General features: G+C 44.9%; 2 protein-coding genes, 1 long non-coding RNA gene, 1 other non-coding gene and 3 pseudogenes across 4 annotated transcripts; 4 read left to right on the forward strand and 3 right to left on the reverse strand.

Annotated features, from left to right (window-relative positions):
- The window catches only part of LOC136454096 (increased DNA methylation 1-like), a 3752-nt pseudogene extending 1852 nt beyond the window's left edge, over positions 1–1900 (forward strand).
- Positions 1901–23551: 21651 nt separating this feature from the next.
- LOC136454097 (uncharacterized) lies at positions 23552–24212 on the reverse strand. The gene is made up of 4 exons (XR_010759119.1): positions 24097–24212; positions 23910–24003; positions 23696–23827; positions 23552–23621 (listed from the first exon to the last, which is right to left on the reverse strand). It is a non-coding gene; the product is annotated as an uncharacterized lncRNA (long non-coding RNA).
- Positions 24213–28084: 3872 nt separating this feature from the next.
- On the forward strand, positions 28085–47493 carry LOC136451148 (ABC transporter D family member 1-like; annotated as a pseudogene).
- LOC136451147 (ylmG homolog protein 1-2, chloroplastic-like) lies at positions 41658–42670 on the reverse strand (annotated as a pseudogene).
- A 1261-nt stretch (positions 47494–48754) lies between the features above and the next one.
- Positions 48755–51993, reverse strand: LOC136451145 (uncharacterized). Its single transcript, XM_066451897.1, has 10 exons — positions 51749–51993; positions 51586–51657; positions 51149–51241; positions 50960–51041; positions 50802–50858; positions 50424–50488; positions 50173–50268; positions 49986–50072; positions 49829–49909; positions 48755–49754 (listed from the first exon to the last, which is right to left on the reverse strand). The coding sequence occupies exons 1-10, from the start codon at positions 51836–51838 to the stop codon at positions 49068–49070; spliced, it is 1410 nt and encodes a 469-aa protein (XP_066307994.1). The 5' UTR covers positions 51839–51993; the 3' UTR covers positions 48755–49067.
- A 183-nt stretch (positions 51994–52176) lies between these two features.
- Positions 52177–59214, forward strand: LOC136455600 (beta-fructofuranosidase, insoluble isoenzyme 4-like). Its single transcript, XM_066455555.1, has 12 exons — positions 52177–52844; positions 52927–52978; positions 53474–53513; positions 53599–53683; positions 53852–54031; positions 55677–56137; positions 56835–56843; positions 56944–57800; positions 57927–58085; positions 58194–58435; positions 58573–58666; positions 58768–59214. The coding sequence occupies exons 1-12, from the start codon at positions 52825–52827 to the stop codon at positions 58960–58962; spliced, it is 2394 nt and encodes a 797-aa protein (XP_066311652.1). The 5' UTR covers positions 52177–52824; the 3' UTR covers positions 58963–59214.
- On the forward strand, positions 54394–54473 carry TRNAL-UAG (transfer RNA leucine (anticodon UAG)). The gene has a single exon. It is a non-coding gene; the product is annotated as a tRNA-Leu (tRNA).
- Positions 59215–72089: the final 12875 nt, after the last annotated feature.

Genomic DNA, 72089 nt, shown 5'->3' on the forward strand with positions numbered 1-72089 from the left:
AGAGGAATCTCTTTGGATGTTTCAGGTGTCTGCTCAGTTAGCAGACACGATAGGCGTAACAAACCATAGTGAAGATGGTTTCTCATGGGCTCTACTGAAGATTCAGAAAGACGAGCCAGTCAGTTCACAGAACAGTCCTGATGTTCTTGAATGCAACGTGAAACTTGCAGTGGCGCTTGGCGTGCTGAATGAGTGCTTCAACCCAGTTAAGGATCGACGAACTAAGATCGATATGCTCCACCAAGCTGTCTACAGCCTCGGGTAATACGCTCAGTCAGATTGAAACATCTGCATTTGTACTGCTGCTATAATAATATAGGACCGGATCGACCCGGTTATAACACAGCAGCACTCTCTATAATTCTGTAATAATTTATAGAAAAGTTTTGTGCTCCAACAGATCAGAATTCAAACGGGTAAGCTACGAAGGATTCTACACCATGATTCTGGAGAAGGATGGAGAAATCATTTCAGCAGCCCTGCTGAGGTTTGGATTCATATTCTCTTTATGTTTGTACCCCTTAGTAGATCATTGCAAGATTTTTTTACTTATCTATGTTTACTTGGATTAACTTAGTGAAACCAGTTGTCCAACGGCATTACTGGCTCCACTTAGTTGCATTGTTAAGTTCTCCTTTGCCCTGGTGATCACATACAGTCAGCTATCAACCCTTGCATGAATGGCGGGGTGGGCCTAATTTGGCCCGATCCATATTCACGTGTAGGCCGAGGATATACATAGGAGTACATGTGTTCCTGGCCTAGTCGTCTTTGGTTTCCATTTTCCTATGGTTGTTGTGCTGTAAGCAAAGTCTGTAAAACTTCCTTCAGACAAAATATTTATGCTTCCGCGTCAACTCGAATGGTCAATTTGGAACACTAGACCAACTCGAAGTTGTTCTAGCATTATTCAAAGATATATCGGCCATGCCTGCAAAAGCTCAAGCTCGACTAGTGGCTTGCAAACAACAGGCACAAAGAACTTAATCCCAGGCTTCCAGGCATCATCTGAAAAGAATCCTACCTACGAAGCAATGACAGCCGTTTATGCCTAATTGTAATGGGTGGTGTCATGCTTGTGATTCGTGCATTGTTGAATGCTTGAAAGAGGCATAGTACAGAAGACGATTGTTTTTTTTTTTTTAAAAAAAAACGAAGTACGGAAGATGATTGTTGTGCATGCTTTAGTTTGCTTGTCTTTTTACAGGATCCATGGCACAAAGGTCGCGGAGATGCCGTTCGCAGGCACACTGCCAGCTTACCGGAAACAAGGAATGATGCGTCGGCTGGTGAACGCTGTCGAGCAGGTAGGTGCACGACACTACTGCCACCAACTCACTCGCTACTCTGTCCGTCAGTGATACAATCTCTGTGAGTGAACCAGGTGCTGGCGTCAGTGCAAGTGGAGAAGCTGGTGATACCGGCCATAAGCTGCTATGGTGGACACCTGGAAGAGGTCCTTCTCCTTCAGGCCTCTAGACCCCGAGTCGAGGGAGGAAACCAAGGGGCGGAGCCTGGTGGTGATCACCGGCACTACCCTGCTCCACAAGCCCGTGGCCGCCGCGCCGCCGTCTCCGTCGCCACACAAACAAACCGAAGCAGCAGCGGCGAAGAGTGGAGCAGAGCCATGGTGGTGGAAGTACACGTACAGGGCGCCGCCGCTGACGGACGACGAGCGGGCCTTCCTGGAGACGGACACGGGCACGGCGCCGCTCGGCTGCAGCTTCACCGACCTGGTCACCGGCAAGGTGTCGTCCCTGCACAAGGCGCTGTGCGCGGGGAACTCGTCGACGTCGGTGCCCTGCTGCTCCTCCGGGTCTCCCGCGGCAGGTCCTGGGAGCGGCGGCGTGCCGCGGCTGTCGTTCGTGCGGTGAGGCGAGCGCGACGGGTGCGTGCTTGCTGTGCCGACATTCGCTTCAGCTCTGGAAATTGGAGACGATGCACATATACTCCAGTATACTCTGCTATATATAACAGTGCTTAATTTAGACATGCATTGGCTATAACTGTGGTTAATTGGATTGCTTGTTCAGTTGTTCATGAGTTGCATTTGCTGCATGCGCGTGGGAATTGAAGGGCCGGGGTTGCTTTGTTCATCAGTTTGTTTGATTGTTGGTTCTTTTTACAAGCATGGAGATTAGCGCTGCTTGTGTTGCTCGATGACGAGAATATGAAATCAACGGCGTTTCACCTATTTTACACAAGCAGATTCTAAACGGAGCGGTGATTTACACGATGTCGAACATTTGGAAAGAAAAAAACAGAAGGATTTTTCAAAACACTACCATGGACGCAAGACAAGTGGCCTTCAAAACCAAAGAAGACATTAACCTTCGATCACGGGTCTTTAGCAGCATAACTTAGAGCACCCGCAGTGTGGAGGACCGGGGTCGGTCCTATACTGGGTCCCACCAATGACGTGACTTGTCCTGGTACCCGGCTCGTAACGTATCGAACCGGGAGCGTCAACGGCACGGTAGGAGAGAGAGGGAGCCAAGACGATTTCTTTTTTCCGTAGGAGCGGGTTCGATACGACGGACCCGGAGCTCCATCGAATCAGCCTCGCAATGTATCGACCCAGGTTCGATCGGTGCATTTATTGTATCGATCCACCTTCGAACCGCACACTGCTGATGCTCTTAGCCCCCCTCTGTTTTTCCCCTAAGGAGAGAGGAGATCATTCTTCTTCTTCTGTACCTCGGATGTGCCCTTTGGGGGTGTTTTAGGCCTTCGGGCTTTATGTATATAAATCTCTCTTTCCTTAATTGAGAAGCAGAGCTCCTGCTAAGTTTTCAAAAAAAAAAATCGATGCACATGCATGGATTACAAGGAGAGGCGTCATTTGTATATATTTTATAGAAAAAAAGACGTGATGACCTCAAAAGAGTGGACTCCTGCGTGCGTTTGCTTTGCTTTGCTTAGCCATATACAGAGTCGTGCTTTGTGCAACAAAGTTGAGATGCTTGAATGATTGGTGATCATTAAGAGAGGAGATGATGCTTGTATTGATTGGTGTCCATTAAGAGAAGAGACCGACATGCTCCCATTGTTACCGAATAAATCAGCTTCTAAAGTTGTTCTAAGGTAAAAAAATTTGGATTTTATAGAAAAAGGATTAATATTTATGACACAAAATTGGATATGGATGATACTACTCTTTCATATAAAATTGGTTAAATTTTCTAAAAAAATATGTTAGGACATGTGCCTTAATCCCATCACTGTTTTTTCCTCTTAGGGGCATGTGCACGTGCCTCCATGGCCAGCGCCATTGGATGGGTGTGCACCATCCCATACACATTCAGTGATGCTGGGATGGGAACATATGCCATCGAAGAGAAAATTTAACTTTACCTATGTGCACACTTATGTCTTGCTTGTTTGCATGCATGCAGGAGCACGGCCTCTACATTACAGCCCATGCTACTTCACCATAAACATGAAAATGATGTGTTGCCTTCTTTGAGGCTAGCCCCAACACGGTGGGTGAGGGCGTTTCTATAGCTTTAATTATGTTGCCAACTCAGCAGCTTGCTGATATGGCAACACATTTAATAAGGAGAGATAAGAAAAAATGTGTCCTTGCTGAGAAACGATTTCTGAGCGTTATCCAAAGAACGAAGAAACTAGCAGAATCATGTTGTGGCTAGGGTATCGTTTCCATCCGTGGGGCTCACCGCGTTTGTAGGCTTACCACTATGCTCATCGTTGGAGATCCTCGTGCACACAACGGTTGACCCCACCCCAACCGGATCTGGCTTGCCTCGGTTGTAGCCGCCATGGAAGTCAGTGAGGGAAGATGAGGGGGACAACCTAGATCTACAACCCTACATTTAGTAGGAGCGGGAGGCACCCACGCCGCACTCGTCGCTTGGCGGCACTCGGGCCACCCACCACCACCCACCCCTGGCGCCAAGGAGCAATGCTACCAGCTGACGGGAGAGGGGGGGGGGGAGTATGTAGCTTGCAGGTCATTTGCTAAATCGATATGGGGTCCACAAAAAGATGTTACACCCCTTTTGGAAGTCAATATTGTAGCCTAGAATTGGGAATTGGAATCAGGTTACCGCACAATGTTGTTGTTTGGATGTACATAGAATTGAGATTTGGCATCGGAGACCCATTTCCTTGGTATTGAACTATAACTGGAAAGGCCTTATCCCAATACAGAGCCTGACCCCTGGGTATTGAGTCAAATTGGACCTGGCACTCAGCACCACCGCAGTCGCCCATCTCCACCTGGGCGCGGAATCCCCACCACCAGCCAGCTCCACTAGTCCACTGCCACCCCCGTCCTCCGCCGTTAGCCACCTCCACTGCCGGAACCTTATGACTTGGTATTGTAGCCCAATTTCAATACTAGTATGGTTTGGCATTTGTACCCAATTCAATACCAGTGGTCCAATATCTACTTCCAAACAAGACCTTATGCAATGTGAAAGAACTGCCGCTGCCATGTCTTGAAATTGTGCATCGCTTCTTCTTATCCTCCTCTTTCCAGCACTGCTGCCTGCTGCTGGCGCCACGCCGGCGTGGCATGCTGGTCGTCCCCGCCTCTTGCCATGACAACCACGTCCGGATCTTGCCGAAGCCAGCACCGATAGAGATGGCCGGCACGATGCTCAGGATTGAGAAGGCCATCACGACAGCTCCTAGTCCATGTGTGCGATGAACAGGCAAATGGAATTGTCCAGGAACCTTGCTTGCTTTTTTATTAGCTTATAAATACGTCCTGGACTGCTGCATGGTCTCCTGATGCAACGCGTTAGTGGCCATTTATTAATTGCTTATGAGTGGCAGCGTTTGGAGAATGTAGTGGCTGTAATTGTTTGTGAGTAGCAACGTTAGAAGCATGTAGTGGCCGTTTATTAATTGCTGATGAGTGGAATCGTTTGTAGCTTCTAAGTGCGTGGCAACGTTTGGAGCAGTTTTTAATTAGTCTGTTCAAATACGCTGAGGAAGAGAAGAGGCGAAGTGGCCACCAGTACATCGATGATGAAGGCGAAGAGAAGCGGCCCAAGTGGCTTCATGAGATTGCAGAGAAATATGCTAGTGGAATTCTCCTATTTAGGTGTAGTAGATAAGTGCTCCATCCACTTAGACGAATTTGCACCCGAGACACAACATCATATATACGTGTATGTATGTGATGTGAATGTACACACACACGTTCGGAAGTGGGTCCAATGCCAAATGCATGGCCCGCACGGCAGGGAGCAGGAGTCATCTTGAGCGACCTGGTCACTCCAATACTCCATGAGGCATGCGTGAACCACTCAGCTCTCGAGTGAAGAAGAGGATTAAAGTGACCGGACCAGACCTGGCCTGTGTGTGTCTCTCAGTGTCTGTGAAAGCAAAAGGCTGCCCGGTCAACAAAGACTAGGTCTATTAACAAAGTGGAGTAATTAGCTACAGCCTACACGGCAATGCATGCTTGATTGCTATGCTCGACCAGTTAACTTTGCCCGATGGCAACTTTGGACGCAACTTTGGACGCAACTTTGACTTTTTATTATGGCAAGAAAATGCATGGCTTGTTTGATTGCTCGCCAGATAACCCATCATACCCTTGCCTGGCACGAGGAAGGGTGCAGTTTCGATTGTGAATTACTCCTAGGTGCTTGCCAGTGGCATAGCAGGAGCAAAAATAACTTGGTAGCCTAAAGACAAAAGATTACAGCTAACTGGCTCCTCTTGTGACTTTGTGAGCCTGATGGTAAAATAAAAAATAGCTGCATGCTACTGCATGGCAGCATGCGTAGCTAATGGCGTCATCTGATCTAATTCTAATGTAACAAGGCACAGCGACAAACAAGAAGGGCGACGTCAGTGGGTCAGTTGGATCGGAACGGCGTACGCGGTGGCTCCGTTGTTGCCACCGTCGCCCGCACGCGGCGGCGACGTCGGCGGCGTGTAGAACGGCGTCTCCGTCTCCTCCCCGTCGCCGGCCGCGCCCGCGCCCGCGGCCGGCGTCCTCGTCCTCGTCCTCCTCGTCGTGCTCCTCGTAGATGGTGTAGAGCGCCCGCGACACGGGGCCGCCGAACCACCGCTCCCGCCACGCCGCCACCTCCTCCTCCTCCAGCACCGCCGCCGTGGACGGCGGCGTCGACGGCGACGTCGGCGCGTGGCCGTCCGCCGCCACGCGAGCGCGGCGGCGGCGGCTCGAGCAGAAGCAGCAGGAGGAGGGCGAGGTGGTGGTGGTGCTGGCGCCAGCCCTTGGTGTTGGTGACGGTGGGCCGGGGCATCGAGAGCGGCAGCTCGGGCGCCGCGGGCCGCTTGATGATGCTGCTCCCCCGGCGGCGGCGGTCTCGGCAGAGGGCGAGGAGGAGGACGAGCGCGGCGGCCGCGGCGCCGGCGACGAGGAGGGCGAGCGCGGCGACCTCGAGTCGTCTCATCGACTGTGGACTGGAGTGGAGTAGGGAGGGGCGAGCGGGCAGGGCTGTGGCTGTGGCTTGCCGTTGCCGTTTCGCTGGGATGCGAAGATGGAGTGGAGTGGACTCGTTCGTTCACCCCACCGCAACGGAACGGAATCTCCTCCTCCTAACTAAACGCAGAGAGCACGAGACGGAAGAGAGAGAGAGAGAGAGAGAGAGAGAGAGAGAGTTTTCCGTTGCGCTATGCTAGCTTTTCGGTTTGTTTTGGACTTTGGAAATTGGAATTGGAGGGAGGGAGATGGCCAACCAAACCCAATGCAAAGCGCCTCAAAGACAAGGCCCAGCCCCCAGCCCCCAGGGGGCTTTATTAGGCAGGCTTTAGCTTTGGCACCCCAGTGCAGTGTGTGCAAATGTGCAGCACCAGCACTGCACTGCGTTACTTTGCTTTCAGCTGCTCTTGATTCCTGCTTTGCTTTTATTATATTTTAGAACAAAGGAAGGAACAGAGAGAGAGAGAGAGAGGGAAGGCATGTGCTAGAAAGCAGCACTAAAATTATCTGATCCGCAGAGAGACAACTACTGATGATTGTCTTTTCTCTATTAAATAAAGAAACAAAATCCCAAAACGAAAGGTAGAAAGCAATACTCTCCTAGAATTATCCCTTTCAGAGGCTTCAGAAGTTGTCACTAAAGAACATATAAGAGCAACTTCAAGAGATCGTGTAAAATAAGAGTCTAAAATTCATAATTTAGCTATTTCTAAAATAGAACATCATTCAAAAGAGTAGAGTAATGCAACAGCCTTTCTAAAAATCTCATTATCTATTTTTTAAAGCTGACATGTCATGCTGAGATTGGTTCGCTTCTCTATTTCCTCTACTCCTGCCATTTTCTTGCACACCACCATGCAGATGGCGAGCCTTCATGGCTTGCTATTTTTACCTAGCAAGAAGTGCGGGATAGATTACTTGTTATTTTGAAAAACATGATAGAATAGCTATGGAAGCCATGATTCTTCCAAAAATACCTAAAATAGCATTTTACAATATAAATGGCTACTCTCTCTGATCGAGTTGCTCTAACATGTACAGGAAAATCGTACAAGATGCGAAACAAATAAGTGAGCTAGGCACCACGATAGACAGATAGCATAATAACTCATGGACACTGAATCCATTGTACGCACCCGTTGCACTTTATAGAAAATTTGCATTATCAGTCCATAAAATAAAGTTAGCATTGTGAAGCAATATCTCTTCACCCTGCTCGCTTGTTGGTTTCGGCCAGACTTATTCAACCAACCAATGGTGTTTTTCTCTCACAACAAACCAGCACCAGTCAGCCCAAACCGGCGAACACGCCATTAACACGAAGAAATACACAACACACTACTGGACTACCGGAGAGAGCAGCAAGTAGATTGATATTGATATTAATTAATAACGGATGGCAGGCACTGCAGACTGATTGACGTGGCGGCAAAATGAACGCCAGTGTGTGTGATGACTGTGAAGAAGGAGGAGGGGGCTGGGTTGGTTTTGGGTCTTTGCCGAAGCCCATGAGGGCGTGGGTGAGCAGCATGGTGCCCCGCCGGCTGGAGTGGCCTCCGCGAGTCGCCCCACCAGCGGCAGGCCCACCGTGTCCCTGTTCTTCAGAGGCTTCTTGTCCCACCTGCACCGTAGATTCATTGAGTACTTACTCCTACACATATACGAATACGACGAACGACGAGACGACCCAGTCCTCGTGCTTGACCACCTTGCCGTTCTCCACCTGCAGCCTGATGAGCGACGTCAGGTCCACCGGCTTGCCCAGCACCTTGTAGTGCTGCTTGTTCTGGATCACCACCTGATCGATCATCGTGCATGACGACGATGGCAGGCATTGATATAAGACACCAAACTCATCATCATTATTATTATTATATATACATACGCATCTAAGTACGGTTTAGGATGTTGTTCAGTTCTCAGCAAAAAACTAATGGACTGAAGAAGAGCATCCCAGGTTTCTTCCCTTCCCTCCCAATCCACAGCGTCGGCGTCGCAATAGCAACAATAGCAATAGCTTATGTACCTCGGTTTTGCCCGGCCCCATCGGATTCTCTTGTACTCAGTGATCTTGGATTCCCCAAACACTCCCTGCTCATGCATCGCATGCATGTTTCAGCTGATGAGGTGCGAGTCCAAACAATTACAGAGCAAAGGTGCGGTAAGAATCATGCTTACATGTCGAGGAGGTGTGGCATGATGCTCTCGGCGCCGCCGCCGCCCGCCCACCGGCGGCTGCGACTGTGGCGCCGCCTGCTTCTCCTGCGACCCAGCCATTGCCGCCGCTGTTGCCGTGCCTGTGCAGTGGCAGTCGCGCGGATCCTCCGGAGGCGGCTGCCGTGAAGCGAGGCAAGAAAGAAGAAGAGTCGCAGCATCGCCAATTCTCCACGGAAGAGTCAAAGATTTGTCTGTCTCTGGCTCTCTGCGAGGCAGGGAAGAGGAAGGCGCTACGTCGTCGCCAAATCTGGTGGCGGGAACGGCATCCACTGCTATACTGGGCTTTGGGCCAAGCAGGCCTGTGTTGGTCTGGTGTTGGCTTTGGGCCAAGAAGGTATCGTATCTCGTGTCGACCACCACCATGTCCCATCTCTTGTCCTCTCTCCTTCTGATTTCTTTTCCTTTTTTTTCTTTACTCAACACTCGTTCTTCTGCTCCGATCTCGGTCCTTATTATTCCTGCCCGAAGTGTTCGTGCGTAGCATGCTACGGGTGAATGCTATTATTCGATTTAATATTTATATTCTTGTGCAACTTTTTTATATTACAATTAAAACTGTATTAGTTTGTTGTGCGGTTACCTAGACTAGTTGTGTCTCGGAAGATTCATCTAGTAATCGCATCATCTGTTCGGATATGTCTTGGACACGTATTATTCTAGATCGTGTGCGCACAAGCGTAAGTCAGAGTTATACACGGGACATGCAGCCTGTTCGGGAGGCCGTATCGATATATATGTCAGGTGTGCAACAGAACATATACCTCATGGCATGAGGCCATGTCTCTTGAAGATATAGAGGTTGTTCGGCTGGCTAAAAAAAAGCCAAAATACTGTTCCGGTTAATTTATTATGAGAGAAAAATACTGTTCTGACTGAAAGATACTGTTCATGTAAACAATAACCGCGTGAGTGGGCTGGCCAGCACCAGCCAGCCAGCCGAACACCCTCATATTCTGGTCCATCTCTTGATGTGTGTGGCCATCGGCGTGCTATCACATCCATTACTTAAATTTAAATTTAAAGAACTAAAGATGTAAATACTTTTTCAAATGAGAAGATACATTGAAACCCACGTCATAAAGTAGATTTTCACAAATTTTAAATATATTATTATTTAATTTCGGACATCTTTCTGTTCTCTATATAATATATTATTATTTAATTTGGGCAAGTATATTATTATTCAATTTAATGTTGAGCAAGCCGGCTCTGGTTCTTTGCTACTTTCACAGAGAGTATTATTATTTTTATATTCTTTGCTACTTTGATGCTTTGCTATTTTGACGGAGTGTGTCCGTGCGGACTGGTGGCTGATTAGTCTGGACACAAGTTTTAGGAGAGTTTTATAGGCATTAAATAAGTTGATGTGGCATAGTATAAATGAGAAGAGAGATAAAAAAAATGTTTCATGGGATGAAATGAGTTTTATGAAAATGATACTTGTCTACATTGTTTTTAACACGTGTGAGTCTTGAAAATAGTAAGATGAAACACGCACTGTGGCCTTATCCGTTGATCGTTTGAGTTGAGTTGGTTTGGGCCGGATTTGTCGTAGTAAAGGAGGTGGACGGGCGGAACGCAGACTCGAAGCAGATACGGCTACCGGGGCGACGGACTGGAACGGAAAAAAGAATACGGATAGAACCTGGACCAGGAAAAAATATACAAGAAAACCGGAGCACGTGAAGAGGTAGAAAAAAAAAGTAAAGCAAAATTCTAGCTCTCTATTATTAAGGGAGGATAAAACAACGGAACACCTAGCGTCCGGACGTGCGGACGTCTGGATGGGACATTGTGTTCGGACGTGGCTTCGATACCTACGCCGCTCTCACATCCGCATCCCCCCCTGTCCCGCATCCCATCCCAGCACCCACGTCCGTCGCATGGTCGCATGGACACGTGCCCCGCGCCACCCCACGCCCCGCATGGGGAAACCCACGTGGGTCGACGCATGGCTACGCCCCAAGCAGCAGCAACAGCCACCGGGCGCGCCGTGCAACATCCCGATCTACTTTTGTAACATACAGATAAACACATTTGCAATATACGTATAAAATAGATGAAATATTTAGAATATACAGTGGAAACAGCCAATGCAACATGTGCAACATCCCCGATCTACTTTTGAAATATCCAGATGCAACACTTGCAACTTAAAAAAAGACAGATGAAACACTTGTAACATATGCATACCAAAAAACAGATAAAACATTGGGATAGACGCTTGCAACATACGTATACAACCATTACAACATCGCGGTCTACTTTTACAACATCCGCATGAAAAAAATAAAACATACATATGAAAACAACTAAAACACTTGAAACATGGGCTTGCAACATGTCTGAAAAAGCGTCCAGAAACACTTGAAATACAGCATCGCAGTGCAGCCATGACCTACCTGGTGGGCGAACTGCGGTAGCGCAGGCTCGTTGGATGGTGCGCGCCTGCACGCCCTCGCCATGTTCGCCGTCGGCTGAGGGAGAGGAGACGCTGCCGGATCTGGGGAGGGCTGCGGCCGACCGGGGTAGGGGAGGATTAGCGGCTTGCTTGAGCCGCCGGCCGCGCGCCAATGGTTTGCTTAAGCCCACTGGCCAGATCCGGTGGAACGCGGGGAGGGTCGCGGCCGCCATGGAGTGGGAGGAGGGGACGCCGTGGAAGGCTACCGGATTTGTGGGAAGACGCACAGTGGAGGAGGGGTGCCGCTGGATCCATGGAGGAAAGGGGAGGAGGAGAGGCTACGACACACTTGAGAGGATGCCATGGCGCTCGCAGCGGTGAGTTTCTTTTTTGAAGAATGGAGACAACATGGTCCGTTCCGAAGCGGGCGAGAGACTGCGGGGCGTGGTGCGGGCAGGATTCGTCACAGAGCGGGCAACTCGGGCAGGGTTCGTGCGGACGGACGACCGAACTGGAGCATTACCGATAAAAACAAAGGATCGTCTCATGTACCATCATGCCGTATTCCATATTTTACGGAGAAATTAATAAAACGTTGTCTATTTTTTCTTAGAGTATCTCCGTCGGTCAATCTTTCTAAACAAATATTGGAAATTTAAAAAAACCATCATCAACAATTTACTTAAAAAGAAAATAAAAAAGCAGACCCACTTGAAGGTTTTGATCACACAGCCCGTGCCACCGCGATATCATTGTCAACAGCCTATTCCACCACCCAACTCACCCCTAGAACCTTCAAAACGAAATCTTCATTCCTAACTCTACGACTTCTGTTTTTCTCAGATCTAGTAAATAGTGGTCGGCGATCCGTTGCAGTGAACCTCCCGGACGTTATCGACGGTTGCTCCTGCGTCTATGGCTGACTGTTATTGGCCATCCCGATACCCGAACTCAGAGCCAAAAACATATAAATCAGAATCTCCATTATCTTCTCTACTTCTCAGCATTCTTATATAATGGTCTGAGATTAAATCCCGGCAAACCTCTAGCTGGTGATAGTGATTGGGCAATAGAGTGTCAAAGAAAAAAATAGTTGTCCCTCGATAGAGAACAATGGTTGTCTTCGTATCTCTGTGGATAGATGTCTCTATTTTTTTTTTCTGAGCACGAACAGATTGACAATTGATGGAATAAGGTTTTTACTCATCCCGCTAAAAGAACCAAGATTGTGCATGTTTTACCAAGTGTTGAAGATGCTCTTAGAGACTATAAAAAATGATTTAGAATGTAACTAAAATTTTGTTCCCCTGCATATCAATCCGCTCCAATGCCTATCATATCAACGTATATAGATTGATGTGCAACCGAATATGACCTAAAATTAATAGTTTAAAGCATCGACCTCGCCCTCTCACTCTTGTGTACGTCTCTCTACTATTGGTCCTGTTCGGCTAGCTGAAAAACGGCTGATGCTGATACTGATACTGATATTGATTTATTACGAAAAAATACTATTATTTTACTGAAAATAGTATGGCTGATAAATTCAAGTAAACAGAGCCATCGTCTCGGCCAACAAAGTACTCCTTAGTTCACTCCGGGCCAGCGGTGCCGCTCGAAAAGGGCTCCCATCCTACTAGACTAGATAGACAAGTACTCTGTACTGTATGTTATATTATTGTCATGATCTCATCACATAACATAGACCCTGTTCGGCTTACCCCATATTCGGCTGGTTCGGCTTCTTTTTTCAGCCGGAACAGTGTTTTTCTCTCACAACAATTCAGCCAGAACAGTGTTTTTCAGCCAGTTTCAGCCAAATTTCAGACCAGCGAACATGGCCATAACATAAAAATTTATGGATGGATACGAAGACGCCAAATGTTATCACGTGATTAGATTATATAAAGGATGATATATGATTTAACAAAAACGCCCGGAGCAGAGATGCGATTTGATTCTCATTCTCACTGGACTCACTAGTAGTCTAGTACTAGTCCGACTGTCCTAGAAATAAACGTATATACAGTATATATTTTCCATCCCTAAATAAGTGTCATTATGATATTAATATTTTTCTTATATATATTTGATTAAAGTTAATAACATTTGACTTTTTAGGAAGCGAGAACTACTCTTATTTTGAGATAGAAGGAGTATATGGATTATTGTTTTTTTTATAAGGCACATAGGTTCGACTTCTCGAGTGACATCAACTCCAATTTCTCTAGCTTTCCGGATGAAATCCTGGCAAGCTCAAGCTCATAATAAAATGGTTCTACAAAGAAGCAGCATAGCTAATAATCTGTTTTTTTACTAGAAAGGTGAAGCAACTTAAATTTGTTTTTTGTTTGTTTGTCTGACTTATTAGGTGAAACCATTTGTTAAAGAAACCCTCAGCCTGTTCGGTTGGCTGGTTCGTATCGTTGCTGGTTTGTGAACAAGTACTGCTGTCTGGTTTGTGTGAGAGAAAAATATTGTTCCGGCTAGAAATTTACGATCGTTTACGATAAGTCACAGCCAAACGAACAGGCTGAGGTCATATGCTATGATAGTCACAACGTGAAATCAACAGTGTTTGGTTTGGTTAGGTTCTGTCTCAAATGTTTTTCTTTGCCGAGGCTTTTTGTCGAGTTTTAGTTCTAGCTTCTTTAACTTTTTGAGAGCCTATTAAGATTGGCTACAACTAGTTATTAGTTGGGGCTTAGTCCATATTAGCTAGGTTGACTAATAACTAGTTGCTTCAAGTTTGGCTACTGTCGGTGTAGGACCCACGGGATACCTTGCACGGAAGGGAGAACTAGTCTAACTAGGATTCTTTCCCTATAATTTTAGTAGTAGTATTACTCTGCAATCCTACTAGAAACTCTCATTATAAACCGACTAGGACTCTGGCCTCCTGACTATATAAAAGAGGGCAGAGCTACTTGGATCGGGAGAGGGTAGAGACAATAATTTGTACAACACGACACTTTACAATCAATCCAACGCAAAGGCTAACGCCGACTGGACGTAGAGCTATTACTCGATCAAAGATCGAGGGTCCAAACCAGGATAAATCAACTGCCTCTTGCGTTAACCGTCGAGTTCTGCATATGCTGAAGCCCGAACATACTGCCCCAGGGACCCCGTGGCAGGCTATCATGGTCAAACATCGACAGCTGGCGCGCCAGGTAGGGGCTTTCGGCGACTTTGCACCCGAGAGCTCGATGACCTCGACAACATGATCTTCTCAAAGGGATCAACCTTCATCTTCGGTTCATGGATCTGCGAGGCAGGCGACGATGGCAAGCTCCAAAACTGTCTCCTCGAAGATTCAGATCATCATCAGGACTTTTTCATTTCGGCGACAATGACAGATCAGCTTGCCAGAAGATTCGCGTAGCTCGTGATATCTAATCCGACTTAGATTTCGTGACTTCACGCATCCGATTCAAACTTAGGTTCCGCTTCCAAGACGGAGTCTTATCCGAGTTCTTTCGGAAAACCGAGTCCTTTTCTGACAAAGCTCCGGAACACGACGTCAACCTATCAAGAACACTACTCGGAGTACACTCAGAGTACTTTAAAGAAGTCAGGTCCTCTTTCATTCAGACTCCACAACATGGCAACGTCTTATTAGACACGGACCGAAGGATCCACCAATCCGGTGCTTAGAATGCCACTGAAAGAAGCCTAGGAATGTCTCGTTTTAACTATAACATCTCAGGACTGCATCATCCACTGGCCGGGTTCCGTTCCTAAGGATAGCGGCACCCAACTAGTCGACAACGTGACAACAATAGCTCTACCCTACCAAGAAGGAGACTCGATCTGTGACCTTGAAGCCTCTACTGAAGTTATCAACAACTCTGGCAGAACAGAAACCACAGACGATGACAGAACAACTCATGCTAGAGAAGTATTCATGATTCGCCGTCCTCGATCACCATTGGTCCCTTAGAAGCACCCGACGTCAGGTCTTTAGATGAATCCGAATCCAACATATCACCATTTATCTAGGGGCACGATGGTGAGACTGAGAGTCAGAGGCAAGCCAGAGAGAGAAAGAATAAATTGAAACAAGGACGTCAACGCCGTGCTAAGCAGCGAAAGGACACTTGGATCAAATATGAGTCAGACCTAGCCGAGTACAATAGAAGAAAATTAGAGCAAGAGGTCGAAGAAGGACGAGCAGCGAATACACCCTATGATAAGATCCGAGAAGCACTAAAAGAACTCAGGGCGACTTCATATCCCAATTGAAAACAGGAACAGCTCCGAGACTTCCTCCGATCAACAGTCCTTAGGACACACGACGGAAGGGCAACATCTCATGAATAGGAAGATCAAAATTAAAGGAAGTCCGCTTTCGAAAAACTTGGATCAAGTGGAAGTCACAACAGAAAAAGTCGAAGAAATCATAGTCAAAACGACCGAGTCGAACAACCAAGAAAGGCCAGAAGCAAAGCACCTACTCGGACAGCCACGCAAAACTACTCTCACCAAGATAACAGTTAGCAAGAAGGGGGCACCGAATCAGAATACACAGAAGCCGGAACACACGATAGATTCCCCTATTTTGTAAACAGACTTGCTTCAATACGTCTGCCTCATAAGTTCAAGCCATCCAACCACTTCAAGTATGACGGCAAGACTGAACCAAAGCAATGGCTCAGGATTTACTCGCAATCGATTGAATTGGTCAGAAAAGACGATGACATCAAGACCTTGTTCTTTCCCATGGCCTTAGAAACCATGCCACTACAATGGTTTGACAAATTGAATCCAGGATCAATCAGAAATTGGGAGGACTTGCAAAGAGTTTTCTGTGAAAATTTCATGGGTATCATTACACACTCAATCACCCACGCAGAGTTAAAAGGACTCAAGCAGAAAGAAGGTGAAAGTCTTAGAAATTACTATCGACGATTTGGCGAACTACGAGCTCAAGTACATGACATTACACAACGAGAAGTAATCGAAGCTTTTTCTCACGGAATCATGGCTAGGTGGCAATTTCAAGATTTCTACAAAGAAAACCAAAGAAATAATGAAGAATTTAGACGAACAGTGGAAAAGATGATTACCGCAGAGGAAAAGACACGAGAAAGATTCTTGGATAGAAACAACAGAGACAACTCGGATAGACAAAATCATCGAAACAATAGACAACATGAAAGAAAACATGAACCAGACAACACAGTAGCAATGGCTGACAAATTAAAGAAATTTACCAAGCCTAGAAGATATGACGACATTGAGAACATACGTTGCCCCTTGCACCCCAATGGAAAGCACACCATCGGAAATTGGTACACCTTCAACGAAAGATACACTAGAAAAGATAGTAAAGGGAACAATAAAGAAGACAATCAGAAAAAAGAAGGAGACAACCATGAAGACAAGAGATTCCAAAAATCCAGGGGGACAGTGGCAGTAATCTTTGCTGGGGTTCCAGATTCCAGAAGCAAACATCAAGAAGAGCTAGCATTACGAACCATCATGGCAGCAGAACCTGCTACACCAAGATATCTCAATTGGTCAGAGTATCCAATCCAATTTTCAAGAGAAGACCAATAGACCAACGTAGGAAACACAGGCCATTACCCACTGGTTCTAGATCCAATCATTGCCGGTATGACTGTTACGAAAGTACTAATCGACGGAGAAGCCGAACTCAACATCATTTTTTTAGAAACTCTAAGGAAGATGGGACTACAACTCACCTGGATGATCACACCAACAAGCACGCCTTTTTATGGCATAGTACCCGGCAAGGCAGCAATGCCACTTGGACAAATCACTCTACCGGTTACTTTTGGGACTCCCTCGAACTACCATACAGAGTTCATCAAGTTTGAAGTCACGGACTTCGATTCATTATATCATGCAATCCTTGGGCGTCCAGCACTAGCAAAATTCATGGCAATATCGCATTATCCGTACCTATTGCTTAAGATGCCAGGGCCTAACGGTGTTCTTTCTCTTCGGAGTGATTTGAAGCATGCATTTGACTGTGATGTTCAGGCAATCCAAATTGCAGCAAAAGCACAAGCCGACAATGGTAGAAAAGAAATAGCCACTATTGCCGCAGAAATAAGCCAAGAAGAATTAGAGATACCGGCTAAAAAGCCTAGCATCCTCGCACCACCAAAAAAAGCCGACGTCAAGCAAATCGACCTGGGCACTGGCGATCCCTCCAAAATAGCAACCATCAGCGCCCACCTCTCGACAAAATAGGAACTCGCGCTCACCAACTTTCTATAGGACAACAAAGATATCTTCGCTTGGAAGCCAGCTGACATGCCAGGTGTCCCAAGAGAGTTGGCTGAGCACAGAATTGATATCAATGAAGGCTCCAAGCTCGTAAAGCAACGGCTACGATGATTCTCACCCGATAAGAAAGCAGCAATTAAAAAAGAAATCATGAAGCTATTGATAGCCGGGTTCATCAGAGAGATCCTTCATCCAGATTGGCTAGCAAACCCAGTTCTAGTACAAAAAAAGAATACAGACGAGTGGCGCATGTGCGTAGACTACATAGATCTCAACAAACACTACCCGAAAGATCCATTTGGGCTACCACGCATTGATCAGATAGTTGACTCAATGGTAGGATCCGCCCTATTATCCTTTCTTGATTGCTATTCAGGATATCACTAGATTGCATTAAAAGAACAAGACCAGAGCAAGACATCTTTTATCACTCCGTTCGGTGCCTACTGCTACAAGACCATGTCGTTTGGACTTAAGAATGCTGGAGCCACCTACCAAAGAGCTATTCAAACATGCCTTGGTGATCAGATCGACAAAAACATAGAAGCATACGTGGATGACATAGTGGTAAAGACAAAGAACCCGGATGCACTAATTAAAGACCTAAAGCAAACCTTCGAAAACCTCAAAAGATGGAGGTGGAAATTGAATCCAAACAAATGTGTATTCGGAGTTCCTTCAGGACAACTACTTAGATTCCTGGTCAGTCATCGCGGAATCAAAGCAAGCGCCAAGCAGATTCAAGCCATAACAGAGATGGGCCCTCCTCGAAGTGTCAAAGATGTGCAGAAACTAACAGGCTGCATGGCGGCCCTCAATCATTTCATATCAAGACTGGACGAAAAATGGTTATCTTTCTTTAAATTGCTGAAGAAGATAGACAAGTTCGAGTGGATAGAAGAAGCCAACGAAGCTTTCAAGAAGCTCAAGGCATACCTCACATCCTCATCCATTCTCACACCTCCAAAGAAATACGAAGACATGATGATGTACATTGCGGCAACTTCTACTGTGATCAACATAGCGATTGTCGTGGAAAGAGAAGAAAAAGAGCGTATATATAAAGTATAACGCTCCGTATACTACATCAGTGAAGTTCTATCAGAATCAAAAATCCGATACCCGCATGTGCAAAAACCACTCTACGCCCTCCTAATCACTTCACGCAAGCTTCACCACTATTTTAAAAGCCACAGGATTACCGTGGTGATAGATTTCCCATTCGGAGACATCCTACACAACAGAGATACAACAGGGCGCATATCTAAGTAGGCAGTTGAACTTGACGCTCTTAATATCGATTTCACCCCACGGAAGGCAATTAAATCTCAAGCCCTGGCCGATTTTGTGTCAAGTATCATCCTTGATCATTGGAAGATGTACTTTAATGGATCACTCAAGCTAGGCGGAGCCGGTGCAGGCGTCCTCCTAATTTCTCTAGACAAAAAGCAACTCAAGTACGTCCTTCAGATATTATGGCAAGCTACAAACAATGAGGCAGAATAGGAAGCCGTCATCCACGGGCTATGAGTGGCAATTACCCTCAGAATCAAATGTTTACTCATTTATGGAGATTCAGCAGTAGTAATCAATCAAGTTAACAAAGATTGGGACTGCACCAAATAAAACATGGGCGCTTACTGCGCTGAAATACGAAAGCTCGAAAAACATTTTCAAGGATTAGAAATTCTACACGTCCTGCGCGATTCTAATATTGCGGTAGACATCCTCACTAAGCTTGGATCGGACAGGGCAAAGGTCCCACCCAGTGTATTCATAGAGGAGTTATCAGTTCCTTCTATCAAACAACCCGATGAGATAACCCCTAAAATCTCAACCAAAGACACCCAGATCTTGGTAATCACCACTTCATGGACCTAGATTTTTATTGATTACATCAAAGAAAATAAGCTGTCAGCGGAAAAAGAAGAAGCTACCCGAGTTGTTCGCAGAAGCAAAAACTATGTCCTAGTAGGAGACAAGCTCTACAGAAGAGTTGCATCATTAGGAGTATTCCTAAAATGCGTCTCATTTGAAGAGGGCAAAGAGATCCTAGACGAAATACACTCAGGTTGCTGTGGAAATCATGCCACTTCAAGAACACTAATCGAAAAAGCATTCCGCACCGGTTACTACTGGCCAACCACTTTGAAAGACATAGAAGAACTCGTCAGAAGATGCAAAGGTTGTCAAATGTTTGTAAGACAGGCTCACGTGCCAGCTCACAACCTCATCTGCATCCCACCTGCTTGGCCTTTCTCTTGCTGGGGGCTGGATCAAGTAGGACCCCTCAAAAAAGCAAAAGGCGGCTTCGAGTACATCTTCGTAGCAATTGACAAGTTCACCAAGTGGATTGAATTCAAACCACTCGTAAAATACAGCGTAGCCAAAGCAGTCGAGTTCATCTAAGACATTATACACCGCTTCGGCATGTCCAATTGAATCATCACTGATTTGGGTTCTCCCTTCATAGCCACAGAATTCCAAAGTTGGGCACAAGACCGCGGCTTCAGAATAGATTACGCATTAGTCACACATCTAGAGGCCAACAGATAGGTCGAAAGGGCAAACGGACTCATACTAGCTGGATTAAAACCAAGATTGTATAAAGAACTAATAGACTATGGATCAAAATGGATTGAAGAATTACCCAAGGTTGTATGGGGGCTACGGAATCAAATAAGCAGAGCCACCAGATACTCACCTTTCTTTCTGGTGTATGGATCAGAAGCAGTACTACCCACAGACTTGATCTAGACGTCACCAAGGATAGAACAATACGACGAAGGAAAAGTAGAACACACCAGAAGATTAGAACTCGACAGTACAGAAGAAGTTAGAGTAAATGCTACCCTCCAATCAGCAAGATACCTCCAAGGACTAAGACGCCACTACAACAAGAATACCCAGTCTCGATCATTACAAGTCGGAGACCTAGTACTAAGAAGAATACAAAAAATCGACGGACGCCATAAACTACTCAGTCCATGGGAAAGTCCTTTTATCATCACAAAAGTCACCGGACCAGGCACACACAAGCTAATAACTAAAGACGGAAAAGAAGTCAACAATACATGGCACATCAGTCAGCTATGAAGATTCTACGCATGAAAATAACTCAAGGGAAAATATGTATACAAGTTACAAGAGATCAACGATCATGATCAACAAAGATAGTGCTCATCAACAACATATGTATTATTATGGCTTATCAACGATTCACTGATCAATAAAGATGGTCTTTCCACAAAACATATGTCTTGTTATGACTTTCTCCGAAGTTGTCTTCACTAAGCAAAATGGATGAAACATGCCTAAGCATACCGGTCGAGAGTAAAAGAGCTAAAAAGATGCTTGAGCCTACCGATGAGGGTAGCTAATAAGCTAACACCTGAACAAAAAGCAAAATAGCTGAAAAGATGCCTAAGCATACCGGCCGAGAGCAAAATAGCTGAAAACATGCTTAAGCCCACCAATGAGGGTAGCTAATAAGCTAACATCCGAACAAAAAGCAAAATGGACTGAAAAGACGCCTAAGCATACCGGCCGAGAGCAAAATAGCTGAAAACATGCTTGAGCCCGCCTGACTGAGGGTAGCTAATAAGCTAACATCCGAATAAAAAGCAAAATGGCTGAAAAGACGCCTGAGCATACCGGCCGAGAGCAAAATAGCTGAAAACATGCTTGAGCCCGCCGATGAGGGTAGCTAATAAGCTAACACCCGACCACAAAGTAAAATGGCTGAAAAGACACCTGAGCATACTGGCCGAGAGCAAAATAGCTAAAAACATGCTTGAGCCCACCGATGAGGGTAGCTAATAAGCTAACACCTGAACCAAAAAGAAAAACGAATGAAAATAAGCTTGAACATAAATTAGAGCAATTTCAAGACAAGATCCTCTAGCTCCTTGTTCCAAATAGCAAGAGGCTCGAGGGCTACACTCAGAAGATCCCAAGAAGCGCTACACTGGTTTTGCTCAAGAAAGCACTCGGACAACGCTTGTTCCTGCTTAACAAGACTTGGAGAAAACAAGACAAGGCTTCCTAGAGTTCTACCATGAAGTGCTCGGGGGCTTGCCGGTCCTAGGATACTTTTACAACCAGAGATAGGACCAGATGCTGACCACACTACGAGCTAAGCCAAGAAGAAGAAGCTGGAGATATCCTAAGTCTTTTTAGTACTAACAAGAACACAAAGTTTGTCGACACAACGGACTATACCGAGTTGTTTACAAGTCACAGACGAAAACTAGACAAGCACTCGACAAGTCAAGGAAGTTTGTCAAGACATCAATCTACATAAGCCGAGTTGTTTCACACGGCACAGATGAAAGCCAGACAAGTACTCGGCAAGTCAAGAAAATTTGTCAAATACAACGATCTACATACAAGTGGTTTATACAACGCAAATGAGAATCAGAACAGATAGCTACCCGAAGAAAATTCTGACCAATTGGACAACACATTTAAAGAGTAAGCAAGGATTAGACATCCAGACAAAGAAGACATCAACAAAGATAAAGGATCTTCATTCAAGAAAGAGTATAAGTATTCTGTTATAAAAGCCAGAGTGCAAAGGTCGATTACATTCAAGCATTGTCATCAGGAGTGGAAACATCAATATTGAGATTATCTACAATCTTCCTAGCTAAGTCATTGACCTCGAGCTCTAACCTCTCAACAGCATCAAGATACTCCTGGCTCTCGACTTCATCGGCGACCTTGGACAAAGGAAAGTCCGAAGAAAGAACCTGAACCTGGGCAAGGACGTTCCTGGTACACAGATAGGGCACACCTCTTCATGAACCCCTAGAAACAAGTCGGCACTTAGGGAATAAATTGAGCCTAAGATTGGCCGTCATCTGCTGGAGTCCGGAGAAGGTCAGCTACCGACTGAAAAGACTTCCACAAAGCATTCCAGTTATCGGTAGCCATTGCCAACCTACCAGTCAAGTCTTGAATAGTCTTTTGGGCCTGCATAAGATCCCTATCAGCTCCACGCCTAATGAACTTAGCAAGCGCGAGTTCTTCTTCAGCTCGAGTAATTACCTCCTTAGCTTTGTTGTGGTTAGTGCGGACGAGTGTCTTCATCTCTTCGATACCCTCCGAGAGCTTCTGCTTTTCAACTCTGAGAGCTAGGCGAAGCAACAAAAACAAGTCAGCAAAAAAGGAAGTCAGAATACAAAAAAAACAAACAGAACCCGCAATACCTTTGCACTCATCTTTCATGGACTCCACCGCAGCATCCTTCTACTTCTCCGCCTCTACCACCTGGGCACGAAGAGCCTTCTCCTCCTTTTGGTGCGTTTGGCGCTTAGTCTCCAGCTCGGCCTGGAGGAGGTCAAGATCGGCCTTCAGGGCGCTCACCTCAGAAGACAACTTTTTCTCGTTTTCAGACGAGAAAAAGAAGCCAGTATAATCATGAGAAAAGGACTGAGCAAAAAGAGACAAAGAAAAACAAGACATAAGGACAGAAGAAAAACGAACATCCAAAGAAGGAACGGCAGAAAAACTTACTTGGAGCTTGTCCCCAAAAGAAGTCGCAATGGTCGATAATCTTCCCCAGGTGGCAGTTAGCTTCGATAGCCGATGAGTGGCATCAAACTGCTGCACCAGGTCATCGGCAAAAGGCGGACCACCAGAGACAAGAGAAGGAGAAGGAGAAGCCGGCCGAGGCGAAGAAGGCACGACCAGAGCAATCTCCTAGGAAGCCAAGGCCAATCCCTCAGATGGACCCACCGCCATGGCCACTGGTCACTTCAGGAGCTAGGCAAATCAGCAGCTATAGACTCTACCCCCCTCACAGCTACCTTGGCACCCATAGCATTCCAAGTCCTGAGACTCAGTACGCAAGGGCGCACTAGAGGTTTGACAAGAAGTCGACTGGAGGCTCGAGGAAGATGAAGGCCTAAAAGACGACAAGGAAACCCATCAGAAAAAAGAAAAAAAAGAACAGAAGCAGAGAAATAAAACTAGAATTCACTCACTTAGCTATCTTCTTCCTCATTAAACCAAAAGAAGACCTCGCTGGGGGAACCACTGGTAGCAAAAACGTCCCCACCACTCAACGACAGGAGCGGCGTAGCCGGTACCGGAGCCACAGGAAGAACTTGGTGCCGGAGCTATGGAAGAACCTGGTGCAGGAGCCTCAGAAGAATTGGTACCCGACAACCGCTTACTACAAAGAGATCAAGACCAATGTCAAAACAAAAAGAAGGTTTCAAGTACAGGAAAATAAGAAAACAACTCACCGTCGCATGATAAGGGGTGCATCATCATCCTCTTCTTCCTCAGTCTCAACCAAGGCCACCATAGCACTAGCTGAAAAAAGACAAAAGTAATCGGCCAAAGATGAAAACAAGAAACAGAAGGACAGAGCGTATTAATGTGCTCACCTAAGAGCATGCTAGCTATAACTTGAGTACCTAGAGAAGTACTCGACTGGCGGGCTTTCTTGGTAACGGGCACACCAGAAGAAGAACCAGCCACTCGCCCCCTCTTGCTGACACTACGAGCAGCTCGGGGAACTAAACGAGGAACGTACTCTACATATACATCAGGGTTCACGGAAGAAACACCAAGGAAGCATTATGGCAGTTTGCGACTTACTGGTTAAAGAAGCCCCAGCAAGACTACCATCAGCCCCCACAATGGTAGGGAGGTCATGAAGGGGAATCGGGTCAACGAAGTTACACCCCAATCCCTATGAAAAAATAAGACAAGAAAGATTAAGCGAAAATAGATACAACAAAAAAGAAATACAAAAAGTACCCATGCAAAGAGAAAAACAACTTACAGCTAGAGGCGGTTTCTTTGCACGGTACTCGGAGACGGTAAGCGGGACAATGCTTGCTCCTTTCAGCATCTTCTGAAGGCGCTCGAGTACCTCCTCGCCAGTCAACTCAAGGGCAGGGACCATGCATGAAGGATCCTCAGCCCTAGAGTACTCGAAGCCAAAGTTCTCTCGCTCCTTTAGAGGCTGAACACGACGACGAAGAAAACTCGAGACGATTCTGAAACTGATCAAGCCCTACTGCTTCAGAGTGCTTATCCGCTCAAGGAATGGCTAGATCGTCTAGAGCTCGTCCGATGTCAGGGAGTTCTTTTCCCACCGGTCGTTAACCGATGGACCAGATCTAGAATGAACTATGAGAGAAGGAATCAAATTAGCGGCATAGAACCAGTCAGCATGCCAATCCCTCATAGAATCAACCAGGTCATAGTCAAAGAACTTGCTTTTAAGACTCTGGCGAAACTATATCCTGCAGCCGCCAAGAACATTGGTGTCTTCGCGGTGGGGTTGAGGCTTCAGACGAAAGAAGTGACGAAAGAGAGAAAGAGAAGGAGGAATTCCGAGAAAAGCTTCACAGAGATGTACAAAAACAGAAAGATGAAGGACGGTATTGTGAGTAAGATGATTCAAGCAAACCCCAAAATAATTGAAAAATCGATGAAGGAAGGCGGAAGTAGGAAGGTAAAGTCCAGCACGGATAAAGGAGACGAAAAGGATGATCTCACCAGGACCTAGAGCAGGGACCTAGTGTTCACCTAGAGCTCTCCATTTAGCAATGTCCTTGCTCTGGATCAAGCCATCGCTGACAAGCTCGCGAAGCTGGTCTTCCGTCGTTGTTGGAGCCGGCCAAAACTTCTGGGCAGCCCTCATGGCCATGAACTATTGGTTCTTGATCACAGGAGAGGGATGACTCCTCGTCCACTGAAGGTTGCCTGGGACTTGCTCATAGGAGTCGCAGCTTTCTTCCTACCCATGTACTAACGGGGGCAAAAAGCCACTAGGGAAAGAGAAGGCACGGACGGCGACGCTCAGATGGTGGCGGCAATGGCGACGGCGGAGTTGCGAAGGCTAGGGTTTTTAAGGCAAAGGCAGAGTACCAAAGAAAAGGAGGACAAAGGCCTTTAAATAGATTTTACACCGGTAAAAACATGGCCCACCAGGCCCATTAAAACACGATGTGAGAACGCAACGGTCCATTTACTGACACAGCTAAAATGACGGAAGGCACAAATCCACACAACGGTACAGTTCAACGGACATATTTTAGACTTATCCATCCAGCAAAACGGTAGAGTTACCATATGACTGCAAAAAGAACTCATCAGCCATGAAGCAACGAGAGGTTACCTCACAAGGAACATAACAACCCTGATTCCAACATAAAGAACTCAGGAATCTCATAGACAACCTAGACATCAGCAGAATAAAGAATGACAACTCAGAAGACAAGATTCTCTCTATTACAAATGACTTCAAAAAATATAAGATTACACATCTTACAAGACCCAACGAATTCAAAGCTACGACAGGCAAGTAGCAAAAAGGAACCCAGAAACAACTAGGCTCTGGAACAACTATGTGTTCTAAATCACTACTCGGTAGAACAAACTGCACTCGGCTACACTATTTTTTCTTCAAAGGACGAACGTAGTGCACCCAAGGCAAAAATCAGCAGAACGGCAGGACAATATGGAGCAGAGAAGGCCGGTAGGCATCTGTCTACCCAAGTCCGATGTGATGCTGGATATGGTGTTGATCTGCACCAGACAGTCTCAAGACAAGCGGCGAGGATCAACCTAGAACTGTTAGATGAAGGAACAAAGCCCATATCATAAGACTTCCTCCAACTACTGTCACGTACATCTTGGTACATTGCTGCTATGGGATTAGCCTACCTCTAATCCCTATCACATGACTCTCTCCAGCTACGGCAAGACACACAAAAACTGTAAAATAAACCCGAGGGCTGCTCTACCTCACAAACTACCATATTAATGACTACAGAGACTTTAGAACAAGCAACAAAACGTTCAATGAATCAAAACAACACTCCAAGAGGGTATTTATAGACCGAAGGAGCGGTGCACATGGACCAAGAGCACCAACGAAACAAGCCTAATAAAGGACACAGTAAAAAGACAGAACTCAATAATGAAAAGGAACTTAGACGTGAAGGAACAATACTCAACAACAAGCATATTTGGGAGAATATACCAACATAGTACAACCCGTGAACAAAAGACATTCACACTCAACCACCACCATACAATTACACCTGACAATAGCAGACTCTACATCTGACAACAGCAGACTACCAAAGAATATGCCAAGATTCTGTATCCGAGCTCTTTTTGAACCATGCTCGGGGCCTACAACAGGGGAAGTTTTTAATTCGTTGAACAACTCAAATTCAAGACCCTTCAACTTTTTGTTCCAAATAGCAAGAGGCTCGGGGGCTACACTCAGTGAGTGCATTTTTTATTCAAAAAAGCGCACATCACTCAAAAGACTTCTTTAAGACAAACGACTTGAAGGCCACACGACGAAAAGAACCCAGAAATAGCTATATCCGAGCTCTTCTCGAGCCATTCGACGAAGAATCAAGGTGATTTCAAGAAAAGACCCTCAAGCTCCTTGTGCCAAACAGCAAGAGGCTCGGGGGCTATATCCAAATGGGAGTACTTTTTTCTTCAAAAAGGTACACACCACGCGAAGATCTCACAAAGCGCTACACGGTTTTGCTCAAGAAAGCACTCAAACGACGCTTGTTCCTGCTCGACAAGACCTGAAGGAACAAAACGAGGCTTCCAGAACTCAACCATAAAGTGCTCGGGGGCTTGCCGGTGCGGGACCCACGGGATATCCTGCACGAAAGGAAGAACTAGTCTAACTAAGATTCTTTCTCTGTAATCTTAGTAGTAGTATTACTCTATAATTCTACTAGAAACTCTCATTATAAACCGACTAGGACTCTGGTCTCCTGACTATAAAAAGGAGGGTAGGGCTCCTTGGATCGGGAGAGGGTAGAGACAATAATTTGTACAACACGACACTTTACAATCAATCCAACGCAAAGGCTAACGTCGACTAGACGTAGGGCTATTACTCGATCAAAGATCAAGGGTCCGAACCAGGATAAATCAACTGTCTCTTGCGTTAACCGTCGAGTTCTGCATATGCTGAAGCCCGAACATACTGCCCCGGGAACCCCCGTGACAAGCTATCGGTGGTCAAACATCAACAACTACCATATTAAACTTCAGTTAGGATGGATTACTGCTAATTCGGACTAAAAACTCGATAACTAATACTCCCTCCGTTTCTTAATATAAGCCATATAGATTTCTAAAGAAAATTCTAAAATATAGGTACGTATTAGCTCCCACACCGATTAGTTTGAAAACATTCCCACCGTACATAGCACATGCACCAGCCAATCCTTTAAATTTAGTAAGCAATCTGATTGGGAGAGAGAAGATGGCCTGATTTTTCTTTTTTCCTCAGTCTCACATCCTTCCTCAAGCCGTGCATTAATATTGATGCTAAAAACTATATGGCTTATATTAAGAAATGGAGGGAGTAATAATTAGTCCTATGCATCTAAATATGGCGTGAGTCGAGTTTTATAAAAGCTAACTTATAAACGGTCCTAGAAGACAAATTTGAAGCTAATTTTTTTTTGTTAAAAGAGTGAAGGCACCAAATGTGTTTTAGTGTTTGGTTGGGAGTCAAGGTGAAGTGGGTCAGTCCTGTCTCTTATTTCTTGGCACGGGATGGGGATGGGCTGTTTGTTTGACAAGAGACGGGATGTACCTATTTTGTGTTCGGTTGAAGAGATAAATAGAAATAGAATGGACAGTAGATCTAACGACGTTAGCTACCGTTTAGTTGGACCCACCCGTCATTTAGATTTTTTTCCGACATTATCCTCTTGTCCCTCCCACGAGACTTTTCTTTTTTTCATTTTTATCGACAACGTTAAGCTGTTCGGTTGATGGTTTTTATAGTCGATAAACGAGCTAAAGCTGTTATGTTGTGAGAGAAAACACTGTAGTCGATAAAATAAGTTTAAACGAACAGGGATGACTTTCTCTGGTTATGGGTGGGGCCACCTGCCTTTTTCTTATCGTTTTTTTTTCATCGGGCTTACCTTCTCTGACGTTTCGAGCGACCGCCGCTCATCTCGAGCCGCCCACGGCCTGCTCGCCCACGCCGCCGGAGGTGCTTGCACAACCGCCCCCGCGCCGCTCGGGAGGACCTCGCCCACACAGCCACCCCCGTGCCGCCAGCCTGCGCAACCGCCCTCGCGCCTCGGCCGGAAACTGCTCGCCCGAGTCGTCGCTTAGGATAGCTCGTCGGCGCTGCCGGCCGCCTCCGGAGCTCCTCGCATGCGCAGATCACGCACCTGTGGAGCTCTTCTCCCGCGCCGGTGCCTGCCCGCGGAGCTCATCGATCGCGCCACCTGCAGACCTGACCGGCTCTGACTAACCAATCCGCTGTGCGTGTTCACACGGCATTTGCACACACATGTCGTACCGGTGCGGGACGGGACACGGAATCGCTTCTCCTTCTCCTCCCCGTCGCCGTCTTTCTCTCCGCCCTTCTCTTATTCTTCTCCTCAATTTTTCGTTCTCTCTCTCCCTGCGCTTCTTCAGTTCTTCGTCTCCTCCTGCGCTGGCGGCCGCCGGCGATCCCTGATCGGCGACACTCAGGTACCCACCCGCCCGATCCGCCGCTCTCCCGTCCCACCGATTTTCTGCTTCGTATACGTATACGCCGCTCGAATTCGATCGCCTCCCATCCTGCCGGTGGCGCTGGTTCCGATTGAGCCTGTGCACGCGACCGCCTCGCGGGTCGCCGCCCCCTCGCTTTTCGTATGTACTACTAGACTAGTTCCTGCCTATGCCGGTAGCGAAAAGCGGCTTTGCTTCCCTTTTTTTTTTGGGTGGGTGGGTGGGGGGGTGACGGACGGAGATTTTTTTTTTCTCAGCCCTGCCTGCATGCTTGCTTTGCTACGGCGCCATTGCTGACGGCTGACCCCCCTTTGTTGCTCTCCAACAGACTATGCCTGCCTCGCGTTGTCTCGACTAGAGCACTCTCATGCCAACCGAATTAATTCTGTTCACCTCCAACTGATTACTACTGGAATAGTGGGGGCCACTTGGAGCAGGGCGCAGTGTTCCCCAAACCCTTTACTTCTGCTTCTGCTGTATACTAGTTGTTGGGTGGGCGCTCCACTGTGAATCTTATTTATGCAGTATTACTTACCGCAAAACCGTGGTGCTGCATAGATCCTACCCTAACAATGTATTATGTATGAGATATGGCTTCATGTCGACAAGGGTCCCGTTCTATCACTGTTCTTGTACCATGTTTTTTTTACGGACCACTGCTTGCTATTGCTGCTGCTGGATGTTCCATTGGCAGACTGGCTGCTCATTGAGTTGGTAGGTGACCCGGTTTCTGTTTGGGCCGATGCTCATTCTGCTAATGTGATAAGCGTGACCCGGTTTCTGTTGTCAGACCGGAGGCTGAAAGTTCTACCACTCAGCTTAACAAGGTGGTTTATAGTTGGCTAGTGGTTATTAGTTGTAGCGTAGTAGCGTTGATTTATGCGGACCAAGAGCACTGGAAAGTACCATGACCTCAACTACCGGCCTGCTGGTCATGGCAGTGCTCTTTTAGATCCTCCAATGGCCTGCTGGTCACGTCACATCCTTCGCACTCCTGACACAGTAACCGATTCCTCTCATTGCTACTGTCCCCTTATCTTTGCTATTTTGTTAACTTGTTATAACTGCTAGTGATTTTATTTCGGTACCTTTCCTGAACAGCGTTGTGGCGTTGCATATTGAATTGCCATGTAACAGTCGTCTCTTCCATATTTGCAGACTCTAATTCTGTCCATTGTGCTGCACGGTAGCAGTAGACAATCTTGCTTCTTGGTGTTTTGTTTGTCTCTAGTTGATCATTCAGATGCCCGTACAGCTCAGCTGTTCTAACTAGCTGTATATATCTGGTCGAAGAGGGCCAATCTAGCAACAATGTCATCGCTTCAGTTATTGCAACTAACAGAGCGCGGGCGCAACCTTTTGTCTTCAAGAAGGTATGCTTTTGAGCCGATCCAGCAGTACTTTTTTTAAAAGATTGGTGAGTTCATATAACTGATACAACTAACCCATGTTTCTTCTTCTTTTTCTCTCTATTTTTACAGGAGAACAATTGCAATTTTTTCTGGGGCAGTACTTGCTGGTGGAACTTTGGCATATGCCCAGTCAGGTCGATGGAAAAAGCATCAGGAAGTAAATTGTTGCAGTGATGCAAACTCACATAGCAGTAATAACGGAAGAACTAGTCAGAACGGAATTGATGGTAAATTGGTGAAAACAAGGAAAAAGAAAAGTGGACTGAAGTCCTTACATTTTCTGGCTGCTATTTTACTTAAGAAGATTGGCCCAAATGGAACGAATTACCTTATTGGCTTGATATTAACAGCAGTAAGTTATACAGTGTCCATTATTGTGTTCGTTTGAGTTAATTTGTCATGTTGATATTATAATGCTCTGCATATCAAATCATGCATGCAATCTATGTGCTATTTTGAAAGTTTCCATTGTTTTAGCATGTTTTTGTTATCATTATTTGCATTTGTACTTGTATGTTAAGTCTTAAAATCTTAATCATTTTTGAGTATGTATTTCCTGTTTTCTCTCCAACTATGTTGGACATTTTTCCTTATCATCATGTGTTCAATGTGAAGGGCGGGCCTGGTGCAAGCGGTAGAGTCTTACCGCCTGTGACCGGAAGGTCCCGGGTTCGAGTCGCGGTCTCCTCGCATTGCACAGGCGAGGGTAAGGCTTGCCACTAACACCCTTCCCCAGACCCTGCACAGAGCGGGAGCTCTCTGCACTGGGTACGCCCTTTATCATGTGTTCAATGTGACTTTGGCCCTGTTCGCTTCGCTGAAAAGCCATGGCTGAAAGTACTGTTCAGTTGATTTGTTGCGAGAGAAAAACACTGTTCCTTCGCTGAAACAGTACGGCTCATAAGACAATCGAACAGGGCCTTTGTATATGCTAGTCTAGCAGTCTAGCTACATGTAAATCAAAGAACTTTATTATGCATACTTGCCTACATATTGTTCTAAAGCAGTAAGAATGTAAGATGATGCATCCTATCTTTTTGCAGGTCTTGCGTACAGCTGTTGGCCACAGATTAGCAAAAGTACAAGGGTATTTATTCAAATCTGCATTCCTTCGGCGTATTCCGAGCTTTACACGTCTCATTATTGAAAATCTTCTTCTATGCTTTCTCCAATCCACGTTATATCAGACGTCAAAGTACTTAACAGGGTCCTTAGGCTTGCACTTCAAAAAAATCTTGACAGATCTTGTCCATGCTGATTATTTTGAGGTATGTTGGGTTATAAAGTTGGACCTCCCAATCCTATGCATTGTTTGTTCCTTGCGATTTCAAATTTTACCCACAGAACAGTGAAATAACTCACTTTTTCTCTGGAGTTTAGTAACCCTGGAAAAATTATGTGGCGCTGTGTTTGAGTGATCACATAGGATTGATTGGTTCATCAATGATTGGATCATCCCAGCATTTCTCATTTTTCTACTAGCCTTATGCTTATGTTGTATGATGAAATGATGGACCAACCCATCATGTTTCCCAACAAAACAAGTTAGTATCCTAGCTAGGTCTGATGAACTAAAGATTGTCAAGTTCTGGAAAATAAATACATGATAATGATCGTTTTATCTCCCTGCACTTTTCATTCTGCGTGTTTATCAGATCCTCCCCCACCCCGCCCTCCTTGCAGGATCATAGTGAATCTTCTATGATCAATTGAGTTGATTTTTTTCCTTATGTTCAGAACATGGTATACTACAAGATCTCACATGTTGATCATCGGATCTCAAACCCAGAGCAAAGGATTGCAAGTGACTTACCAAAGTTCTGCTCAGAATTAAGTGACCTTGTACAGGATGATCTGGCTGCAATTGTAGAAGGGTTAATATACATCTGGCGCCTGTGCTCTTATGCAAGTCCAAAATATGTATTATGGATTCTGGTAATTATTCTTTAGATCAACTGTTGCTCTTTATTAACTGCAAAAATGATGCAGCACTTACTGTTAGAAAATAAAGTTGATCTAGTTTGCTTCTTCATATTTTTAGAAAAAATGTTCTTATTTTACAAAAGATTCTTCCTTCTTAGTTGCATTCTTAACAAGTGTGTGCTTTCAGGCATATGTTATAGGCGCTGGTGGTACAATTAGAAAATTTTCTCCTGCTTTTGGCAAACTGAAGTCTACAGAACAACAGCTAGAGGGGGAATATCGCCAACTCCATTCACGATTGAGAACCCATGCTGAGAGTGTGGCGTTTTATGATGGTGAGAACAGAGAAGCATCACATATTAAGCAGCAGTTCCGGGCACTTGTTAAACACTTGAATGTTGTTCTTCATGAAAACTGGTGGTTTGGCATGATTCAAGATTTTCTTCTGAAGTATCTTGGTGCCACTGTGGGAGTTATCCTAATTATTGAACCTTTCTTTGCGGGGAATCTTAAACCTGAATCATCCACCTTAGGACGGGCAGAGATGTTGAGCAATCTCCGATACCACACCAGCGTGATAATATCACTATTTCAATCTCTTGGAACCCTTTCTATTGGTTCAAAGCGCTTAAATATTCTCAGGTAACTGCTGAATCCGTTGTGTCAAATACTGATGCAACCTGTAGGTTAAGTACACACTGATAAAGTAATCTAACCTGTATCCGGTCAATTACATACCTAAAGTGGATCCTGAAAAGTTCAGCTGCAAATGAAATATGTTGCTTGTAAAATTGAGCAATTTGCCCTATAAGTACTCACTTTCACTTCCTGAGAACTGTGGGCGTACCTAGTGCAGAGAGCTCCCGCGCTGTGCGGGGTCTGGGGAAGGGTGTTAAGTGGCAAGCCTTACCCTCGCCTGTGCAATGTGAGGAGACCGCGACTCGGAACCCGGGACCTTCCGGTCACAGGCGGTAAGACTCTACCACTTGCACCAGGCCCGCCCTTCCACTTCCTGAGAACTGTATTGGTAATAATTCATGTTCAAAAAACAAAATCAACCAACCTAGGAGGAACTAGGCGTAGGCGACTTTCTAAATAAGAATATGCACCCAGTCAAAGAGCACTTGAACCATGTATGCTCAACCAACTAAACTGTAAATTCATGTGGGATTCTCAATTTATGATAATATATATGCTGTTAGTTCGACTTCGGCTTCATCATGCTGTGAGGATTATTTAGTGCCTTTCTAGTATGTACAAGCTTCAAATTTCAAATGGTAGTATTTGATGGTGATTGACTATTTTTTGTGCAGTGGCTATGCTAATCGTATTCATGAATTACTGGATGTCTCGCGTGAGCTATCTGGTGGCCGTGATAGATTGATTACTCAAAATTCCTCTGATGGAAATTATATCAGCGAGGCAAATTATATAGAGTTTTCAGGTGTAAAGGTAATAATATAGCAGTCATTTTCTATTTGTCTTCCCTATCACCCTATGTGAAGATTCTAAAAAATAATTTGTTACAGGTGGTGACACCTTCTGGGAATGTCTTGGTTGATAATTTGAACCTTCATTTGGAGTCAGGCTCTAATCTGTTGATCACTGGTAATCCTCTATTTTCTTGCTCCCATTAAATCTAGACCTGTGTTAGTTATTTGAACGCTTGCTGTAAGGGAAACTAAATCAATTATTGAGTATTTGAATGTTCAAACTGCAAGGAATGAGAAAAATCATGCAAGAATATTTTTTATTTCCTATTTTGTGTCCAGAAATACTGGTTTATTATGATACGTTGTGTTGGTGGTGAATTGGTTTCCTAGTCCAATAGTTCCTGTTCACCTTAATTACTTGGAATCAGTCTTGAAATATGCTCTTCCGTCTGGAATTGCCTGATCTGTGGCTACAGAAAAAAAAAACAATTTGTATCTGTCTAACTTCAATGCTTGTGTCTTACTATTCAAATTTAGACATTTCTTGTTTTTGCTGTTATCAGGGCAAGAACTCTGCCATTCTTGCCCAGCACTCGCTGCATTGCTACACTAGCATCAGAGAAGAAAGCAAGATACTATAGGTTGCAGCACCTGGAGAAATAACGAAACAAAAGAAGCTAACCTGTAGAAAAGGCCTTGCAGCAACAGGAGGTGCAGGCAGCCTGCGTTATATATTTCTTCTGAATATTATTGGTGTTCTTTCTGCCTGTTTAAGTACCCTTAGATATCCTCTTCAGCTTAAAGGGCAATTAAAACCATTAAACCAAGCCAGTGTAGGCAGTGGCGAAGCTAGACCAAATGAGTGGGGGTGCACAACTTCATCATGAATATAGTGACCCATATGGTGTTCAAACAAATAGCATAACTAATTCATAATTTTTTATACATCAAAATTCAACTTCCAGTAATGGCAATGTGAGAGCATCTCCAAGAAACTCTCTATTTCCTTCCTAAATGCTAGGAATAGAGATTTTTTTGTAAAACTATACTCCAACAGCTTCTCTAAATGGTTGTCCAAATATAACCATCTTCTATTCTGGATTTTTCGCTAGCCAAAAATAGAAGACAAGAATGGCTCTCTAGAATGTGCACGAGATATAGAAAAACTGTTGGAGAGTGAAAAGATATAGAAAGCGACTTTTATGCAAATGACTCTCCAAATGATGATTTAGAGAGTGAGATTTAAAGAGGCTCTTGGAGATGCTCTGATTTTGATCAAAACATAAGCAAACTGGTAGGGGCAAGAGCAATAACACTCACCATTTGTAACAAAAACAAAATAAAGACGACATTGATCACTATAGTGTAGTGATTGAAAGAATGCCAAAACGATGAACAAAAGATGTCCCATATGGCAAAATATATGATCCAGCCTAAAGAAAAGAGAACAAATATATGATCAGTTTATAATACCTCTCCATGGTTACCTTACCTATAATTCATTCATAATCAAATTGCAGTTCATAATTTCACGTATAAATAACTTGAGCACGATGAACACAAAAACACTCACCGGGCGGGGGCGGGCATCAGGCCATCAGGGCATGGACACAGAAACACTGATTGGATCAACACAGAAACACTCACGGACTGACGGACAGACTCACAGATGAGTGGCAGCTTCAGTACGAATCTCCAGGCGGAGGCGGAGCGCTGACCGCGCCACCGAGGACAAGCAGGGGCTGAACAGGAACAGGCGGGCGGCGGCCAGCGACAGCGGAGCAGGCGAGCAGCCTGAGCACTGTGTGTGGGCGGCGGGCAGCTTTAACTCGCGGACTCGCGATTTCAATAGGAACGGAGGCAGGCGAGGTGTCGCGGCTTCGAGCGGAACTGCGGAAGGAACCGCGCGCGCCTCTGGACTCAGTGTCTCAGCGACGGACTCAGACGTGGGCTTCTTGGGCTGCAGGGGGTGCCTCCTGTTGGGCCATGGGGGGTGCCTATAGGGCCAAATTTCCCTAGTGCCTCGAGTATTTTTGGAATTGTGGGGGGTGCCTGGGCAACCACGGGCCGTAACTCGGGCTTCGCCCCTCAGTGTAGGCTGTTTTCCCAGATGCATTGAGCTTGCTTGCGTGGTTGATTGATTCTACTGATGATCAGTCTTGCATAAATTTTTCTTAATCATTTGTTCGGCTTACATAGCTACAATAATCATCTGCTTAATCTTCAAAAAAAAGAAAGCTAATCTCCTTGAATGTGGGGAAGGTCTGTCAAGTAGACTTTCTTTCTTGACGTTTTATGTGTATGCCTAATTCTGTTTTATATCTATGTGCTTTTGCTTTATGGAAATTGCAGCCATGGGAGATTAATTTTATGATGTGCCTTAACTTCTATATTTCAGGTCCTAATGGTAGTGGAAAAAGCTCCCTTTTTCGTGTTCTTGGTGGTCTGTGGCCGATGGTATCTGGTCATATTGTCAAACCTGGTGTTGGTTCCAATCTCAACAAGGAAATATTTTATGTGCCCCAGAGACCATATACAGCAGTTGGAACACTTCGCGACCAGTTAATCTATCCGCTCACAGCAGACCAAGAGATTGAACCACTCAGCTATGGTGGCATGGTGGATCTTCTAAAGAATGTAATAACAATCATATCTGTGTAGTTCATAAATTAGCTTCTCAAAAAGCATTTACCATCATCTTTTCATTGTTTTTGCAAGCAACTGAAAAGTAATAAGCTAGGAAATCCTTAATGTTGCTTGTTGGTTTCAGGTTGATCTGGAATACTTGCTAGAACGCTATCCTCTTGACAAGGAAGTTAACTGGGGTGATGAATTGTCTCTTGGTGAGCAGCAAAGATTAGGAATGGCTAGACTGTTCTATCATAAGCCAAAGTTTGCTATCCTGGATGAATGCACTAGTGCTGTGACAACTGATATGGAAGAGCGCTTCTGCAAAAGGGTTCGAGCAATGGGCACATCATGCATAACAATATCTCACCGTCCAGCATTAGTTGCATTTCATGAAATTGTTTTGTCCTTAGATGGTGAAGGAGGCTGGAATATTCAGGACAACAGGTTACAGAAAATATACTTCTCTTTCTTTTTTTTATTCTGAATTTTTTGAGCACTGACAAAGCAATGTTGAAATTGATTTTATTCTTTTAGAAATGGTTCTTCCTTCTCTCCTGAAGTTGAGTTTGATGTGCTGAAGTCATCAGAAACTGATCGCAAGTCTGATGCACTTACTGTTCAAAGGGCTTTCATCACCAGCACAAAGGTACTTATGTTTTCAGAATATCACCTCTTACCTCTATGAATTAGTATTTGGATCATCTTCTATCTTTAACTGGGTTCTGTTTCCTAGGGCAATGCATCAATGAAGTCCAAGCAGCAGTCCTATTCAACAGAGGTCATAGCATCTTCCCCCACTATGGAGATAGTAACATACAGTACGATCACCTATTGTCACACAATTGCATTGCTCTCCAAGACCTTTGCCTGTCAGAGTTGCTGCAATGTCTCAAATACTGGTACGCAGTTGTATCTGATAATCCAATCCATTGTAGTGTTAGGATATGTTCTGCTTCTTACTGTTCATTGACTTCTTTCCTCTTGGACTTGATATTACATGTGTTTCTTGAAGATACCAGAAGCTTAAATCTTAAATTGGATTAATATAAACATACCATGAATCTGGGAAACTGGGATGTTATAAGTTTTTTTAGTTCTAATACTGTTCCCAAATATTGGATTGCCAGGTTCCAAAGCTATTTGATAAGCAAGGAGGTCAGCTGCTTGCAGTGGCACTGCTTGTATTCTCCCGCACTTGGATTTCAGATCGTATAGCTTCATTGAATGGTATGATGTTTGATAAGCAAGTAGGCAGTTGCTTGCATTGCCACCATATGTATTCCCTTTGCTAAGACAAACGAACTGATAGTTGCACTGTATATATACGAATACTAATATATTTGATTGACAGGAACAAGTGTCAAGTATGTCTTGGAGCAGGACAAAGCTGCCTTCATTCGTTTGGCTGGCATCAGTGTGCTGCAAAGTGCAGCAAATTCCATCGTGTCACCCTCACTGAGGTAATTTTTGGTTCCACTCATTTGAAGTATTTTATATAGATACTATATTTGGTTCCTCATAGAATCTTCACTGCATGAATCCAGTTATCATTCTTCCAAGCATACGAAACTGCTTGTGAAATTAACTGGTTTTTATAATCGGTTCCATGATCTGATTATTTGATTTCTTTACAGAAATCTTACTTCAAGAATTGCCCTTGGATGGCGGATTCGCATGACCAACCATCTGCTTCAATATTATTTGAAAAGAAATGCTTTTTACAAGGTGAGCTATTCTCCCATTGAATACTCACCCGGGCTTTTATTGCACTATATGTGCCTGTGTTTTTTCCCTTTATTGTTTGTACTTTTCCATGACATGCATACAGTCATCTATACATCATGTATCAATTTGGATGAGCATGCGTTTGATACTGGCATAGAATTCTGGCTATCTTCAAATTATGTTTGGTTGTTCATGTGCTTCTAGTTTGAGCTTATTGCATGTTATATGCATTGTACAACCTCAGTCTGGTACTATCTTTTTTTTGTCCCATGTGTATATCTGGAGTAATTGAATAAACAGGGTCTTGAGAATGTGACAGTCTGACACTGTCGTATTTTTATTCTGCATTTGGCACTTAGTACCTGATTAATCTGTTTGTAAACACTTCTTGAGCTGTTTACTTTACTGGAAGCTGATACTGAAAATATTTGGTGAGCCAATTCAAGGGCATGGTACTGAGTTTTGTACATTGACCAGGTCGTTTTATATTTATAAGTTGACTGCATATTTGATAGCTGAAGTTTGCATTGGTTATCGTAATTGAAATTTTGGTAGATTTTGCAATGTGTGGAGCGTAATGTATATGTTTTCCACGACAACTGAGCACTTCTAGCTTATCTTACAGGTGTTCAACATCTCGGGTATGAGTACGGATGCAGACCAAAGAATGACACATGATGTAGAGAAGTTGACCAATGATCTTGCTGGCTTGCTTACCGGTATGGTGAAGCCACTAGTTGATATTATTTGGTGAGTCTCTCTCATGATCTCATAGTTTTGGCATGTGTTTCGTAAACTGAGCTTTTGTTTCTAACCCTATTTGAATTCACCAGGTTTACATGGAGAATGAAGCTTTTGTCTGGGCGAAGAGGGGTTGCTATACTGTATGCTTACATGTTCCTAGGTCTTGGTTTTCTAAGAGCTGTGTCCCCTGACTTTGGTGATCTTGCAAACCAAGAACAAGAACTTGAAGGCACATTCAGGTTAGTAATAGATACTTCATCAAGCACTGGCAAAGTTTGCTTGCTTATCTTCTGAAAAGCTTTAATTTGTTGGCTCTGTAACCTTTATGAAGGTTCATGCACTCAAGATTGCGGACGCATGCTGAGTCAATAGCTTTCTTTGGTGGTGGATCAAGGGAGAAAGCTGTAAGTTTCTCCATACTACATGAATGCTGCTCAAAATTATTACACGTCTGTATTGTGTCGCCCCTGAACATTGTGTTGTCTGGTAGTTTATGATACTTTCTTTAATCACTCTTAAGGTTTAAAATCCCAAATACCAAGTGTTGTATATGTAGTTAATTCACAAGTTTATCTGTTGATTAAATCATAATGCTAAATAGTACATTTTTGCATTTTATTTTGTTATGTGTTAAAATTTTGTGCCCTCACATTTCACTTTTCCCCCCCCCCCCCCCCCCCCCCAAAAAAAAAAAAAAAACAGATGATTGATGCAAAATTCACGACATTGCTCAACCACTCGAAGGTTCTGTTGAGAAAAAAGTGGCTTTATGGTATTTTTGATGATTTTGTGACGAAACAGCTTCCTCATAATGTGACATGGGGGCTGAGTATGTTATATGCTTTGGAGCACAAGGGAGATCGAGCTTTGACTTCAACTCAAGGTTGACATTAATCTTGAAAGTTCCATTATTATTAAAAACAAAATCTTGGCAGTGCTTCCATTTTTTGTGTGGTGTTCCTTTTAAGTTTTAAAAGTATGCTCTTGTGTTTTCGAATTACAGGAGAGTTGGCACATGCTCTGAGGTTCTTGGCATCTGTGGTGTCACAAAGCTTCATAGCGTTTGGTGATATTCTTGAGTTACACAAGAAGTTCCTTGAACTCTCTGGTGGTATTAATAGAATATTTGAGCTTGAGGAGCTTCTACAGGCATCACAAAGCAGTAAGTGTCAATTCATACTGAAATTTAGTGGTGGTGGTAGTAGTAGTAGGCAGTGGTATGGCAGGTTGATTGTAACTGAATATTTGTAGTTCACAAATGATAAATTTGGATTTATATCTCTCTCTTTTGATGTTATCACTTGCTTGAACCTGAATATGGTACTGCTGTTCATCTAGATCCTGTCGTGCCTTCTGATGCTATAAATGCCACTTCCGAAGAAATAATTTCCTTCCAGTGGCGTCGGATATTGTAACACCATCACAAAAGCTATTGGCTAGCCAATTGTCTTGTGATGTATCTCAAGGGAAAAGCCTTCTTGTGACTGGTATATCATGTTGCAGCTTTTGTCTGATTTAAATTTAGCACCTGTATTGACATTGTTTCTCTAATATCTATCATGTTTATTTATTCCTTGATGAAGGTCCAAATGGTAGCGGAAAGAGTTCCATTTTTAGGGTGCTTCGAGGTTTGTGGCCCATTGCTTCCGGTAGTCTTACCAAGCCATCAGAAGGAATTTTTAATGTTCCTCAACGTCCATATACTTGTCTTGGAACCTTGAGGGATCAGATCATATACCCTCTCTCACATGAGGAGGCAAAGTTGAAGATGCTGTCATACGAAACAAGTAGGCTGCCACTTATCTTTCTTTCTTGCTGTTGTTACTTTGAACTTTGTATAGTTTAACGCTGTATATTTATGTTGATGTAGGTGACGAGTCTACAGCTTCCAAGATGTTGGATGATCACCTGAAGACGATTCTAGAGAATGTTCGCTTGGTGTATCTTCTAGAAAGAGAAGGTTGGGATGCTACTCCTAACTGGGAAGATATTCTATCCTTGGGAGAACAGCAGAGGCTGGGGATGGTCAGTGTAATTAAGACCTATATAATTTTAAGCTGCATTTATTATTGACTTAAACAAATGAATATCTCTAGCTTTGTGCTTGTGCTAAGTGGGAGGAACTGCTTTGTTTTCAGGCTCGTCTGTTCTTTCACTGTCCTAAATATGGCATCCTCGACGAATGCACCAAGTATGTCTTAATGTTTTTCATATTTTCGTTTCAATTCTTGACCACAGTGTGTGGTACTTAGAAAGCTCTCTTTGCAGTGCCACAAGTGTGGACGTTGAGGAGCATCTGTACAGGCTAGCAACCAACATGGGCATAACAGTGATCACATCCTCACAAGTAAGTATTCATCATACTCTTCTTATTTCTAGCCGGCAGTTCCCTTGCTGTAGCCCCTCGCAGTTTAAATCTTTCCTGCCCATTTGTTGAATACGTATGACTGAGTCCCTCTGTTTGCTTATTTGTTTGCAGAGACCTGCTCTGATCCCCTTCCATTCCTTGGAACTGAAACTCATTGATGGTGAAGGAAAGTGGGAGCTTTGTTCCATCCACCAATAACCAATGCCATCTGCTGACTTTCATCGTTAGTTACCTGTTGCACAAAGTACTGTTGTCACCAATTTATGCTTCATCAGTGGAGGCAATTACAAGTTTGCAAAGCACATGAAGAGACTCGTCCACCCGGGGGTGCAGAGTGTGTGACGAAGCCTTATTTTTTGTTGAAGATTTTTTCTCTCTCTTTTTTTTCTCCCCCTTTAAATTTTTTGCGATACGGAAGGGAGGGAGGATATATACACCAGTCAGTGTTAGGAGGAAAAGGTTATAGATGGGGACTTTGGAGCTGCAGGCTTCAGTGGGATAGCATAGTACATAGTCCTGGCATGATATGTCAGCCTGATTGATTTTTATACGAGATACACAGAATAAGTTGGCCGTAGTGACTGAAATCAAATGGTGGCGTGTGGAAATATTTATGATCTGTATCCAAATGGACAAGGCACTGAAGTGTGCCTTTGTAATTGACAACTAATTTATAGGAAATTAATCTCTCTCTCTCAAATCATACGTTGTCCATATAGTTTGATCTGAAGCTGCAAACCATATCACTCTGTTGATGCAGCCGTCTAGTTTTGCGGTGATTGCCTTTCTCAAATACGCGCTATTGTTACAATGGACGACACGATCGATGAATCGGAGAAAGCAAAATGCAGTGGTCGCTAGCGCTGCTGCGAGAGCAGGACGAGCAGGCCCTGTGGCCCGACGAGGATCTCGCTGAGGAAGCTGACGAGTCCGAACCAGACGACGGGCGTGACGTCGACGCCACCGAGCGGCGGGATGACCCTGCGTGTGACGGCGAGGAACGGCTCCGTGGGCGCGTACGCCACCACGTAGGGGAACTCCGTGACGGGGAGCCTCGGGTACCACGACATGACGATCCGCAGGATGAAGAGGAAGCCGAACGCCGACAGCACCGGCCCCGCCACGCCCGCCACCGCACTCGCCGTCGCCGGGTCCAGGTCGCCCAGCACCGCCGCCGCGCGGTACAGGGTGTCCGGCGACGGTCTCGATTCCACCGCCCCGGCTGATAAAGCGTGACACGGTAGAGCTGCCGTGCAGCTGCTGGTCGTCGCCGCGGCGGCGGCGAGCAGGCCGCCGCGACCTCCCGCCGTCGTTGTTGTCTTGCTCGTAGCAGGCGACGCTAGGTGCTCGACCGGGGCATCGACGTTCACACTTTCTGAGCGGGTGCCGAGTTGCTGTATTTGCACAAATGGAAGAATCATGAGAACGAAGAAGAGAGCGTGCTGGTCGAACTCGAAGGAAGAGCAAGTGACCTTGGCGGTGGCAGCGACGGCGAGGCACCCCCACCTCCTAGCGGGTCCCCTGGCGGAGAAGATGGAAGAGACTGATCCTGGGCATGGAAGGCTTGGGAGCCACGAGCAAGGACGCTTCCATGAGAGGCAATGGAGGAAGCAGCCTTGTCTTCGTTTGGATAAGGCAAGGACCCCACAATAAGGGCGCGCCAAACGAGTGCTCTTTGTACTGGGCCGAAAAGCCCAGCCTAATAGAAGAAGGCGAAGGCCCATTAGGAATTAAAACCCAAAGCCAACCCTACGGCCCAACAATCCAAACACCAACCACTTTGCCTTTCCGAGACCCCCTGGAGTTGGGGCGAAACTCCACCGCCGTCGCCTCCGATGGCGATGCTCTCCAGGATGCTGCCGCGGTTGCGCTCCTCCGCCACGCGCGTCCTCCGCAAGGTAAGCCACCCTCCGGTTCTCCTCTCTCTCTCGCCTGTTGCCTGCCACCGATGCCTCTTCACTAACGCTTCGCCGCTCCCGTCCCATTGCTCTGCAGGTGTGCGGACTGGAACCCGCGGCGGGGCGACGGCTCTCCGCCGCTGAAGCCTTCGCCGAGTGTGAGGGCTCACTCCTGCGCCCTCTCCCCGGTCTGGACCTCCCGCCGTGCCTCCCTGACAACCTGAGCCGCAGCCCCACCCGGGTCACCACGCTCCTCAACGGCCTCCGCGTCGCCTCCGAGGATGTCCCGGTAATGCACAGCACACAGTCGCTGTGTTGCCCAAAAATACCTTTTTTTCCCCTTCCCGCTGTTCCTTCTATTTTCTCCAGTGCGGGTTGATTCTGAAGCTGCTTTGCGGAGCTCGTCCCCGGCAGGGTCCTTCAGCGTGCATCGGTTTCTTTGTTAACTCCGGCTCCGTCTACGAGTCCGGGGAGACCACCGGCGTCTCGCACATGCTGGAGAGGATGGCCTTCAAGGACACCAAGCACCGGAGCCACCTCAACATCGTGCACGAGCTCGAGCTTGCCGGGGGCAACGTTGGCGCCTCAGCCTCCAGGGAGCAGATGGTCTACAGCTATGACACGCTCAAGGGATACATGCCGGAGGCTCTCGAGATCCTCATCGACTGCATGCGCAACCCGCTCTTCCTCCACGAAGAAGTCGAACGGCAGGTGACGCGTGATGGACTGGACTCCTTCCTCAGTGGAAGTGGATGCTCTCTCGTGGTGCTTTACTGTTTTGTAACTGACTCACCGTCGGGTTGTTTTGTCAGCTGGTCCTTGCTCGAGAAGAGGTCCAGGAGCTGCAGAAGAACCCTGAGAAGTTTCTTCATGAACAGCTTAACCTTGTTGGATTTTCGGGTGCTCTTGCGAATCCGCTAATAGCTCCTGAGGATGCCCTTGCGAGAATTAATGATAAAATTATTCAAAAGTTCTATCATGTAAGGTCCTTTTTTTTTTTTCTTTATTCATTTGATTTCTGCATTCATCGTAAGAATCAACTTACTGCTAATAAGTACATAGTTTGAAGTCACCACACCTCAGCAGTATCATATTAAACTATGCAGCACAGAACATATATATATTAAGCTATGGTAGGTACTTTGTCATTTAGGTTCATAACTTAATATTATCACTTTATCAGTTCACAAATACTGCATAACGGTTCTTCAAGTTGTCTAATTTAATGCTGGAATGCAATTCTTGCTACTATCAGGTAACACACAAGAACTTATCAGCACTGAAGTAGTTAGTATGCGTTGACTGTAATTGTATAAGACTAAGAGAATGCTGCAACCATTTGATGCTAATGTGTCATTGCTCATGATACCATAGATAAGCCAAAATTACTAGAACGTCTTTGATCTCATATGGTTATTTTCCTGTTTTCTTTCCAAAAATTGATGAAGCGTTATTATACAAAAAGGTTGAGAATAATGCTATGTATGTAACAGGAAAATTTTACTGCTGATCGTGTGGTTCTAGCAGCATCAGGTGTTGATCACGAACACTTGCTAGGCTATGCAGATCTTTTGTTGAAAGATTGGCACAAGGGGACCCCAATGGAAAAGCCAAAGTCTACATATGTTGGTGGAGATTCCAGACACAGAGCAGAGTCAGATGTAATATGATCTTTCCACTCTATATGGGCTATGTATACCCTTTTTCATTTGGTGTTTTCCTTTTGTTCTACTTCGACGTACTGGATATAGTCTTTGCTCATCTCGCTGTCTTATGCAGATGACACATGTTGCATTAGCTTTTGAAGTGCCAGGGGGCTGGCTTCAAGAGAGAGACACTACAATTATGACTGTCATACAGGTGGAGCTAATGATTCCGAGTTTTCTAGTAACTAGCTCTAGCTGGGGGTACATTGATCTCAACTTCCTATCTAATTGTTAATCCATGAATGTCCATACACAATAATTACATTTGGCAGACTTTAATGGGTGGTGGTGGTTCATTCTCCTCTGGTGGTCCTGGAAAAGGGATGCATTCACGGCTTTGTAAGTCCTGAACACCTTGATGATTGTTCAACTCTTTGGATGGCTCTAGAAAATGTACTTAGATTGCATAAAATCTCAAAAAATGTGCTACACTTTAGAATTATGTCGCATGCTGCATTATCTATATTTTTGTTTCTTTGTTTTGCTGTATTAGAGACTTAGTTTTTTGGTGGGTGAAATATTTCTGATGAAGGCTATGCTCAATTGTTGTTTCTTTGCAGATCTACGTGTCCTAAATAAATATAACTCTGTTGAGTCTTTTTCTGCATTTAGTAATGTATATGACAGCAGTGGCCTCTTTGGTATCTACTTAACCACGGTGAGCTAATCTTTTCTTGCATGGTTCTGTGTCTCATATGTTTTCTTAATTAAACTTGTTTCTTCTTTCAACTGAAGTTTGTAAATTTGAATTTTGTTTTGTATGATCGTGTTCCATGATTATGAATTTTTGAGTGGGATTAAGGCTAGGGATAAAAAAAATGGAAATGGAGCATTTCATTTACCTGGAACTGTTTCCATAAAAATGATATCGTTTATGACCGCTTCAGACCATAACCGTATTTAAATTTTTGATCTTCTAATTTCTTTTAGCACCGTATATAGTTAAATTGAAAATATGGTGAGCTTCCGACCGACCGGGGAATCGTTTCCGTATAGAAAATATCTTTACCGACCATTTTCATCCCTAATTAAGGCCAGCTCTTTCATCCTGCTTTTATCCCTACACAACTTCCAGTGGGCACTAGTTGGTCTTGGTGTATCTTTGCTGTCCAGTGTCTTCCTGCTAGTGTTAGGATGGGCCATCAGCCTATAGAAAATGCACAATATGAATAAGAACAGTAGTCATCTGTTGCCCTACTACTATTTAACATGTTGGGTATACCTGTTTAGCTTTCTCACTGAAAAGTACTGCTGGAGATACGTTTCACATCTTAGAGCGGTCAACTGTAACATGAACAACAACGGTTTGGTTCATGCAGCAACTATGCTTTTGTTGCACTTGCACATGACATATTTACCTTTTCTTCTTTGTGCGGGGGGCTCTGATATGTGTATTATTTTTTGCCTATTTTGACTAGTCCAGCCATCATATTTTGTGGCAAAGGCTGTTGATATCGCAATAAGTGAATTAATTGCTGTTGCAACTCCTGGAGAAGGTATGAATGATGCCCTACTTGGTTGAAAAGCTTGGCTAATGGCTATTCATTTTGACTGCCTGTTCTAAAACTTGTGGTCTGTGTGTGCTCAGTGACAGAGGTTGAACTGCAACGAGCGAAAAACTCAACGATTTCATCTGTATTAATGAATCTTGAATCTAGGGTAATCATGAATCCCTGGTCTGTTTCCTGTTTCCTGTCAGGTATTTCTTAATAAGACTTGTCATTCTCTGTTAACATTACTGCAGGTAGTTGTTGCAGAAGATATTGGAAGGCAGCTGTTATCTTATGGTTGCAGGTAAGTCTGTATGCTAGGTACTTCAGTGTTAATTGCGCTTGTGTAGTAAACTATTGATCCTTTTTTCTGCTTTGTTGCCATAACAACAGGAAGCCTATTGACTACTTCCTTCAATGTATGGAAGAAATTACTCTAGATGATGTTGCAACATTTGCCAGGAAGATGCTAGCTTCGCAACCCACAATGGTTAGCTGGGGAAATGGTACGTTTGTTATTGCTCTCATCCTAGGTTTGAAGTGTAGTTGATCTATTAACTTGAACATGCAGCTTACGACTTAATGCGATTTCCTTGCCTTTTTGTTGCAGTTGACAAAGTTCCTCCATATGAATTTATTTGCAAGCGGCTACGATAGTACCCCTACACAATGACCTCTGGTGGACTTGAAGGACCCTTTGGTGGAAAACTAAACAATCACTTGTATGAAGTGCCCTAGCTCAGAAACTACTTTTCTTTCAGGACTGCAATTTAGTGAGCTTATGATTTCAGCAGCTACGTTCAATTGTAACTGTTCAAACAGCACATAGTAAATGAGAGAGGCTGACGAAAGGGGAAAAAAATCAAAGTTCCTTTGCAAAAATCAACCGTTCCTCCATGGCTCATTTGCGCTTTATTGTCGTGTTGAGCGTTTTTATGTCCATTTTCTGCGATTATGGATAGCAGGAGCATTCCGTTGCCCTAAATTTCCTGTATAAACGGCTTTTGGAGTATTGAATCATTGATGGGTGATAAACTAATACCGTGTTTGGTTTGGGGAACGGAGTGATCTATTCCTCTCTTTTTTTATTTGTTTTTTATATAGAATGGAATGAAGCGTCCATCATCTAATTTCTCTTCTAATATTCCATTCCAAATTACAAGACATTTTGACCTTTCTACGGATTCATTTATGTGTATCTAGACAATGTATATATAAGTGAATCGGGAGAACAAGTGCTTGCGTCCGGACGTCCGTGGCTGCTCTGTTTCCCACGCGTAGGAGCGGACGATGCGGACCTCAGCTTACTACGGGGCCACCACGCGGGACATCGCGCCGTTGTTGGCCCACCTGGGGCCACCACCTCCTTGCGCTTGTCGGGCCACCACCTCCACTGGGCATTTCGCTCATCGGGCGTCCGTGTCATTGCGCTTGCTGAGCTCGATCTACCGTGTCGAGAGGGAGGGGAGGGAGAGGAGAGAGAAGACGCCACGATAGGCTCAGCAGGCATGTCGCTGTCCGCCTAGCCACCGGCACCATTGAAACATGTGCAACACCTCGTTCTACTTTTGAAACATCCAGATGTAACACTTAACATGCGTCTGAATACAGATGAAACACTTGAAACATGCGTCTGAAACACTTGCAAAAACAATTGAAAAACACTCGAAAACAATTGCAAACATTCGCAACATCCAGATAAAAACACTTGCAACATATGTGTGAAAACATATGAAACATCCAGATAAATACACTACAACATTTGTCTAAAAAACAGATGAAACATTGGGAATAGACGCTTGCAACATATGTGTACAACCATGGCAACATATGCAACATCCCGATCTACTTTTACAACGTTAATATGAAACACTTGCAACATACCTCTAAAACACTTGAAACAGACGCTTGCAACATGTGCTTTTAGCAAACCCTACTAGGCGGGTGCGAGGACGGAGCACTGCACAACAAGGTCCGGCTGCGGGGGTCACGGTGGAGAAGGACGCAGCAACGACAGGCAGGCGTGGCGTGGCCAGCCAAGCAGCTGCCCTTTCGAGGGAGCACACCAGAGGGAGCAGGGCGCGGGCGGAGCGAGGATCGGCTGCCCAGTCAGGGGCGCGCACCAGAGAGGGGAGCCAGGGAGCAAGGCGCCCGGAGGCAAGTAGCTGAGAGGTGCGGGTGGGGCGTGTGACGGCGGGGGCGAGCGGCACGGAATGGGGCGAAATGGTGAGGGAAGCGCGACAGATGCGATGCAGAGTGGGCGTGCGGCGTCCGTCCAAACGGACGCCCGCGTCCAATCATTTCCGTAAATGAATAGCAAAATATACGTATCTAAAAAAAGCCAGAATGTTTTATAATTTAGAATGGAGGAAGTAGCTTATAATTAGTGCAAGCGTGAGAAGTATAGTTATTCCACTAAAATTATGGGTTGAACTGATGATACACCACCTCATCTAGAGGGGCTTGGTTCCTCAAATCACCCCCCATAAATGTAATTGATGGAAAGAGAAGAAATGCTGCTCGATTCACATAAAATTGAGGTTTTCGCCATCATTTTGTCTAAGAAAATTCCAAACCATGACACTGGTAATTCAAATGTTCAGTGCAGGTGACCCAAAACACTGTTGAGGAGAACCGGATGGTGATTGCTATATAGTTCTTGTAGTTTTTTTTTTCTACCAACGGGGGCTTTCCCTTCACCACCCCCATGGGGTCCACAGGGTTCATAACTACCCCTCTTACTACGGGGCGTTTACCTAGCCAACACTTAGATTGGGCTCTACTCAAACTTTTTTTGTTCACCCCAACATTACCCACTTGTCCTGACTGTTGCTAAGCAGTTTTGGGACAAAAGAATTACATGAAACGATATTCATCAGGCAACAAACTTATGGTACTAGGGAGCTAGGCGCTACTCATCCCATCCTGACAGGCCAAGCCCTCCTGCTCCCACCTCTGGCATTGAGGAAAACATCTTAAGAGCTGAAGAGTCAGTGATGGTGACAACACCTTTTGATTTCTTTCTCTTCTTCGTGTGATCAATTACCAGACCTCCAACAAATTTTCCATCAGGAGCTTCCAGGGTTGAGCTGTCCTTTAGCTTAGTCTCTGGATTGCCCACATTGGAAAACATTAAATCTGCAAATGAGATTTCTGTATTGTCAATTCCTTCGGCATCTACATCTTCTTCGTCAACGAATTTCTTCCTCTTGGCTTCCTTCTTGTCCTTCGTGATGGTATCATAGGCAGAAGATTGAACGTCTTTGTTCTTTAAGTTAATGTCATTGGCATGGTCTAGCTCTTCAGATTTCTTCGTCTTAGCTTCCTTCTTGACCTTTTTCCTTTCCTTACCGTCTGGCACTTCAAGTTTACCAGGGTTCGAAGTGGTGACACCTGTGGAAATACTCTGGACTTCAAGCTCTTCAGGGCCCTTTAACTCTTGTTTAGATTTCTTCGTTTTATCCTTCTTTGTATCAATCCCAATGGAGTCATTATTTTTGCTCGGAGGATTCTCTTTTCTAGAGCTCTTATCACTCTTGGACGTGGCCTCTAGGGGCTTTGCATTCAATATGCGCAAGGTTGGCACAAATTTCTTAACCTGAGAGAACACTGGAATTACTACAGAATTGCAGTACATACAAAAAAAAAATCAAGTTGGTCAGGGGGAATCACCTTTTTGACAAGACTGTCTTTCTCAGAAACAGGATTTCCCTGCAAATTAAGGTTCCTCAAGTAGCGCAATTCAGAAAGTACCTGACAACAAAACAAGTGACTGTTACAGTAAAAAAAATCATGACAGATTAATTCGCAAACAGTGATAGGTGCAAACCTTCAAATCTGAACTCCTCTCAATAAAGTTATTCCCCAAATCAAGGTTCAAGATCTTCACATTTTTTGCCAAATCTGAAGGGACTGTCTGTAGATTCAAACAAGAAGTCACAGTCATCAAGTGCAATAGACAAATTTATGCTAGGACACCAATCAAAGTGCAAAAAGGACAACCAATGAAATCATACACTGATCTTGTTGTGAGAAAGCCTAAGTTCCTTCAGTTCCACACACTCGGCAAGAGAAGATCCAATATTTTCTATTTGGCAGTGAGACAAGGATAGCTATGAAAAGAAGTAGCAGTGACACATTAGTCATTCAGAGTTAGAAATAGGCTGGTCTTTCAAAAAAAAAAAAAGGTTAGAAATAGGCTCCACACAGAAGAAACAACACATTCTGTTCTATAGTTATGTAATAAGGATAAAGAAATGAATAATACCTTTTTCATAGACTTAGCCTTGACCAAAGCATTGCCGATGGTAAAAACAGGATTCTTAGACAAAACTGCAGCGGAGTAAATGATACAGTTAAGTGAAGGGAAACATAGTTATCTATTGTCTCATAGCTCCTATATGAAAACATATTTTTTTATTAGGTGATTGGATTGAAATATAAATGTAGAAGGAGAAGCAAAACAAATGTCAGGTACACAAAAACTATTATTTACCATGCAAATTTCCAACAGCGTTGTATATCATGATCTCTTAATGGAAAAGGTGCTGATCATCTTATTTTAAGAAAAGGATGCAAGTATGTGTCAACAGGGTAAAGTAATCCAGTTCAAGCTACTACACATGCGAGGTTTCGACTTACATACCAAGTGTATTCAACTGTTGCAACCGATCAAGCTTGCAGATGGTAGAAATATTGTTATCTGCATTAGAAATTGCAAAGGTTCTCTTGTGAAATCAAGTATATTACCAACGAGGGAAATAGGAATAATGGACAGTCTAGAGTATTCATCAATTGCATTACCGTTAAGAATCAATGCTCCCAGGCTTGTTAAAGATGCGACCTCATCCATTTTGGAAAGTTTGTTCTTGCCAGCATTCAGTACCTGTAAAACAACTCCCAAGTGAGGCGACTCAAAGTAACGTGGTAAGATTCAGTACTGAATTAGGCTACATGGAAATGCATGGGGGGACAGGCCGAGAGGCAAGTCACCTGCAGCTTTGAGAGCTCCTCAACACCTTTTAAGCTCACAAGCTTGTTTTCGATAACCGAAAGCCACTTCAAATTGGCACAGGAGGACAAACCCTTGGTAACATAAAAGCAAGAATTTTAAGCAAAAATAGGCGCATATAAACAAACCAGTTGAGGTTCAAACAGTAGCAGGCAATATGAAGCACTAATGCACTATATGTCTCCATGAAAACGATTGCATAGCTGCTAATCTTTTGAACCATGTCTGAACTTGTATATTACTACTACTGGGCCATTGCGAGACCAGAAAATATGGTCAAGAAATAAGAGCATGATATAGCAACGAGAGTGAGATTTCACCAATATAGTCCACATGAAGAATACATATTTAACTTGAGTGCTCCTCAATCCTCATTAGCTTAGGAGGACTTTTATGCTGTAATAACAACAAGAGGTACCTCGAGGGTGACGAGGCAGTTGTAGCCGAGGTCGAGGCGCTCCAAGTTCTTGAAACTGCTCAGGCACGACACCTGCGCACCCACCACGCAGCAGCAGCAGCACAAAGGATTGTGAGTAACAGAGCACGGGCCGAATGAGAGTGAGAGACTCCACTCCACTTACGTCGGATAGCGCGCGATGTGTGAGGTTGAGGGACGTGGCGTTGGTCCCCGCCTCGCGCGCCGCCTGCTCCTCGGTCAGCCGCCCCATCATCGCCGCCGCGAAGTGATGGGTCGCTAGTCGCTATGGCGTTTGCCCCCTTTGATCTTCCTTCTTTGTTCTTTCTGATACCCTAACGGCGCCCGCCGTTGCCCGTTGACGGTCTCTTACTGGTGGGCCTCCAACTTGTAGTGGCCTAGTGGGACCCACCTGCCAGTCTCGGCACTGACTAACGCGTTGGCTCCTCTCGTGCCTCGTCAGGGATGAAACGGAACGGGACGAAGAGAAGAAAAGAAAGGGGAAAAAAAAAAGTCTCGAGTCTCCCCTGTCCCCTCCCCCAACGCTCTCGCTGTAGAGGAGAGGCGAAGATGGCGATGACCGTCGAAGGTGAGTGCGTCTAAAGCCCTTCTCCCCCACCGGAATTCGAACATTTCCCTCGAGTCCCGCTTCGATTCCCGTCGTTTGGGACCCCGATTCGTGCATATAGTCGGGGCGATTGGGTTGTTGCTAGGGTTCGGTTCCGATCCGATGGAAGGGTTCGGTTGTTCTCTTCCAATTCAGGGCTTCGGAGATCCCAATTAGATTATGGATGGATGGATGGTGTGCTCTCCTAAGTTAGTTCTGGAATGGTGAGGTCTGTATCCCTTGTTAATCCGGGCTCGTGGCAGCGCCAGCACTGGATTATTCGTTCCATCGAGGTTAGGTTTGCAAGTGCTCATTTTGGATCAGGGGCGGAGCTTGTGTTGCCACTTGGCTGCAGTTTTGTGAATCGGATTTCTGCAAAAACCTCGTGGAATGCACGCAGTTAGCTCATAGTGCTTTTGTCGTGATTTTCACCTTCTGTTTTGACAATGACAAGTCCATTTTTTTTTTTTCCAAAAGAGATTATTTTTAGAATCTAGTGCTCAGATTAGCTCGTACTGTGTTAGACTACCAGGTACCTTTCTTCTTCAAATAGCTCCAAGAGTTTCTTTTACTAATTCTGTTTATCTGTTACTTGTCTGCTTGCCCTTGTGCTGGATGCCGCTGTTCAATTGCTGATGATGTTTCTCTTTACAGTGTAAGCTCATTGTCCTCAATCTTTTCTAACTTTTGTTTTCCGTTTACACAAAGTTTTGTTCCATTAATTCCGCCCATTACAGGCTCGCCGGACTTGCGTTCATGTTCTCCACGAGTATTCTACTGCAGATACTGGTATGCCGTGATCGCTTGTTTAATGCTCCTGTTAGCCTCTTATTGCAGCACTGAAAGCTTTCTATGATACCAATTAATCATTACTTATGTGCTGTATTCATTATCAGTTTTGAGAAGTGACAACTTAGCTGTTTTCATGTTCACTTGATCTCTTCCCACAATTTATGTACATTAGTTTGTCTGTGATTCATGGCATAAGCATGATACACGTAATACAAAAGGAAAAAGCACAAAGAGGCACTAGTTGCTTGCCAGGGTTATAGCAGAAGCATCATATCTGAGTGAGAGTCAAATGTACTGGAGAAAGCACTTTGCGGTCACTGCACACAAACTGTGTAGACCCCCCACACCATCGACTGTGTCCTAAGTGTAGCAACTTCGTGCAAAAGGCAGCATTAAGTTGTCATGCTATTATTGTTTGTTACTCCCTCCATTCCAAATTGTAAGTCGCTTTGTCATGCTATTAATGTTTGGTTTTTACTTTTGATGGTTCAGGCATGCGCTTTGTACAACAACTGGTGGCCCATGTTAGCAGGTTATTGTTACTTCGGTACCCTCAGTCAATGAGAAAGTTCCCATAGTCTTTCTACTGACATTTTTACATGTTTACGATTCTGCAGCTCTCATGTACGTCCTTGTACCAATGCCATGCCTGTTTTTTGGTGGTGGATCCACACATTTCTTGACTAGCAGAGAAGGTGGAGGGTAAGTTCAGCATTTGATGCTCTTGGTTACTTATGGAAATGTACGATTCACAGATATAAATAATAGACCACTGAGAGAATATTACTTAGTGTATGTACTCGATAGTTTGGTTCATATCCTGTGCTATCATAGTGATACACTGATGAGCTGTGGTGGTAATAATTTCAGGTGGATGAATGCAGCGAAATTCCTGACTGGTGCGTCCGCCATGGGAAGCCTCGCTATTCCAGCAATTCTGAGGCATGCTGGCCTAATCGAGACTGGGGCTATGTTCATCGAGTTCACGTCCTTCTTCATCCTTGTATGCACAGTGCTGTGCTTCCATAGGGCTACCCTGGATGAAGACTGGTAAATGTGCATGCACGGTCGAACCCCTGATGCTAACCTATTATGAATGAAATGATGGGATCTTGATGATGGATATGTTGTTTGATTTTGGGGTGTTGATTGAAATGTAAAAACTCAATTGTGAAGCAAGCCTCAAGTTACGTATTTGAAGGATATGAAATTGCGGGTTCATACATGTAGGTACTCTTGCTTTTAATGCTCAAAGTTGAATGAGTTCCGTTCTTAGTGAGTGAAACTAAACTACCGAACTACAGAGATATATAAAAATCAGTTCCAACCTTGAGATCAGTTTATACCTTTGTTATAGCAGCTTTCAATAAATTAACTTATTAATATTCGATGTGTAAACTTTGGACACCAAAGACAGTTTGGCCGAGTGGTCTAAGGCGCCAGATTTAGGCTCTGGTCCGAAAGGGCGTGGGTTCAAATCCCACAGCTGTCAGCTTTTCTCATTTTCTTTTGATATAATATACGTGTAATATAGTTTTTTATACTATATACTCCGTCCATTCCTTAATATAAGCCATATAAATTTCTAAAAAAATTCTAAAATATATCTATCAGCTCCCACGCTGATTAGTTTGGGAATCTTCCCACCGTACATAGCATATGCCCCAACCAATTCTTTATATTTAGGAAGCAATCTGATTGGGGGAGAGAAGATTTTCCTTTTTTTCTTCGGTCTCACATCCTTCCCCAAGCCGTGCGTTAATATTGGTGCTAAAAACTATATGACTTATATTAAGGAACGGAGGGAGTATGTTTGAATACCGTGACTTGGGGCACTGGGTGGATTTCAACTCTAGTATACCCCAACTTGCTTGGGACTGCAAGGCTATGTTGTTGTTGTATACTATATACGTGTAATACATTATTTTATCTTTTAATTTACTTTTTGTTTTTGTTTTTTCTCGTATACAATTTTTTTTGCTCATTTTCTTTTGAGGAAATACTATACACGTGTAATACAGTATTTTGTCTTTAATTTAAAAAGGAATTAGCCGTTGTGTACGGCATAATTGTTAGTGAAACCATCCTACTCCTGTTGTCGTAGACGTAGAGCTAGTATTTGGAGCGAGGCGAGGCCAAAATATAGTCCATCCATCAGCTTCACACAGACATGGACACCAACAACGACGTTACCTTACCTCACTGACATTCCAGTTCACTCTGATATGACCACTATTCGGTCGTCGCAATCAAGCGAAATTAGAGGCTAAATTTTCAGTGGTTGAGTTGAGCCAGCCACAAATGCATGCAGCAAACACAAAGGAACTGACTGAAGATGATGATCTTGATTTGATCAATGATTGGACTGGCCTGATGATCAAAGGATCCTGTTAATTAATCTTGTTAGCAGCAATAGCAGATGCAGATCAATAAACCTTTACCAAGCCCAATGCAAGGAACAAATGTTTAAGTATATACTGTGCCAGCTCAAATAGATCACTCCAAGTCCAAGGCTTCAACGCTCTCTCTCTCTCTCTCTCTCTCTCTCACACACACACACACACACACACACACACATTTTCATTTTGAGCCTTGATATGAGGCAGATTCAGATAAAATTCGAACATGTTCAGCTGTTCCCTCTTTTCAGTTTCATGGTGATATATTGCCACAAAGCGAGGTTCTGGATGTAAAGTGAGCAGCCACAGCAGGCCAGCAGCCAATGGAAACAAGTCACTGACCGTGCCGTGTGTGTTCCTCTGAATATTCTGAGATCCTCCTCTCCTCTCCTCGCCTCTTTTAACCAACCTAAGCAACACTGTTTGTTTACTCCTCCACTCTACTACTGGTCACCTCGTCAAGCTGACGAGTTAACAAAGTCACCATCTCATCTAATCTTGCATCGCCATCTCTGTCTTTCCTCCTCCATGTCCATGGCCCTCAGGCGGCTCCGACCTTGGGCCTTCCCTCTCTTCTTCCTTGTCCTTTTCTCCTACGATGAATATGGTCTTTGGAGCAGAAGCAGGACTTGGAGTGGAGTCGCGCAGGCCACGCAGAGAGTCTTCCTGTATCCACAGGCTCCCAAGGTCTCCTCCATCGTGAGCAGCAAGTACAGGACTGCCTACCACTTCCAGCCTCCCAAGAACTGGATCAACGGTATTGCTCTATCTCCCCTCTAGTTTTCACCTGTTGACTTTTGGTCTGTCATGTTGTCGTGTGTCTTCTGATTGGAGGTGCTTTTCTTGGATCAAGAAAAGGCAGTTTGTCTGATTTTTGCCCAACTGGAGAGAGTTGAGTTTCCTTCTCTTTCTGAATAAAAGTTACCAGCTGGTGAGGTTAAACCCAGCTAGTATATATTTTTTCCTGTGTTCATGGTATATGTGAGAGAGGAAGGTAGGTAGGCAACTCATTACTTGTGCAGTCCTGTTGGTTGTTGCTGGATGCTGCACAGGACAGGATATATAGGTGCTCACATTTATGGCACTGCTGTTACATTTTAGTAAAGTCAAAGCAATATTTTGCCTAACGGGATCGATGCTATTCGTTGCTGAATATTTTTGCACTCCATTGCCATAGTCTGAAGTATTGTCTCAAAGTTTTCAGTTAGGCAATGCATGAGTCCTTACCATTCAGGCCAACTGAAAATTTGTCTGAAAACATGAAAGATTCCATTTCTTTGTCATCTGTATGTAATCCATGTGCTGTTTTGGACTCTAAGGTCTTCCCTGTTTGTACCGTCTTATATATGTTGATTATATTTTCATCACAAGTTTCTGACATCATCTTTCTTTTTCGTCCTTGAAAATCCAAATGAATCGGCGACTGTTTCAAACATGTAACAACAATTCAAAAGATCCAAATGGTATGTTATGTATCTCTCACACCAAAATGGCACTTCTTCCATACCAAACTGTGGTATAAGCTGAAGCTCGCTCCTCAACCGTTGTTGCCTTAATTTTCAGGACCAATGTACTACAATGGTATCTATCACCAATTCTACCAGTACAACCCAAATGGTTCTCTCTGGGGTAACATAGTCTGGGGACACTCGGTCTCAACAGATCTCATCAACTGGATTCGGCTCGAACCGGCGATAGAACGGACGACTCCGAGCGATATCAATGGCTGCTGGACAGGTTCAGCCACAATCCTCAAGAGTGACCAGCCTGCCATTATATACACTGGTGCTGACACGGAGAAGCGTCAGGTCCAAAACATTGCGTTTCCCAAGAACTTGTCTGATCCATACCTGAGGGAGTGGATCAAGCCAGACAACAACTCACTGATCCAACCAGTTGGACAAGGATTGAACCCAAACCAGTTCAGAGATCCGACTACCGGTTGGATCGGACCAGATGGGCTGTGGAGGATAGCAGTTGGGGCTGAACTGGACGGCTACAGTGCTGCACTTCTGTACAAGAGTGAGGATTTTGTGCACTGGACTAGAGTGGATCACCCACTATACTCTTCCAATGACTCCACCATGTGGGAGTGCCCGGATTTCTTCGCAGTGTTACCGGGCAATAACATTGGGCTGGACCTGTCGGCGGCGATCCCGAATGGCACCAAGCATGTCCTCAAGATGAGCCTTGACAATTGTGACAAGTACATGATTGGTGTTTATGATCTGAAAAGTGATGCCTTTGTGCCAGATTCCGTTCTTGAGGACCGAAGACTGTGGTCAAGGATTGATTATGGCAATTACTATGCTTCAAAGTCGTTCTTTGATTCGAAGAAAGGCAGGAGGATCATATGGGGTTGGACAAATGAGACAGACAGTTCGTCGGATGACGTTGCCAAAGGTTGGGCTGGAATCCATGTAAGCTTCTAAGTTCTAATAACTACATCACCTACTATTTTCTAGTAAATTAGTAGTGATCTTTGCTTCAACATGCATGCCTTTGTCAGTGTAACTATGCACAATCATTTTTTTCACATTTATTAGGCAATCCCCAGGACTATATGGTTAGATAAAGACAGTAAGCAACTGCTGCAATGGCCAGTTGAAGAGATTGAGTCGCTTCGAGGAAAAGAAGTCAGCCAGCAAGGCCTGGAGCTCAAGAAGGGGGATCTGTTTGAGATTAAGGAAATTGATACTCTGCAGGTTAGTTTCATTCATTCTCATGTACACTTAGGTTTCTCCATTTCAGAATTCATTCATAGCAACTGTAGATAATCTAGCACACTTTTTTTTTTTTTTTTGCTGAAACAGGCAGATGTGGAGATAGATTTCGCGCTTACATCCATAGGAAGTGCCGATCCTTTTGACCCTTCCTGGCTCTTGGACATCGAGAAGCACTGTCGGGAAGCAGATGCGTCGGTTCATGGAGGCGTAGGCCCATTTGGGCTTGTGCTTCTTGCATCTGACAACATGGAAGAGCACACCTCTGTGCACTTCAGAGTTTACAAATCACAGGAGAAGTACATGGTTCTTATGTGCTCTGATCTGAGAAAGTTAGTACACATATTTCACCTCCTTTTTTTCTCCAGCTTTGGCTAAATTCTTGAGACATTTTAACGTTTAAAAGTCTTCATGTTTTTGTTTCATCAATTAATTAAGCAGTAGAGTTTTTCTTCTTCTTTATTTGCAGGTCGTCCTTGAGACCAGAACTGTACACACCAGCCTATGGAGGCTTCTTTGAGTTCGACCTTGAGAAGGAAAAGACGATATCTTTGAGAACTTTGGTGAGTTCAGTTGGGGGGGCTGGCTTTGTTTCCAGTGTTCTTCACGTAGTGAGAAATGAAATGGGTAAGCTGTAACAGCAATACCTCTGCACGCCCTGCAGATCGATCACTCTGCGGTGGAGAGCTTCGGTGGAGGTGGCAGGGTCTGCATCATGGCTAGGGTCTATCCTGTGGCGCTCACTGATGATGGCGGCACTCGCATGTATGCCTTCAACAATGGCACTACAACCGTCAGAGTGCCCCGGCTAAAGGCATGGAGCATGAGGAGAGCACAAGTTAATGTTAAGAAGGGATAAGCACAGACAGTTAGTATACACTATTCAGTTACGAAGCCTTTTCACCACTGAGGAGAGGAATGCATGAGTTACTTCACGGCATCATGCTTTTCTGCTTCCAAGCTCATTCTTTAGCTCCCTGGAAAGACGGGGAAGAAATACAAAGCGCAAGCTCGCTGACCTCACGTTAATTATGTAATTCATCTGCTTTCTGCTACAAAGAAAGGAAACAGAGATTTATATATATATTGCTAAGTGGAGATATTTTCCCAATGACTTTGACCTCGGTTGTATGGTTATGGGTTGAGTCTGGTTTCTCTCATAAACTGGGTCTTCTTTTTTTCCTTCTAATAACCCGTTAGACTTGCAAAACTATGCCGTTGTTTCCTTTGCCAAATTTTGGCCACTCTTTACTTAGATAGTCTTCTTTGGATCCATATAATCTTCTTGCAGACCATGGCAAAGTAGCAGCGATAAGTTAAACTAATTTCCTCTGTACAATGTTGCTTATAAATACCAAATTATATATTGCTCTTAAACTGGTTTTCATTTCAGACAAAAAACAAATATAGCAATTTAAGCTCTGATCAGAACAGCAAGTATTTTGCACACTCCTAAATTTACTTTAATATATGAGATGTGTGGTTACCTTACCTCGGAATGAATAGCTACATAATACATTTACTTAAAACAACATTGAGCGTTTCATTATAGTTATGTTAGCATCTTTATTTTATTTATTAATACAGGTGAAGTTTGAGAAAGATGTTCCAACTTAACTTCAATGAAAGCTTTTGCCAAGTCAATGTTCCATCAGAATATGACCCTACAGGCTATAGCGGATTCAAAGCAACTTCTCTTACTTAGTTGTATGTGTGATATTTTATTTATTAACTATGTAGCAAGTCTGCATTAGCTTTTCCTTTTTTTTTTCTTTTGACATTTTATTCGCTCCAAAACAAACAAACCCAACAATAGTTCATAGCAATAATATACACGGTTCTTGTGCTTCACTCGCTCCGCACACAATCGGTCACTGTCTCTTTTGGAAGGAAGTAAGCCTAATTGTCATTTGTGAGTCGAAAGTAAAATATCACAAATGACAGCTTAACAACATAGTTAATAAGCATACGCACCAGGCAACCTTTGACTGTACCATGCAGGTCAGCAGGGTCTCAGGCTCTCAGCCAAACAGACCACTGGCAATGCCCAGGCAAAAATTTCCCAGGGTTCTAACAAAATAAGCCCTTAAAAAATCAACATATCAAGAAACCCACAGGAGGCAAGAGGCAACGTCATTTCTGATGGAAAAGGTGACACAAGCTCATTTCTGACCGCTCAAATTAATGGAAATATGGTGCATTTAGCTCAAGGCTCAAGCATTCAACTCTAATTTGGATCACAGCATTAAGTGCATTACAAAAAGACTGACTCCAGGTTGAATGCCCGGTCAACTACTTCAAGAAATGCTAATAAAAAACTAACCAACAAAGCTAGGCCATAGAGTCATCACAAGGGCAGTAGACTACTAAACATCCTTACGAATACCAGTAAGTGTTTTTCTTCTCTCCTTGATCTGAATGATGATTTCCTAATGTATGATTGGCGATATATTATATGACAATTAATACATCATAAAAGGCTGGACATCTCTCTGCACTCCTTTGGCATCTTTACTGTTTCTCTAGCCCTCAGTTCTGAAGTAGCATTGAAATAGAACATTCCCAGGAATCCCTCTGAACTGTAGCATCTGCAAGAACATCATAATAAGCTTGACAACAACAAAATAACAGTATATTGCAGCCACAGGAGAAGAATAGGGTATGTAGTTCAGCAGTTGTGACAGTAATAGCAACACTACAAAAATGTAAATAAGCACTGTTCACAGCAGATTTCTTCATTCTGTCAAGGATTGTATCATCAGCTACCAGGCTAGGACTACACACATCTTTTTTACCGAGAAATAATGACCAGATTGTCAAAATCCAAAGCAGTGCAAAATATACAGGTCCTTATTAGTATTAGATAATCTACTGCTACCTTGTGTGAATACAGCAAGAGAAGGCGGCGCCGAAAGGCCCCCTGCTATGATATTGTAGCCGCTGCAGGTGCAGACGCCGCATGGCTCACCTGCAGCACTGTAGGCACATGCAGAGACCGGACGCAGAGTCAGCCCTGTATGTTATCTAGTTACTGTTACAGCATGTGCGCTGTACTAGGACTAGATGGATAGAGTTGTATAAATAGATTACCACGGCAACTCAGTAAAGAGAGTTCAGATTTACCATCTCACAGACAGGGCTTCGGCCAACGCTGTTGTCTTGTATTGTGTGTACATGCTCTGTTCTCCCTTCTTCTTCTAGCTCCATCCATAGTGTGTGGGGACGAACAACGCTTGTTCGTAGTCGGCACGGCTAGTGGGTGCTCGACAACGCTAGCGAGTGCTCGGCAAGACTGGTGAGTGGTTCACTTGCCTGAGCCAGTGATCCTGTGGGCCAACAAGTGGTATCAGAGCCATACAAGCGCTGTCGCTAGAATAACCGCTGGCGATGACAGGCGGTTCGGAGATGGGCGACAGCAGTGGCACTGCTGTGGCTGCCTAGCCACGACCAGAGGTCATTGTTCGCACGGTGCGGGAAGTCAGCGGCGCCAGTTGGTCGACACTGACTCGCACCAACTATGAAGAGTGGTCGGTGACCATGAAGGTCAAGCTCAGAGCCCGATGGCTCTAGAATGTTGTTGACAAGGGCACCGACAATGAGGAAGATGACATGTTAGCGTTGGAGACTAGCCTCGCTGCTTGTACCGGTGGAGTACAGGGAGCCGTTGGGGGCGAAGTGCTCGGCTAAGGAGGCGTGGGAGGCTATTGCGGCTGATGCGCGTCGGTTCCGACCCCGCAAAGAAGGCGACGGCCCAGCTTCTGAAGCAGAAGTACGCCAACCTCAAGTTCAAGGATGGTGAAATGGTGGAGGACTTCTCCCTCTGTCTGCAGACACTCATCAGCAAGCTGAAGAGCCACGGCGTCACCATCAACGAAGAGGAGGCGGTCTCTAAGTACCTCCACTCCATGCCAGCAAAGTACATCCAGATCACTCTCTCCATAGAGACGATGCTGAACTTGTCCACCCTCACCATTGAGGATATGACAGGCCGTCTACGGGCAATGGACGAGCGCCTAGAGCAGGCGACAGCAATGAAGGACAGCGAGAAACTTCTGCTGACGGAAGAGGAGTGGGCTGCTCGGAGGAACTCCAGGAAGGCAGCCTCCTCTAGCCACGGTGGCAATAGCAAGCGCCACGGCAAGGCTTCTTTGGAGAAGAAGCAGGTTGACCCCAACGCCTGTCGATGTTGCGGGAAGATGGGCCATTGGGCACGGGAGTGCCCAAATCACAAGCAGAAGAAGAAGGCTCAGGCTCACCTAGCGTAAGCCGATGATGAGGATGAGGCTACTATCCTGATGGCAATGTTCTGTGCACTGCACGATGTCGAGGCCGAGGAGAGGAAAGAGGCGACGACGGTGGAAGGACCTGGGAAGGCCTTGAAGACTGTCAACCTCGACGAACCATGCGCCCAAGTTCACCTCGAACGTGTGGGCACCGACTAGGAGCAGCGGTGGTATCTGGACTCTGGTGCCAGCAACCACATGACGGGCTCCAAGGTATCCTTCTCCGAGCTCAACGATGATGTTACCGGTACGGTGAAGTTTGGTGACGGCTCAAGGGTGGCTATCCAAGGGCACGACACCATCATCTTTAGATGCCAGAACAGGGAGCACCGTGCGCTAACAGATGTATACTACATCCCACAGCTGCATTCCAGCATCATCAGCATTGGTCAGCTAATGAGCGTGGTAGCGAGTTACTGATCAAGGATGGAGTCCTTAGGATCAGGGACCGGGAGCAGCGACTTCTTGCCAAGGTGAAGAGGTCCCTGAACCAGGTTGTACTTGCTCAACCTGAAGGTAGAGCAGCCAGTGTGCCTAGTGGCAAGGCACTCCGAGGAACCGTGGATGTGGCATACCCGGTTCAGACATCTCAGCTTCGACGCGCTTGGTCGGCTAGAAAAGATGGTCCGACGGCTACCCCACATCAAGCATGAAGGCGAGCTATGTGACAGCTACTTGGCCGGGAAGCAGAGGAGGCTACCTTTCCCAAAGGCGGCCAAGGATCGCACGAAGGACGCTCTCGAGCTCGTCCACGGCGACCTCTACGGGCCAATCACGCCTGCTACAAATGGTGGTTGGTGGTACTTCCTCCTGCTCATGGATGATTGTAGTCACTACATATGGCTGCAACTCTCGATGAGCAAGGACGAAGCAGCAACGGTGATGAAGAAGTTCAAGACGCGCGTGGAGGCTGAGAGCGGCAAGAAGCTCCGCGTGCTGAGGGCTAATCGCGGTGGCAAATTCACTTCGGTGGAGTTTCGCTGCGTACTGTGTGGATCAGGGTGTGGGGCAACACCACACTGTGTCATACTTGCCACAACAGAATGGCGTGGTAGAGAGATGGAACCAGATAGTGGTCGGCATGGCCAGATCCATGATGAAGGCCAAAGGCATGCCGGCAAGGTTCTGGGGGAAGGCGGTGACCACGACGGTGTTCAACCTCAACCGTGCTCCGACCAAGGCCCTGATGAGCAAGACGTCATTCGAAGCTTGGTATAGACGCAAGCCGAGCAGTGTTCTTCCTCCGGACATTCGGCTGCATCGGCCACGTCAGGAAGACTGAAGCCGAACCTCACTAAGCTAGAGGACAAGAGCACACCGATGGTGTTCCTAGGCTACATGGAGGGTACCAAGGCATACCAGCTCTATGACCCATGTAGAGACAAGGTGCTTGTCTCGCGCGACATCATGTTCGACGAGGAGGCGGCTTGGGACTGGAGCAGTCCAAGCACGGGGGAAGTTGGCGGTTTCACCACCACCTTCGTCGTCGAACACCTGGTCATCCATGGTGGTGGAGACACTAGGGAAGAGGTGCTGAGCACTCCGAGAGAAGTGCTGAGCACTCCGGTGGTAGAGCCAAGCACTTCTGAGGGCAGTGCCGAGCACTTCGGGAGGGATGTCAAGCACTCCTGGAGGGATGCTGAGCATGCCAGGAGTGGTGCTAGGAGGTTCTACAGTGGTGGCGACCACTCCAGGATAGGGTGCTGAGCACTCCTATGGTGGAGCCAAGACATCTTGTAGTAGTGCCAACCACTCTAAGACTGAGGCTGGACACTCCTACAGTGTGGCCGAACACTGTAGGAGTTATGACGAGCTGTTCAGAAGTAGTGCCGAGCACTGCAACTAGGGTGCCGAGCACTCCAGGTGCTGTGATGAGCACTCCGGTGGAACAAGGAACTCCATCGACGTCGATCGAGTTCGCCTCACCTCCAAGTGACATCACTGAGTTCATGTATGCCTTCCATGAAGGTGAGGAGGTGTGGTTCCGTAGGCTAGATGACATCATCGGTGGCACAAGACCCTTAGGACTAGCTGGTCGGCTGCTCAATGACGTAGAGCTGCTGCTTGTCAGTGTAGAGGAACCACCCATGTTTGCGCTAGCTGAGCGGGACAAAAACTAGCGACGGGAGATGCTGGAGGAGATGAAGGCGATCGAGGAAAATGAGACTTGGCAGCTCATCGATCCACCTCTAGGATATCGTTCGATCAGCCTAAAGTGGGTGTACAAGGTCAAGCAGGACAAGCTCGGCGCCATTGTCAAGCACAAGGCGCGCCTCATCGCCCAAGGCTTTGTTTAGCGTGAGGACATAGACTTCGAGGAGGTCTTTGCGCCAGTAGCGCGTATGGAGTCGGTCCATTTGCTACTAGCTTTGGCTAGCAGCAAAGGACTGGACGCATCCATCACTTAGATGTTAAATCGACCTTCCATCACTTGGAGATGGTCTTCTTTAGGCAACCTCTAGGTTTCATCATCAAAGGAGAGGAGCACAGGGTGCTCTGACCGTGCAAGGTGCTCTATGGGCTACAGTAGGCCCCACAAGCATGGAATGCCAAGCTTGACGCCACGCTGGGCGAGCTTGGGTTTCAACGGTGCACAACCGAGCACATGCTCTACATATGGTGATAGGGGAAGGAGGAGCTCACCGGCGGTGTGTATGTGGATAACTTAATCGTCACCGGTGCACGTACGGAAGATATCAACAGCTTCATGCATGAGATGGTAGCTCATTTTCGAATGAGCGATCTTGGCGCACTCTCCTACTACCTCGACATCGAGGTGAGATAGGGGAAGGAGGAACTCATGTTCGGTCAGAGTGCGTATGCCTCCAAGCTGTTGGAGCGAAGCGGCATGCCTGAGTGCAAGCCATGTGTGACTCCGATGGAGGAGCGGCTGAAGCTGATGAAAGCCAGCACCATAGCGAAGGTGGATGCAACACTCTACTGAAGCATCATTGGCTGTCTATGCTACCTAGTCTACACGAGGCTGGACATTGTGTTCATCATGGGCTATGTCAGTCGCTTCATGGAGGATCCCAGAGAGGATCACTAGGCTACGGTGAAGCGGCTACTGTGCTACGTCAAGGGGATGGTAGATCATGGGATCATCTTCCTAAAGATCGGCTGGAGTAGGCTGCAGCTCACTATGTTCAGCGATGCAGACATGTCAGGGGGACATTGATGAGCGACGGAGCACCTCTGGCATGCTCGTCTTCCTTGGGTCAGTCCCAATTTCATGGTTGTCACTGAAATAAAAGGTGGTGGCGTTATCTACGTGTGAGGCAGAGTACGTAGCGGCACCCACAGCAGCGTGCCAAGTTGTGTGGCTATGCAGACTATTGGGCAAGCTGACCAGTGTGGAAGCTCACCCACCAGCACTGATGGTGGACAACCAGCCCACCATCGCCCTCGTGAAGAATCCGATTCTGCACGACCGGAGTAAACACATCGACGTGAAGTTCCACTTCTTTAGGGACTATGTCGACGGAGGGTAGATCGTCATCGAGTTCGTTGAAACTAGTCGGCAACTCGCAAACGTCCTCATCAAGCCGCTCAGACATCTTCGACTCATGGAGCTGAAGGAGATGATCGACATGGAGGGGGTACAAGGGTTAGCAGTAGGATTAGGGGAATATTGTTAGATAATCTATTGCTACCTTGTGTGAACATAGCAAGGGAAGGCGGCGCTGAAAGGCCCCCTACTGTGATACTGTAGCTACTGCAGATGCAGGCGCCGCATGGCTCACCTACAGCACTATAGGCACATGCGGAGGCCGGCGTAGAGTCAGCCCTGTATGTTATCTAGTTACTGTTATAGCATGTGCGTTATACTAGGACTAGATAGATAGAGTTGTATAAATAGACTACCATGGTAACTCAGTAAAGAGAGTTCAGATTTGCCATCTCACAGACAGGGCTTTAGCAAACGCTGGTGTCTTGTATTATGTGTGCATGCTCTATTCTCCCTTCTTCTTCTAGCTCTAGCCATAGTGTGTGGAGACAGACAATGCTTGTTCATGGTCGGCATGGCTAGTGGGTGCTCAGCAACACTAGCAGGTGCTCGGCAAGACTGGTGAGTGGTTTACTTGCCTAAGCCAGTGATCCTGTGGACCAACAATTAGCACATGAGAAAAACGGTTGGATAGAAGCAAGCAAAGAATTGTTATGCCACAAACATGTGTTATCTGCCTCGAACAGGGCCAGCAGTGGTGCAGAGGTGCAGAGAGAAGCACAGATGTGATGGTAAGTGATGAGGACATCATGTTTTCAGAGGTACCCGCTGATCCTCCAACCGTCATGCAAGGTCCATTGACCCAGGCTCGAAAGAGACAACTCAATTTAGAGGTAAGCTCGTTCTTAAGCGATACTTTTCATACTTTTGAGAATAGACTACTACCTAATGATGTTATCTTGCTTAGGAACATTAGAGAGGGTCATGAAGGACTTAGAGGAAGTGGTGGAGGTGATGATGACCAGCAAGGACATCCAACACAAGCCAGAGGCCCAGTCCAACAAGAATTTGAGTCTGCCTCGACCTCCAGGACTAGTCTACCTTAAACTGGTCACCCAGGACGCATCCGGACTCTGTTTTCAATGATCCACATATGGATGGAAAGCTAATTTGATAAGGAAGCCAATCCAAGTGGTTTAACATTAAAAGCTATTCGGAATCAACAGGAATCATCGAAACAAGTTAGCATCAAGAATCTGCAAGGGTGCTGCGATACCGTCTTTTGGTCCGTTGGACCATGTATCGAGTTTGGGCCCATTAAGGGTGCGTCCAGGGGTCTTGCATGACCCTAGAGTCTTCATAAATAGACTCCGCCCCTCCATTAGGGTTTGGGTTTTGCTTAGATTATTCTGTCAAGAAACAGTTTCGCCGTTCATCGATTTGTGAGACCCCAACTTTATAAGATAATCTTTCATCTGTAATTTGGTTGTGTTCTTGCTTGTTCTTGATTGTGTTCTTCATTGCACAGGCAAGGATTAGCCTTCTTGGCAAGGTTAACTTGGTCCATGACTTGGTTGATAACCAGAGGAGCTATGGTGCTAAGATTGTAGGGTTCGATCTTTCGATCTGAAGCCGGATCGGTGTGTCATTCTCCGCCACAATGATAGTTACCATCACCTGATGGAAGATCAGGATCCCCGTCTCCATTAAGTGGTAATCATAGCTAAGGTATACCATCAGGTTCACTTTTATTCCCTAGTTTTGTGTGTTTCGCATTCGTCCCATAGTCCAGTGCCATACTCATTTTTCCTATCCTAGAACCTTCCGCGCCACAGCCTTTGCATATTTCAGTTTCAGAGTCCGTCGTGTTAAGTTTGTGTCTTGGTCGAGGTCTTGTTGCTGGTTAGGTCATGTTAGAGTCTAGTTCGTGTGTTTTCTCCTATCGTTTCCATCAAATCTTTGCTGTTGTGACTAATTTTGCACACATTGTTTCCGTTTTATCCTCTAATTTAGAGCCAATTCTTAAAACTGGTCTAGTTTTCACATAAGGACTCTGATTTTGACGTTCCATATATCAAAATCGATCAGAAATTTTTTTTTGGATTCGTCCATCCCCGCTCTATCGGGGTTCAAAATTTTTAGATTGATCAAAAAGTGGTCACAAGATCCTCTTTTCGTGGTCACAAGGTCTTTGTTGATTTTGAGCAAGTTTTCTAAAAATTCCACAGGCCACGTCTTACACTTGTTTGAGCTCATATTTTCTGTGGTTACTTCTTTTGTGCTCCTAAGTAAAGGAAAAATATAATAAAATAAAATAAAAAGTCAAAATTTCCAAAAAACAACGACAGCCCAAAAATAGAAATAAAGAGAGGGGCAAAAGATGAACAATATCTAGAGGAGCACATAGAGAAGACCAAAGTGAGCTGTGGTTACATGTGCTGTCTGGTTCTTTGTTTGTGTTACTGTTTTTATCCACTATACTTGTTTTTCACACACCTATCACCTTGCTATCCACTATACTTTTGTCATACACCTGGTACTTGGAACATTTTAGACCAGCAACAAGAACAAGTACTTTGGACTATAATTCAGCATTACTTTCTGTTACTGACTTGTGTGCCAGATATATATATTACTCTTTGTTTGCCTTCCAAGCTCCACAAATTCTTCAGATCAGTATAGAAAAAGGGCCTTGCAATCTCGGTACCACTACCTCACAGGTATCACGAACCAGCCGCCGGTTGTACCGCCCACTGCTTGCATTAGTAAGAACTTTGTAAGAGCTTGGTAAGACACTTTCACTTGCTATGAAAAGTAACACCACTACAACCATGTAGTCATTTGGTAGGGATAACTTTTATCGTTTGTTCCTATTTTTGTGTTTACAATGGCAGGAGGTGATCAGACTGAAGATAACAATCCTAAGGGTTTCAACGAGTGTGTCAGCTAAGAGCAACTACAAGCTGTTGTACAAGATGTCCAAAAAAGGATGAATGAGGCCATCAGGAAGGCCGTCACTGACACACTCATTGAGCTCAGCATTGGCAACAACATGGAGAGATTGGACAAACGAATTTCCACGCTAACCGATAAGGTTATTGAGTTGGAAACCTTTATGGTGGGCAACAACGACATCTCCGGTAGCAACACCGATGATTAAGACATGGTGTATGATGCCAATGGGAACATAGGTCGAGCAGCTTTCCGAAAAGAGAGATTACGACAATATCTTCGCCACAACACGACAGGTATAGGTGGTGTCCACCACCACCGACAAGGTAATAATCACCGTGTGCCCGATGATCCTTATGGTAAAATTAAGTTCACAATACCATCTTTTTCGGGTCATTATGATGCTGAGGGATATCTTGATTGGGAGATAATGGTAGAACAAAAGTTTAGTGCCCACCTTATACCTGAGCAGCATAGAGTTAGACAAGCTACTAGTGAGTTTAAGGATTTTACCATTATTTGGTGGAATGGGCTAGCTGCACAGAATGCTTTACCTGGTACATGGGAAGAACTTAAGGTAGCTATGCATGATCATTTTGTTCCTCCTTATCATAGAGACTTGCGTAAGAAATTGATGCATTTAGAACAAGGAGATAAATCTGTATAGGATTACTATGGTGAGCTCCAAAAGGGATTGATGCGTTGTAGTGTTGTGGAGGGAAACGAAGATGCCATTTGTCATTTTTATTCAGATTTGAGGCATGAGATTCAGGACATTGTTGATTATAAAGAATTTAACACTGTCAACCAGTTGTTTCAGTTTGCTATGCTTGCAGAAAAGGAATTGCAGGGGTGTGAACAGTAGGACAAGAGCAAGGTCAGCACCAACACATACACGCCATGCTCGGCACCATCTTCGGGGCTGACCAAGCCAACCACTTTTTGGGTGCCTCCACCAGTGAGCAAGCGACCAACAGCCTCTGGAGTTTCTGCCACACCTAAGGCACCTCCCGCACGACCTTCAGATTCAGGTAAAAATTCTTTGCAGGTGCCTACCAAGAGTTCCTCATCCGTAGCATTGACAGGACGCACTTTGGGTATTTAGTGCCACCGCTGCCATGGCATTGGCCATGTGCAGAAGGACTGCCCAAGTCAGCGGGCATATATTGCTACAGAAGATGGTTACATCAGCACCTCTGATATTGAGGATGAAGAAGACCAAAATACAGATGAGGATGACGACGAAGTCCTTGGTGACGAGGCCATGGCGTCCTATAGGAGCATCATTATACAACGGGTGCTCAGCTCACAAGTCCAACAACCTAAGAAGCTACAATGCCATAACTTGTTCCAGATTTTCTTCGTCATCAGCGACTGTCGAGCACGTGTTATTATTGATGGAGGTAGCTACAACAATTTGGTGAGTTCTAATTTGGTCAAGAAGCTTGGCTTGACCACATGCCCACACCCACATCCATTCCATATTCAGTGGCTAAATGATTCTGGTAAAGCAAAGGTAACACAAACTTGCAGAGTTTTATTTTCCATTGGTTCTTATACTGATTCTGTTGATTGTGATGTAGTACCTATGTAAGCTTATTCACTCTTATTGGGTCATCCTTGGGAACATGATAATGATGCTACACACCATGGTAGAAGTAATAAATACACTTTTGTGCATAAAGGAAAGAAAATTACTTTAGTACCTTTGACCCCTGCTCAAATTGTATAAGCTGATAGAGAACGCGTTGCTAGTTTGAATGATGTTCAATCTAAAAATTAGCAAGTTGCTAATTCTATTTTCCCACCTAAAAAGGATAAGTCTACATCTATTTCTAAGGCTGAGGGGATTAAATTGAAGGGTGGTGTTATGCTTGTAACAAAATGTGACTTTGCTGAAATTTCTAATGATGATATTTGCTATGCTTTGGTATGCAAATGAGCTATATTTTCGCTTAATGATATTGTCAGCTCAGTACCTCCTGCTGTCACTAACCTTTTGCAGGAGTATGAGGATATTTTTTCAACTGAGATACCCCCGGGGCTGCCACCTATGAGAGGGATAGAGCATCAAATCGATTTGATTCCGAGAGCAACCTTGCCCAACCGAGATGCCTATCGAACCAATCCTAAGGAGACTAAGGAAATTCAGCGGCAAGTCCAAGATCTTTTGGACCGTGGGTATGTACGTGAAAGTCTTAGTCCTTGTGCCGTTCCTGTACTTTTGGTTCCTAAGAAAGATGGAACTTGGCGTATGTGTGTTGATTGTAGAGCCATCAATAATATTACTATTCAGTATCGTCATCCTATTCCTAGGCTAGACGACATGCTTGATGAGTTGTGTGGTTCTATAATTTTTACTAAGATTGACTTGCGAAGTGGCTACCACCAGATTAGAATGAAACTTGGAGATGAATGGAAAACTACGTTTAAAATCAAATTCAGGTTGTATGAGTGGTTAGTTATGCCTTTTGGTTTGACAAATGCACCTAGCACTTTCATGCGCTTAATGAATGAGGTTTTAAGAGCTTTTATTGGTCATTTTGTGGTAGTTTACTTTGATGATATATTGATTTACAACAAGTCTTTTGATGAACATATGGATCACTTACGTGCTATTTTTAATGCTTTACGTGATGCATGTCTATTTGATGACCTTGAGAAGTGCATCTTTTGCACAGATCAAGTTTTTTTTCTTGGCTATGTTGTAACTCCACAGGGAATTGAGGTGGACGAGATGAAAATTGAAGCCATAAAGAGCTGCCCAGTTCTCCAAACTGTCACACAGGTGAGGAGTTTTCTTGGTCTTGCAGGATTCTACCGCCGCTTCATCAAAGATTTCAGCACCATTGCTGCCCTATTGCATGAGTTGATGAAGAAAGGAGTGGTGTTTCATTAGGGAGAGGCACAAGAGGAGTCCTTTGACACTTTGAGGGACAAGTTTACATATGCACCATTGCTGCAACTTCCAAATTTTGGTAAGACTTTTGAGCTAGAATATGATGCTAGTGGAGTTGGCATTGGTGGTGTTTTGATGCAAGATGATAAACCAGTTGCTTACTTTACTGAAAAATTGCATGGTCCTGTTCTTAATTATTCCACATATAATAAAGAATTGTATGCACTTGTTCGTTCTTTAGAGACGTGGTGTCATTATTTGTGGCCTAAAAAATTTATTATTCATTCTAATCATGAATCGCTTAAGTATCTTCGCTCTCGAAATAATCTGAATCGTAGGCATGCTAAATGGGTTGAATTTATTGAATCTTTTCCTTATATTATCAAACACAAGAAAGGGAAGGA

This window comes from Miscanthus floridulus, chromosome 5 (assembly GCF_019320115.1).
Source record: "Miscanthus floridulus cultivar M001 chromosome 5, ASM1932011v1, whole genome shotgun sequence".
Lineage (NCBI taxonomy): Eukaryota > Viridiplantae > Streptophyta > Magnoliopsida > Poales > Poaceae > Miscanthus > Miscanthus floridulus.

Coding starts and splice junctions, on each gene's coding strand:
- LOC136451145 (XM_066451897.1), bottom strand. CDS start 51,838: ATGATGGGGCGGCTGACCGAGGAGCAGGCGGCGCGCGAGGCGGGGACC. Junction 51,242..51,585: donor ACTGCCTCGTCACCCTCGAG/GTACCTCTTGTT, acceptor TATGTTACCAAG/GGTTTGTCCTCCTGTGCCAA. Junction 50,269..50,423: donor AGGCTAAGTCTATGAAAAAG/GTATTATTCATT, acceptor TTCTTTTCATAG/CTATCCTTGTCTCACTGCCA.
- LOC136455600 (XM_066455555.1), top strand. CDS start 52,825: ATGATGTTTCTCTTTACAGT. Junction 53,514..53,598: donor CTGGTGGCCCATGTTAGCAG/GTTATTGTTACT, acceptor ACGATTCTGCAG/CTCTCATGTACGTCCTTGTA. Junction 58,086..58,193: donor AGGAAATTGATACTCTGCAG/GTTAGTTTCATT, acceptor TTGCTGAAACAG/GCAGATGTGGAGATAGATTT.